The sequence below is a fragment of the Podarcis cretensis genome, assembly GCF_951804945.1.
Source record: "Podarcis cretensis genome assembly, chromosome: 6".
NCBI lineage: Eukaryota > Metazoa > Chordata > Lepidosauria > Squamata > Lacertidae > Podarcis > Podarcis cretensis.
In genome coordinates, this window is record NC_137175.1 from 16,671,225 (window position 1) to 16,743,313 (window position 72,089).

The following is a 72,089-nucleotide window of genomic DNA, read 5'->3' on the forward strand; positions in this document are numbered from 1 at the left end:
TCCTCTCCTCCCTGCGCTCCCGCTGAGTCCCTGACAAGAGCTATATAAAGGTTTTTTTTTCTTAGCATTTTTTTAGATCAGTATAGGTCCAGCTTCCTATATAGGTGCTCACCCAATCATCAAGCACAACACTAGTTGTTGTTGTTGTTGTTGTTGTTGTTGTTGTTGTTGTTGTTGATATACTGCCATTCACCAAAAGACCTCAGGGCAGTTCACAGGATAAAAATGCAAGCTAAAAACACAAATAAGTAATTGAAACAAAAACAACAAAACAATACCCCTTCCCAAAAATGCATTAAAAAGACCATAGAATATTAATCAGCCCAAAACCTGGTTGACGCAGGTGGTGCTGTGGTCTAAACCACAGAGCCTAGTGCTTGCTGATCAGAAGGTCGGCGGTTCAAATCCCCACGACGAGGTGAGCTCCCGTTGTTCAGTCCCAGCTCTTGCCAACTTAGCAGTTCGAAAGCATGTCAAGTGCAAGTAGATAAATAGGTACCACTCCAGCAGGAAGGTAAATGGTGTTTCCGGGTGCTGCTCTGGTTCGCCAGAAGCAGCTTAGTAATGCTGGCCACACGGACTTCCGGTCGGCGCCAGCGCTTAATGGCGGTCCGAGCCTCGAGCTCCGAGGCAGGACTGCTCCGTTAGTTCGGGTCTCACCCGCTACGGCAAGCGGGGGACCCCTAAAATCACAGGCGCGGAGCCTGTGAACAAAGGAGATTCGGTGGGCACCCTTTGCGCCCCCCGGTACTGTGAGGGAGCCTTTTTAAAGGCTTCTGAGCGGCATCGGGGTAAGCGCGGTGCTGAGAGTCGTCACCCAGCTAGCGGAGTGAAGCCGCGTCGCCATGAGCGGAGAGCGCCGATTCCTTCCTGCAATTGGAATTTGACCACAACACCCGTGAGTAAGATTGGAAAAGTAACGGGACTTTTAAAAAAAAAAAAATTGGCTGAAAACGGGAAAGGCAAAAATTAAGGAAGTCTGCCTCCCCGGAACTGCAGAAGGAATAAAGCAACGAAAATCAAGCTGCACTTAAAGGGAACCTTTCTAATTTTTTTTAAGCTGTCAAACTGACATCGGACTTAAAACCTCCCCCCAGATTGGCAGGAGAAGGGGGGAAGGGATTGGAACGTTGTTAATCTGCTGGAAAATTAATGGAAAATTAAGACCTTCCATTGCCAAATCCCCTGGGGTCGGGCTGCCCAAACAAGACACCGGGACGTGGACTGTCAAACTTTGAGAAGTGAGGACTTGTTTGCAAAAAAGTTATCGGACCTTAGATGTACTTTGCTGCATTTTGGCCACATAGAAAAATAGAGACTTTACAATTTGGACATTGGAAACTTTTGGCTACTGTTATACTCCCTTGCTTCTTTGTTTTCTTCTATCTCTGCCATTTGGATACAATTGAATGCTCCCTCTAGAGGGCTCTATCTGAAACTGTTGCACTTGAAAAAGTAACAGTGGGATTTTCCACTTGGGAATCAACTCTGTGAAAACGACCTTGAGGATATGAGTGCCCCTACAGAAGAGATAGTAACAAGGCAGAAAGCAAAACAATCTCACAAGAAAAGGGCCTCTATATCAGGAACTGCAGCTGTGCAGGAAAAAACACCAGCTTCTATGGATCCTATGACTCAGGCTCTACTTAAAATAAATCAATCCCTGGAAGCATTGACAAAACTTTCGACAGAGAATTCTAAAAAATTAACAGAGTTGACAACAAGGTTGGATGTGAATACGGCTAGTGTTGCATCGAACACAGATTCTATAAATAGATTAATTCAGGAAAGTTCAGAAACACGAAAGATTGCAGAAAGTGCAAAAATAACGGCTGAAGAGACAAGGGAAAAATTTGGGCCTATTATTAAAAAAGTGAATGAGCATGATGCAGCCCTCTCCTTACTGGAACTTCAACGTAAAGAGAAGAATTTAAAATTTAGATTGGTGCCTGAAGGGGAAGGGGACAACCTTGTGAAATTTCTCACAGAGAACATCATAACTTTTTGGCGGGAGGAATGGGAGGAAGATGAGGAACTTGAGATAATATCAGCCTTTCGACTGGGTAGAAGGCAGGACAAAAAACCAAGGGACTGCCTAATTACATTGAGATCAAAAGAAGAAAGAGATAGAATATTGAATTTGCATTACCAAAAGGCACTGGTGATCCAAAATTGTCAGATACAGATTTTTAAGGACATTCCTAAATACATTTTAGAGGTGAGAACATATTACAAGAGTTTAGTAGACCTGCTGAAGAAAAACACTATACCATTCAGATGGGAATTTCCACAAGGATTGTCCTTTAACTTCAATGGAAGGAAGATTAAAATAAAAACAATTCAGGACAAAGAACTATTTCTAGAGAAGTATCTGGAGGATCTGCAGAAAGGAACCGTGGAGGAGAGGGAACCACCCGATATAGCAAATTTGTCATTTGGACTTTCACTACCACCATCGGAGGAAGAGCAGAAGCTTGGAGCAGTTGGAGGAACAGCTACCTAAATACAAAATGTCTCTGCAACTCCTTAGTTGGAACTGTAATGGTTTGAACCTTCCTCGGAAAAGAAGACAGGTTTTTCACATTTTGAAGAAAGAACAATTAGACATAATATGTTTGCAAGAAACCCATATTGCCAGGATACACAGGAAATTATTAATAAATAAGAGACTCGGTCAAGAATTTATCTCATCAGACAAAGTAAAGAAAAGAGGTGTGGTGATCTATGCAAAGGAAAAGTTGGCTCCAAAATTGATATTTAAAGATGAACAAGGAAGATACCTGGCAATTGAAATACAAATTCAAGGAGAAAAGATATTAATTGTGGGAGTTTATGCCCCAAATGAAGGGAAGGCTGAATTTTTTAGGAAGTTGCATGAGACATTAGTTGACTTTTTAGATTATAAAATCCTAATGATGGGAGATATGAATGGAGTTGTCTCAACAAACATGGACAAAGCACAGAGACAAGTGATCTCGAAAGAAGGGAGACTACCAAGGATCTTTTTTGAAATGACTGAAACAATGGACTTGATTGACATTTGGAGAACAAAGAATCCTTTAGAGAGAGAGGGAACTTTCTTCTCAGAAGCAAAAATGACATGGACAAGAATAGACCAAATTTGGATTTCTAGTAGTCTGGCGTCAAGAACAAAAAAAGTAGAAATCTGCCCAAAAACGTGCTCCGACCATAATGCGGTCAAGATGGAGATGAAACTAACAACAACTGGTTCCTTTAGATGGAGAATGAATGACACCCTATTCAAGGACGAAGAGATCCATAAGAAGGCCCTTAAAACATTAAAAGATTACTTTGAGATCAACAGGAAAACAGATGTGGAAAAAAGAATAATTTGGGACGCAAGCAAAGCCGTGATGCGAGGTTTCCTAATTCAACAAAATTCTATTAAGAGGAAGCAACAAAATGAAAAGAAGGAAAAAATCTTAGAAAAAATAAAAGAAGGAGAGAAGAAGTTGAGGTCCAAACCAAAGTCTCATGAGATTTTGAGAGAAATAAAGTTTCATCAGATGCAATACATGGAACTCATGAACCAACAAATAGAATGGAAGATAAAGCAAATGAGACAAAAAACTTTTGAATCAGCGGATAAATGTGGGAAACTTCTGTCATGGCAATTGAAAAAAAGGCAGAAAATGAATACGGTAACAAGTTTAGAAATGGATGGAAAGATTATCCACAAACCCAACGAGATCAACAATTGTTTTCAAAGCTTTTTTAAGAAATTGTATGCACAAGGGCCAACCAACGAGCAAGAAATAGAAGAATTCATCAGAAAATACGGTTTACCAAAAATCTCAGAACAAAGTAAAAGGATCTTAAACGAGGAAATAACAGAACAAGAAATAGAGGGTGCCATTCAAAATATGAAATTGGGAAAATCACCAGGACCAGATGGCCTGACGGCCAAATACTACAAAATGCTGAAAGAATGGCTGATACAACCATTGAAGGAAGTTTGCAATGAAATTTTGAAGGGGAAAAAGGCACCTGAATCGTGGAAAGAGGCTTTCATCTCACTTATACCGAAAACAGAGACTGAGAAGAACCAAGTTAAAAACTACCGCCCTATATCTTTACTCAATGTGGATTACAAAATTTTTGCAGACATTTTGGCAAAAAGATTGAAAAGAGTGTTGGCAGAAGAGATTCATAAGGACCAAACAGGCTTTCTCCCAGGTAGACATATGTCAGACAATGTGAGGAACATTATAGACATTTTGGAGCTGCTGGACGTTGACATTAATAGGAAAGCAGTTTTGATTTTTGTGGATGCGGAGAAAGCCTTTGACAACATTTGTTGGACTTTTATGAAAAAGAATCTCCAAGGGATGGGGGTAGGCCAAGGTTTTGAAAACGGTATAGGTGCAATATATTCTCAACAAAAAGCCAAATTAATTGTAAATAATGTGGTAACAGAAGAAATACCTATAGAAAAAGGTACACGACAAGGTTGCCCAATATCCCCTTTACTTTTTATATCAGTCCTGGAGGTTTTGTTAAACATGATCAGAAAGGACCAGTTGGTTAAAGGAGTTCAGGTCGGAGTTAGACATTATAAATTAAGAGCATTTGCAGATGATCTAGTATTGACCTTGCAACAGCCAGACACTAGTACTAAAAGAGTATTAGAACTAATTGAAATATTTGGTCGAGTAGCAGGTTTTAAATTGAACAGACAAAAAACGAAAGTGTTGGAAAAAAATTTAACAATGGAAGAAAGAGAGAGTTTTCAGAATGAAACAGGCTTGGAAATAACAAAAAGGGTAAAATACCTGGGGGTAAACTTAACATCTAAGAATGTGAATTTATTTAAGGATAATTATGAAAAATGTTGGTCAGAAGTTAAAAAGGATCTGGAAATATGGTCAAGGCTGAAACTTTCCTTGTTAGGCCGAATCGCTACTATTAAGATGAATGTATTGCCTAGAATGCTGTTTTTATTCCAGACGCTGCAGATTGTGGACAAGATGGACTGTTTCAAGAAGTGGCAGAAAGACATATCAAAATTTGTCTGGCAGGGCAAAAAGCCCAGAATTAAATTTAAGATTTTAACTGATGCAAAGGATAGAGGGGGGTTTGCCCTGCCGGACTTAAGACTCTACTATGAATCAGCAGCTTTTTGCTGGTTGAAACACTGGCTACTTCTTGAGAATACTGACATTTTGGATCTGGAAGGGTATGACAATAGTTTTGGTTGGCATGCATATTTATGGTACGACAAGGTAAAGGTGTATAAAAGTTTTAAAAACCATATTGTAAGGAAAGCATTGTATAACGTTTGGACTAGATACAAAGATTTGTTGGAAAGTAAAACCCCTAGGTGGGTGTCACCAATGGAAGCTAGGGAAGTAAAAAAGCTTAATATGGATTCTAAATGGCCAAAATATCATGAGATTATAGAATACGATGGTGAAAGGGTGAAACTTCAGAGTTATGAGAAACTAAAACCTAAGGTTCGAGATTGGTTGCATTACCATCAGATAAATGAGACGTTTAAACAGGACAGGAAAATAGGATTTCAGAAAGAGAAGTCAAAATTAGAAACAGAATTGTTGGAACCCAATACTAAGAATTTATCAAGAATGTATAACTTGCTGTTAAAATGGAATACACAGGATGAAACGGTGAAATCAGCTATGATTAAATGGGCACAAGATATAGGTCATGATATTATGTTTGCTGACTGGGAACAGTTATGGACCACCGGTATTAAATTTACTGCATGTAATGCTTTAAAAGAAAATATTATGAAAATGATCTACCGGTGGTACATGACCCCAGTCAAGCTAGCAAAAATTTATCATTTGCCTAATAATAAGTGTTGGAAATGTAATGAGACTGAAGGCACTTTCTACCACCTTTGGTGGACCTGCCCAAAGGTTAAAGCTTTCTGGGAAATGATCTATAATGAAATTAAGAAGGTCCTTAAATGGACTTTTCCTAAGAAACCAGAGGCTTTCCTCTTGGGTATGGTGGGCCAAGTGGTGTTAAGGAAGGATAGGACATTCTTTATGTATGCCACTACAGCAGCAAGAATTCTACTGGCAAAGTATTGGAAGACGCAAGAACTACCTACTCTGGAAGAATGGCAAACAAAGGTGATTGACTTTATGGGACTGGCTGAGATGACGGGCAGAATCCGGGACCAGGGGAAAGAGACAGTGGAAGAGGACTGGAAGAATTTCAAAATATATCTTAAAAATAATTGTAAAATTGAGGAATGTTAAGATGTCAGGGGGTAAGAAGTAAAGAATTGCAGCAGTAAACAAAAAAACTTAAGAAATATTTACGAAAAGGAACTAAGACAATGGACTTAAGGGTTGCTAAAGAATTATTAAACAAGGATGCAGGGATGGGGAGGTATGGGGAAGTCAAAGAAAAAAGGCTATGAACCGATGAGTATGAAGTTATATTGTGTTACATTGTTCTTTATTTTATGTGTGGAAAATTAATAAAAATTATTATAAAAAAAAAAGTAATGCTGGCCACATGACCCAGAAGCTGTACGCCGGCTCCCTCGGCCAGTAAAGCAAGATGAGCGCCGTAACCCCAGAGTTGTCCGAGTTGTCCGCAACTGGACCTAATGGTCAGGGGTCCCTTTACCTTTACTTTAAGACCTGGTTGAAGAGGAACATTTTTGTTGAGTGACTAAAGATATATAATGAAGGTGCTAAAGAAACCCACCTGGGGAGAGCTTTTCACAAACAAGCCTCAAGTGACAGCAAAGGATTCAGGAGGAATCCTAAGCTGCGTGCCTGCTCCTTCAGAGGGAGTGTCATCCCATCAAAAGCAGGCAACTTCCCATCCATCCAGTCTAGGGAACCACCCACTAACAGTGCCCCAGACTTACTTTGGTTGAGCTTCAGTTTGTTGGCTCTCATCCAGTCCATTACTGAGGCAAGACAATGGTCCAGCACATCCACTGCTCGTGGGGCTTAAAGTACATCTACTGCCTCACCCGAGGATGTAAAGGGGAAGTAGAGTTGTGTGTCATCAGTATATTGTTGACAACGTACACCAAACCTCCGGATAACCCCACTCAGGAGTTTTGGGTAGATGCTAAACAGCATATGAGATGAAACTGAATCCTGAGGAACTCCACATTGAAGCCTCCATGGGATGAAGAATTGTTTCCCCAACATAATCCTTACTGCTGGCTTGAGGGAATTTGAGTTGGGAGCTACCTTTGAGATCTCTAGGCATTACCCCACTAAATATTGGGCTGTGGTGGTAGTGGTGGGTCAACAGATCCCACCCGCCCTGCATTTAGCATGCAGAAAACAATAGGCACAGATCAATAACCTTAATGGCCCAGTGCAAAGAAACAGGGTGGATTTTCCTTACAAGATGAGTGAGGGAAACATTCATCTTTATTCAGAAAGACTGCCTGCACTTGATGTTATCCTTGTCCATTGCTTACTAGAGGAAGGTGAATGAAAGCTTGCCTTTAAGTGGGAACTGAATTGAAATTCTGCCCCATCCCTTCTTGTTACAAAGCCTTTAATTCAATACAATGGTCTTTAATCCCATTGCATGTCTCATGTCTCCATTTTGTGATGAATGTGGGGGAAGAAGAGGCTAATCAGAGGCATATAGACCTAGTTTGGGTTGGGAAAAGAACAGAAAGTGTGCTGCAAAAGTTTCAGGAACATAGACGGAAAGCAATAATGAGTTTATATGGAGGGCTTTTTTCCAGCTGGAACTCTCTGGAACTCAGTTCCGGCATCTCTCATGTGGGCGTCATTGCCATTAAAAGAGAACAAGGGAGGTGTTCACGGTGAGTTCTGGTACCTCTTTTTCTAGAATATTAGCACTGGTTATATGACTACAATAATCTGTGCTTTCCATCTTCCTCCCTCCATAGTGGTACACAAATACTTACAGAGATGAACCCTTTACATGTCAGGAATGTTCCATTTCCCCTAAATAATTTGTTGCAAGGAGTCCCTTCTGCTACAGACCAAATTGATTCATTGTCCCATTGGTTTGTAACTTGGATCTTCATCCCATTTGAGGCAAACTGTGCAACACTGTTAGAGACCCACGGCCTACCCCACCATGTGCGTGCATGCATGCATAGAAATACATCCACCCATGGCAAAATTAATGTAAAGGTCATTGCCATCACTCTACCCATCCTCTTATTCTTTGTCTTCACTGGTTTTATAATGCTTAATCGTTCCCCTCATAGCATGGCTAAAGCATTGTGCTTGGTCACAAACAAATTGAATCACACAACAGCCCACATGATTTGTTTTCCAATTGTGAGTATTCCTGAGGACTTTATGGGCATCGGTTGCTCACCAAGTCCAGTTGACAAAAATAAGATCTGTCATTAAATCATGGCATTAAGGAATATATTAAGATTTCTGTGTGCATGAAAAGGAATTGGAAGAAAAAGCTGCCCTCTTGTCCATGGGTGTGAATAACTCTTACTGACATTAATGTGATGGGCTCCAAGTTATGCTGAGCACAACTGGAGGGTTAAGGTTCATCCACCCTGCGTAATAGCAGTGATGAGGAGAATATGAAGAATGACAGCCTGGGAGACTTTTCAGAGTTGAGCAAAGTTCTCCCTCAAACTTTTCGTATTGAGGTTTTTTCTTTTTCTTTTATGCTACCTTTTTACTTCCATTCAAGCAGCTACTTCTTATTTTCCCATCCTAGATAAAATCTCACAGATGATTCTCCACCTGTGAACTCTGGAGGACGTCCAATGATGTCTGCTCACTTGTGCAATGGAGATGTGCTTAGGCAACGAGACTTCCAGTTTCTCTTCCTCCTCCAGCTCCCTCTGCACCCTTAAAATCTGCTGCAATGGTCTCCCAACCCTTGGAGCAGATGTTGCATGTGGAGAACTGTAGGGAGGAGAAGAGGAAGAAGAAGACCCATTCTGTGCATGGACATCCATTTAAGAACTTAAGAGGAGACTGCTGGATCACGCTAAGGACCCATCCAATGTCCTTTTCTCTCAGTGCCCAACCAGATGCCAGTGGGATCTTGTGCTGCACACTGGATCTCACTCCTCATGTGACTCCCACTGCTGAGCCAAAACGTCTCAGCACCACACTTCAAATTCATTATCTTATGTGTGGAAACATTTCCATCATTTTAGGGCCATTTTTTCTGCACTGGCTGCAAACACATTTGCATCGCATAGATGGCTCCTTTTATCACCATTTTCTGTCTTCCTTTTCTGCCCTCACTGTCCTTAGACACTGTTGTCCAGACTTTCATTTTATTCTACTTGTTAAGTTGGCCCTTGGGCTTTTTTATTTGTTCAGAGGCTCACTAGATTTACTGGGGGGGGGGGTGTTTCTTTCACATCACAACTACCAACTGCTGGAGTCTGTGCTCCCTATGCTAAGCATAGTATAATGAAGAGAATCTGTTTCTTTCTGAAGCTGAAGGATAAGGCCCAAGGTATTGTTGATGTAAAGCTACATATCTGTGGATGAATCAACCTAATTTGTAATATTGGATCAGATATACGTGGAGTTGGGGAGGGAGTAGGGGACTGTAATGAAAATGCAAGAAGCGTACACAAACTTTGCTACCAGTGCAACAAACAGCAGAAATGTAAATATGTTTTGGGAAGAGCTTGATGTTTATCAATAAGGACTTTAAAGGCTGATTGGAAATGGGGAGCAGGCAATTCCAATTAATGGCAATCTTATCACCGTTGCGAATCCAAAAGAAGCTCTTGCCTACAATTGTGATAAGCAAATGCGAAATAGCTTATGAAAGGGGTTTGACTTTTTGAAAAGGAAGCCAGGTCTCAGAACTCTGTTCCTTCACTTAGCCGTGCCTGCTGAGGGCAATGAAAGCTGAATGGTAGAAAGACTATGGAACAATGTGGGAAACAGCTAAGCTTTTTTATTTTTAAGATTGGCTTCTGCTATTTGAAATCTAAATGTCAACAAGTTGAGTAATACCAGGACAACTTACAGCAGGGTTGGAGAACCTGTGGCTGCTACAACCTGCTGGACTACAAGTCCCATCATCCCTGACCATTGGTCATCCTGGGTGGGGCTTATGGGAGGTGGAGTCAATTAACATCGAGAGGGCAACACATAGTGCATAACTGACTTAGAGTATATTTCAGCCTTCTCCAGCCTGCTGTTCTTTGGGTTATTTGGACAGGTTTGAGCACTCTGACGGATTTTCTAATATAGAACTGATTATTGCAATACTGTACAGTGGTACCTCAGGTTACAAATGCTTCGGGTTACAAATGCTTCGGGTTACAAACACTTCGGGTTACAAACTCCTCTAACCCAGAAGTCATACCTTCGGTTGCGAACTTTGTCCCAGGATGAGAACGGAAATTGTGTGGCGGCGGCAGCAGGGCAGCAGCGGGAGGCCCTATTAGTGAAAGCGTGCCTCAGGTTAAGAACAGATTTTGGGTTAAGAAAGGACCTCCAGAACTTTTTCAGAGTTAGTTAAGAATAGCTTTTGTAGACTTACTGTACTTGCTTTCAAGAAACCATACATTTATCTGAGAAGGGCTACAGCTCAGTGATTGAACACTTGCTTTGCATGTAGATGGTCTCAGGTTTGATCAGCTCAGTGCCTTTCCAAAATCAATACAAATATCTTTCGACTATGCTGGCAAGGCTGAAATACTATTGGAACTTATATGCATATGTGAGGGTAATGGGAAGCTTTATATAGTTTTTGGATAAAGGTTTTTACCATTACAGTGGTGCCTTGGGTTCCAAACACTTTGGGTTACAAACTCTGCTAACCTGGAAGCAGTACCTCGGGTTCCAAAGTTTGCCCCAGGATGAGAATGGCACGGCGGCAGCATGAGGCCCCATTAGCGAAAGCGCACCTCAGGTTCAGGTTAAGAACGGACTTCCGGAATGAATTAAGTTCGTAACCTGAGGTACCACTGTATCTCTCAAACCATAGATCAATCACTAACACCATATCCTGCATTGGCCTTGCTTTCACCAGAAAGCAATACAAATTCCAGAGTATCTCAAAAGACACTGGTCTTTCTATTACTAGTAGTGGCAAGAATGCCAATAGCCTTGCTTACCTTCCACAGTGTTGATTTTCAGTTTGGTAGAGTCTGGAATAGAGCTCTTTCTGAGCATCTCTTATATCAAAGAACTAGGGGGGAATCAGTTCAATTCAATCTCCTTTATTGGCATAGAAAGAGTGTGTCGTATACATGAATCAGGCTGGGAATGAAATCTAAATCAGATCACTTTTATGCTGTTTGGTCCAAAAAAATTATGTATGTCAATATGAGACAGAACACAGACCTCCCCCAATGGTCCAATTATGTTTGTGGAAATGTTATATTTTAGAAGAAGAGGAAGAAGAATGGATAAAAGGAAGGAGAAGGAAATAGAAGATAACACCCTACATTTATTCATGGGATACATCTTATATAGTCACAATCCAAGGCATCAAAAAATCACTTTATCCAGGGAAAGGAGATTGTTAGCCACTTTGAGACTCCTTAAGGGAAGTGAAAGGCAGGAAATCAAGTCCAAAGTCCAAACTCCTTCTCCTCCTCCTCCTCCTCCTCCTCCTCCTCTTCTTTCCTTTCCTTTTGAATTGGCATGTTTGATGTTGTTTGTATTTTATCTTTATTTTTAAAATTAATAAAGTTTCTTCAAAATTAAATAAGAATAGAAATATGAATAAGATTAAGTGGCAATATTATCCACCGTCACCATCCCAGGTTGCCAAATTTTCCCATTAGCTTCCATCTGCTGGTTCCTATTCTAACTCCTTGATGTTCACGACTGTGTTGAAAACGTAGGTTGGAGTTTTATTTTCCCTTTCCCTTTTGTTTTTTGGTAGCAGCAAATCTCAGTGTGACTGCACCCCTCCCTTACCTTCGTAATTTCAAAAATAATTTCCTTATAAAGGGTTTTCACATTTTCCTCCAACACTAACAATAGATATTTCCTTCTAATTTTTTTAAATAATATTAAAAGGGCTGCTCCTTTCCAGAAAAACACACATTTCCCATTCATTTTCATTAGAGATCTACAAACAGCTATTTGTCATGAAAAGTGGAACCAGCAACAAAATGATGCTGTGATTCCCCCTCCAACATGTGGTCAGCATTTGGTGCCCAATGCTCAGTTTCTCCAATGAAACTCCAGGGATTTTGTTTGCCAGATTTTCTTTTTGGTTGAATTTCTGTAACCCTTGGGGTTTCCTCATGTCTTGTTGCTACCTTTAGTGCATTGGTAGTGCCTTTTGAGCTATGTGTTCAATGTGACTGCAGGGACAAAACCCAGTCCTTCTAATTAACAAGATTAGAGCCCCAGTCACCACAAATTTTGGTTGGCTGCCAAGGTGAGCGCAAAGTTGTGGACCCTGCTGCATTTCTTGATGTAACAAGGATGTGCCCTCTCAAACTTACGTGAATTTTCTCATTCCTGATTCCAGCTCCATGTTTGCCTCAAAGCAGCTCTTCCCAGCTGACTTGGAGAGCTGACCACATATAAGACCATCTTCACAGTATTAGCTTCTTAAAAGGATCACTTATCAGCGCAACAGGCTTCCAAGAAATCAATAGAGTTTGTTGATCTCCTGCACTAGCAATTAAATAGTGCTTCCTCCTAGTAGCTGGCGAAGACCAGAGTTTGACGCTTAGAAGTGAGACCATTAAACTTTTCTAATTTACTTCAGCAACAGCAGTGTTTTATTTTTTACTTTTCAAAAAAGAAAACAACTAATGACACTCCATCAGTGCTTCTCCATTTAATTCTAGTTGAAAAGTTTAAAAAGGTGGGGGAGGAAGTGGAAGAATGATTCTAAAATTAGTCCTAGGCTACTACCTTACTTGAAGGTTGGTAACTGTGGTTTCATCAGTAAATTTACTGTGCAATACGTATTTACTTTGTGTGTCGGCTGCAGTGTGTAGGTGTGTCGCACCAACGCTCTCCATGTTCCTCCCGGGGCTGGAAAGGGATCAGTTTAACATCCGGTTTGCTAGTAAAACTGAATTACTGTGTCACGTCTATGCATGTCTAAAAAGAGTGTCACCATCGTGGAAAGTTCTGACTTAAGAGTGTAGCAGGTTCAGAGCCAAGTTGCTGGAAGCCAAGGTCCTCTTCCCATTCGTCTTTACCAGCAGCGGTGCCAAGTACATGGAGTGGATATTTGGGGGATGGGGCTCAGCTCCCCCAATATTGAGGGGGCTGCCTTGGCAGCTCCCTCACACACTGGAGGCTCTGATGGGAGCCGGGGGGCGCCTAGACATCCCCTCCAGAAAATGCATATGGTGGATGGCAGGCTGAGTGGATCTGGCTGGGTTGGGGGGGTGTCATGTGTGTGACATCATGCACACATGATGTGCCCCCTCCAATGTTGGCACAACTCAGCGCGCCTGTTTACCAGCTCTAGAAGAATGTATTCAGGAGAATCACATAACATAGCCTGATTGGGACCGCAGCACCACTTGAGTTTTCTTATAGGGAGTAGGAAATCACAGCATGCAAGACATTCTCAACACCTGGAAAGCTAGCATGCCAATGGACAAAGCTCCACCTCCTTAATTCCTGCACATTAGATTGTTGTTGGAGGCATGGGGGAAGGACCAGTAAGATGAACTGGCAACCCTATTCTTTCTATGCAGAAACCTTCTTTTAACTCCAACATTTGGCAAGGGCATGAAAGAACTACATGAGAAGGAAACATTTCTAGGTTGCAAACTGTATCCGTTTCATGTGCACCTAGTGCTACCTTTGGAGGTAACTTGGAAACTACCACTGCTCCAGAATGCAGCAGCTAAACTGGTGACTGACAGTGGCTGAGAAGACCAGATAACACTGGCCCTAAAGGATCCACATTGGCTTCCAGTATGTTTCCAAGCACAATTCAAAGTGTTGGTGCTGACCTTTAAACCCCTAAATGGCCTTGGTCCTATATACATGAAGGAGCATTTCCACCCCCATTGTCCAGCCCAGACACTGAGATCCAGCTCCAAGGGCCTTTTGGTTAAGGTTGCCATATTCCCCAAAGTGAAAATCTGGACAAAGTTGATGAACTTTTAAAAATATGTCTGGGTTTTCATGGACATTTTGTCAACTTGCCTTCTTGTTGTGGTGCCCTCCCTGTGGAATGCCCTCCCATCAGATGTCAAGGAAATAAGCAACTATTCAACTTGAAGGCAGCCCTTTAACAGGAAGTTTTTAATGTTTGATGTTTTTAATGTTTGATGTTTTAGTGTGTTTTTAATATTGTGTTGGAAACCACCCAGAGCAGCTGGAATTATTACAGGAATTATAACTAAATTTACTAAATCTGTGCATAGAAGTTGGCACATTTAAATTTTATGCAATTCTGCACCCTCTTTTTTCATCATGCTCTTCCACTTGGAGGGTGATGCATAAATGGCTACCCTAGGAGCAAGTTATGTGTGGTCCAGCTCCTGATATTGGAATCTCCAGGTTTCGCTTACATATCTCCCACAATCCAAATCACATTTTTATAACAAGAGTCATTTTGTGTTAAGAACAAGTGAATCGGCCAAAAACATTGTTGTTCATGCTGAATAATTACATGTGAATTGAGGACACACACAAAAACACACAGGGGAGGAGGGGGGAGAGTTCTCCCTAAGATGTCTCTACAAAAGAAGCCTTTGACAGAGAGCCTTCTCGGTAGTGCGCCCGCCCTGTGGAACGCCCTCCTTTCAGATGTGAAGGAAATAAGCAGCTATCTTATCTTTAAGAGACATCTGAAGGCAGCCCTGTTTAGGGAAGTTTTTAATATTTAATGCTGTATTGTTTTTAACACTTGATTGGAAGCCACCCAGAGTGGCTGGGGAAACTCAGCCAGATGGGTGGGGTATAAATAAATAATAAATTATTATTATTATTATTATTATTATTATTATTATTATTATTTATTTATTTATTTGGCTCAAGCACAACAGATTTCCCATATCTTTAAGTATTTCATGGAAAACAAAATATCCCCAATGTGGTGTCACCTGTTATCTTAGTTCTTTTTTAAAAAACCTGTTTTTATTAAAGATTTTATTAAAGTATGTGCAATCTCTCTTTTTTCAAGTTACATTTTCTACAGATCAGTTTCGTTTGTTGAGACATTAGTGTTACATTAGGAAGAAAAGGGGGAAAGAGGTGGAGGGGGGCATGGTGAGTGGGTGTGGAGTTGGGTGGCAATGTTTCTATTTTACTTAATGTATGTGTGGGGTTTTGTGTCAGCGGTTCTCTTTACTATTTGCTTGTGTTCCTTTGGTGGTGAGAGAGGTTGGGGTTGGCCTAGGGGGTGGTTGTTTGTTTGTGATTGGCTGGGGTGAACTTTGTTTTCACGTGTGAGTGGGGTGGGTGGGTGTTTTTGTGATCAAACCTGGAATTTACTTCCTGCTTCTCTCCCCCCCCCCCCCCATTTTTTCCTCCCATGGTACCCACACCATGTTTAAAAACAAAGATTTGGAACAAAATAGGGAAAGATTATTCCAATTGCCTAAATGTGATAACACATTATGGAAATTTCATTTTGCAGCCAGTTCTGGAAAGTAATGTGACTAGAGCCACATTCTACATTGCCTAAATGAGTAGGATTTATATTTAAAAGAAAAAGAATTCGGTAGATAAGAATTTCTTCAATAGTATTCACTAACTGTTAATTAAATGAACATCTGGAAAGTGCCGATGGAATACACTATTGAGGACATAATTCAGTCTTCAGAGGCATCCTAGAGGCACAGGCGGGTATAGCTTATACAATAGAACAGTCCTGTACCAGTCCATAGGGTGTAGATTAGATGAATTAAATGGACTGATTTTCATACAGTTCAGCCATGCAATTATGTTCATTAAATGTGTGTGTAATTGCATTCCTAATCTGAATGAACAATTCCCACGGCTGTGCATCCCAATCAGGCAATTGCAAACATAAATAACAATTTGCATATTTCAGTTACCAATTTACATGCACAATTACTATAACTGCACATGCAAATAAGATGCAGAGCTTCACACTTGGAAATGCATTTGAACATCACCCCTAAGCCTATTTCCATCTGTAATATGGGTGAGGCGCTCTATCCATAATGCATGCGGCATGTATAACACCTGATGAAGTTCTCCATCCTTAAACCCATCAATCAGCTCTTGCCATGTATCCAAATGCAGGATTTGTATAATTTGCGCAAAAGGGATACGAAATCACTTGCCTAATGCTAGCAAGCCTGTGCTTATTGCCATCCTCCATTAATGCCTACATATAACATTTCTAGAGGGTGTGTGTGAAAAACTAGTTTCACTTTAGGATAATTCTCTAATGTAAATATCTGAACATCAGCCTCTCAACACTAAACCTTCCATATTTTTTCCCCTCTTTTTTCCCCTTTTTCCTTTTGCCTTCTCAGCTGTTTGATTAGGTTAGGAATTCATATGCTGACACCTGAAACCCCCAAAACCTGCCAGGACAACTATGCAAGGGGATGCTTTAATTTAGTTCCTTATATTCTTCAAACCGTAACCCTCGGCTATCTGGAAAGATCATTTTGTGTATGATTTTTGTCACCTGTTTTGTCACTTTCTGCTGCTGGTTCCTTTGCACTGGGCACAAATAACTTTGCAATAACATTCCAGATGTCTTTGAATGTGCAACTCTGTTCACCTTCTTATTCTCAACCGCTTCACCCCTGGAGGCAGCAGAAGTATCACCAGAAAGCAGAGAAAAAAGAGAAGGCAACAAAAAGGGAAAGACTCCTCACCCACCATCTAATGCATAATAGTCCTAGGAATGGCAGCAGTAAGGAAAAGGATCCCTTGATTAGGGCAATTGTGAGCAGCAGCCACAGGTCCTATCATTTCCCTCTTTTGGTTCCAATTTGCATGATTGAAAATTCCAAGCTGAAAATGGCAAGCTGGGCACCTGCAGCCAAGGATTCCGCCTTGTGTATGCATGTATGGCCTATCCACTGTGGCTGAGTGAATGTGTGTGTGTGCATGGCCACCAAGCATGGTGGAAACAAAGTAGGGTTAGCTGGTGCAGCTCTGAACCCCTCCAACATGCTGAGTGAAGACATGGGAGGTGCCATGTGTAGCTCCCTAAGATTTTGCCTTGATTGCACAGACCTCTCATCTGTGGGCAGAACAATTCCTATGGAAGGATGAATTGTCTTCTTGGTTTCTGTACTAAGCATGTGAATTCTTTATTATAGGTTAGAAATACCTCATAGAAGCTTAAGACTGCATCTTTCAGGATCTTTGCATCTGGAAAGAAATCCATACTGTATACTGTCCCAGAATGCCTTTGGCTGGGTCATCTATTTTTCATGGGTCGTCTAATGGAGCAAAGACTGAAGACCCCAAGGACAGTGTTAGATCTGTATTTCTGGAACATCTTATCATGCGAAGGGCAAAAATTGAGACAATGGGCCAGACTGAACTAAGGAGGACTTCCACTAGCTCAATGGGGCTTCCCACCTCTCCTTACTCTGCACTCCCATATCCTCCCCAAATTGGCCAAGTGGGCCAAGAACAGCATGTGAGGCAGAGAGATGGTTCCATTGGGTAAGCTCCATTTGCACTGATGGAACAATCGCCATAGTGGTACTTTTCCCATAGTGCTTACTTCAAAAGGATTCTCTTGAATCCTCTCCCTTTCCTTCCTCCCTGCCCATAAGAATCTTTAACTAAAATGGGAAGTGGAAGGAAAATTTCAAAACAAATGCTTAACCTTAGGCTCACTTTTAGTCTGGGAGTTCATTCTGGATTAATTAGGTGAGTGCACAAGGGACTCACTCAGCGACTTCAAAGAGTGGATGTTATTTGCACGAAGTTGTAAATAACTGTAGCTGGGACGTAAGTACCTAGTTATCCTGCCCTCTTGACCATAACTGGGGAATATATGGCTTCTGTTCAAAATAAATAGTTCAATTCAAAAGTCTAAAGTACTATGGATGCTTATTTATTTTTATAGCCCTGCGAGCAGCTTTCGGTGGTATATTGATAAGTCACCAAGGAAAAATAGCACCTGAGGTGTTATACTGACACAGAGAGGACAGTTTTCAGTGGCAGGGCAGGAACAGTAAATGGAAATAGTGAATGCCCAGTCCAAACACTCTGGTTCTCACATAACTGCCTTCAGAAGTGTGCACACCCAGGCAGCACTAGGTCTGCAACTCAAAAGGATTGTTTGCCAGATTGGCAAAAGTTGAGACAATGGGCCAGATTGAACTAATGAGGACTTCCACTATATCAATGGGGTTCCCACCTCTCCTTATTCTGAACTCCCATATCCCCCCCAGATTGGCCAAGTGGGCCAAGAACAGCATGTGAGGCAGAGAGATGGTTCCATTGGGTAAGCTCTACTTGCACTGATGGAACAATCGCCATAGTGGTGGACTTCAGAATGCCAACAGCAACAATAATGGCTGTCATCGTAAGTCCTCTGAATACTTGGGCTTGAATTTCCCAGCCACTGCCCTCCTCCTCATTAGCTGTTAGACCCACTGATAAGAGATCTTTTCCTGAGAAAATGTCAGAAAATTTCTCTCATCCACTGCAGACTTCCAGAGGCCACATTAACACCATGTGTTAAAACACTATGATACCACTTTCACAGTCATAGCTTCCTACTAAGAATCCTGGGTACTTCAGTTTGTTGAAGATGCTGTGAGTTGTTAGGAGACGGGTGCAGTTCCCAGAGTAGTTTAATAGCCAGTCCCTCTTCCTAGGGAACATTCCTGGGATTTCAAATGTGAAATTGACGTCCAAGGGGGATTTCTGAAAGGCAACATTGTGTCCTGGATTTTAGGCAAGTCTTCTAAAAAAACCCAGGACAACACCTTCAGGGTGTCGTGGGTTTTTATTTTTTGAAATATGGTAACCCTATATGAGGGGAATTGGGGTCTGCAAACAACTCTCAGTACTTTAAACACATTGTTAAAGTGGTGTTACATTGCTTTAAATGTGTAGTACAGATGTAGCCTTGTTGAAATGGTCTCCTCCATTTTCTCTGTCCACAAATATGGTGGAGCATTTCCAGAGGCCATTTGCACACAGCTTTCATTCTGAGATCCCAGCAGCTCCCTTTAACTCACTGAAGCCAGTCCAATTTATACCACTTATCTGGATTTTTCAGTATGCTAATTAAGGTGAAGCATGTTTCCAAACTCCTTTATTGGTTTTTAAGGATCACTATTAATATTTAAGGCTAGACAGAAAGAGTGCTTTATTTTTTAAAGAGACTTTTGCTGAAGAGATCCATCAATTGATATCAAAAATAACATCAACATTTCCTTCCGTTCATTTCATTTCCTGGCATTAATATTTAAAGGGGGGATTGTATGCTGAAGATGGCAGAAAAAGAGTTTTTAAGGTCTCCAAAGTGGCTGTCAGTGTGCATATCCCAGTCTCCGTCTTGGTAATATTTCCAGCTTTCTAAGTCCCATTTCACTGAAAATAGTCTATTAAAAACTCAGGATCCCAAGAATGGAAGGGGGCAGGTCATTTGGCAAGGCAATTATGGATAATAATAGCTCGACTCCATAAATCTGAAGCGGAGAGGGGGGAAGAGTAAAATATGCTACATTCTTTAGGTCCTGAAGTGCAGCAGAACAATTGAGATAGGTTCTGAATTGTGACGTAGGTATTTGGAGGCTCTCAGTTCCTCCTTTGGTAGAGCAGAGCAGTAGCCTTAGTGCCTGTCTTTAACGTGCAATGTGAGCAGCACTAGGGTGAACTCGAGAGGGTGGCAAGATTGGGCATGTTCTTGGGCCCACAACCAATGCCCTAAAAGTGCTACCACTGTATTCTTCCAGTCCTAGTTGAGATGTAACCTAAGAGGATTCTGAGTTTGCATGTCATGCCTCCGCTAAGTTTGAGGTGGGCAACTACAATGTTTAAGTGTCCACAACTCTTTTTTCTTTTTCTTTTTTTTGCAGTCTCCAGCATACAAAGGAGGAGGAGAGAACTGGAATAGGTAGATCCCATACAACTTTTCTCCCAAGAGAGAAGCAACTGTGACAGCAATGACCCCTTCTGAATCAAAGTAAGTTTAATTAGGTACTAAGGTGCAACTTAGGTACAACAAAAACTTTGCAAGGGAGGAGGATAGGAGAGAAAACCAGAACCTGGCCATGCCTTTGTGACCTTATTGGCACATTTCCATGAAAACAGCCCTGCCAAGTTCAATGACCACCAGCTGCCCCTGCCAACATTTCTGGTTTGACCTGACCAATGGGACCATCCACTCTCTTAGAGTTGGAACTTCTCTCCCTGGAGATGATTCTGACCCTAAGGAGATTATTCTCAGGCACCCAGCTAAGGCTGAGCAGGTGTCTCCTGCTTCAGCCACACTTCCAAAATATTGCTTTTCTTTTCCCTCAAGTTCCATTTGTCTCTAATGCATGTGCAAATTGATTTGGTGTTCATAGGATTCATTCATCCTCCATATTTTCTGCCCACTCCATCTTGCAAGATCCGCTTTCTAGTTGCTTTAAAATGTTATAAATAATTATGCGTCAGCAACAGTTGTTTGAAAGAGAACCTTCTGATGTAAATGGCAAGCTTCCCAACTCTCCAAATATTATCTTGTGTTTCACGATTTAAAAGCGTTGTTTTTAAGAGTTTTGGTTGTTGCAGCATTCCGTTGTTGGCCAGACCAAGTGACTTTCTAATGTTTCTGTAGCACAGCCTTAATTGGGGTGTGAAACCTCAGGTTCAAGGAACAAATGCCTGGCCTCCCCTGGCTTCACTCACTTTCCTCATGCCATGGCCCTCACTGGACCTGTCCCATGGTCTCCTATTGGAGCAAAAAGTCTCAGGAGGGTCACATGTTCCTTATCGCTGTGTGGATATCGCTGTTATGGAACTAAAGAGACCTTGCAGGGCACCTACTTCATCCTGCTGTGTGATGCAAGAAATCCAGAGCTAGCTTAAAGCACACCCAGCAAATAGTTGTCCAACCTTTGCTTGAAAACTTCCAGGGAGGAAGAGTCCTTCCTCCACCAGTAATTGTTTTCATTGTCAAACTTCCCTTACAATTTTTGCATACTGTGACCATCAGGCCCTATGCACACACCATCCTGGCTTGCTATGACCTTAATCCATGCCCTGAATATTATTGCCTTAACTTTTTTGAACATATTTGACATCAATTCCCAAAACATACTTCCTGTTCCACTCTAGGTGTGGCATGCATGTGACTCCATAAAGTTGTAAACCTCACCTGGGATGGTCACGAGAGCCAGTGTGGTGTAGTGGTTAAGAGTGGTAGACTCATAATCTGGGGAACCGGGTTCGCGTCTCCGCTCCTCCACATGCAGCTGCTGGGTGACCTTGGGCCAGTCACACTTCTCTGAAGTCTCTCAGCCCCACTCACCTCACAGAGTGTTTGTTGTGGGGGAGGAAGGGAAAGGAGAATGTTAGCCGCTTTGAGACTCCTTCGGGTAGTGATAAAGTGGGATATCAAATCCAAACTCTTCTTCTTCTTCTTCACTCTGTTCCCATTTCTCATGATGTCAATAATATTCTTGGTCCTTCATTTCTTTCCACAGATTTCAGAGTTTCTCCTTGCAATGTGCCTGATGGGGCAAGGCAGTTGTGTGACCTCTGCTAATATGGTTGGGCGTCTCTGCATATTTATGCAACATAGAAGTGACAGACTTCATGAGGAAATGGAAATTGTTAAGATACGTGAAAATGGGCAACCCACCTGCCCCACCCTACTAACTGTCTTTTTAGTTTCTAGTAGGCCTTCATACTCCTTCCCCTCGCCACATATCATAGGTCCATCTAGTTGTCTTCTGTCCACTGTGATCGACAGCAGCTCCACAGCGGAGATCTCTATCCATTGAGGTCTCTCTCAGTTTCCTTCCATAAAGCGTAGTGGTGGTCATCAAGCTGGATGACTTTAAAAAGAGAAAAAATCATGGGGCAATAAGGCTATCAATGGCTACTAGCCATGATAGCTATGCACTGCCTCCATGGTCATAAGCAGTAATTGATATGATTACCAGCTGCTGGACATTGCAGGAGGGGAGGGTCCTTTTGTGCTCAGGTCCTGCTTGTGGGTTTCCCACAAGCATCTAGTTGGCCACTGTGAGTAGAGGATACTGGACTAGGTGAACCATTGGTTCAATTCAGCAGGCTCTTTTTATGTTCTTTTGTGGGTCTTTTTAAGGACACATTTTGGGGATATTGGGCAGTGGGTGTGGGTGTGCATACCTTTTGCTACCATTGCCATGACCCAGCTCATATAATCAGTACCTCCTACAAATTCATATGAGTTGCAGGCCCAGTGGTCAGAATGTGCACACTTCTGCAGGGAACTCACTATGAGGGCTATGCTCTACCTCTGGATATCAGTTGAATCACAAGTGGGGACTGGTCCCACAGGCAACTGGTTCACCATGTGAGAACAAAATGGTTGGCTTGATGAGCCTTTGATCTGATCCAGTAGGGCTCTCCTTACGTTATAATGTAATCAGTGTAGGCATCTACAATTAAAGATGACATTCAGGAACTTATTCACAGAAGGCATCTCCATCTCAATTTGATTACGAGCCCTGATGGAACAGAGGCCTCAATTAAAACTTTTCTTTGGCTGTGGTTCTCTGCTCAGTCATGCCTCATGAATTGTTGCCACCGATTTCAACAGACGTTAGAGCAGGAATAACCAAATGCTGGGTAGGCAGGCTCCGTAGAGTGCCAGACTATGTCTGGCACCTTATTAATTTTTTAAAAAGCAATATAATCATAACAATGTGTGATTTGTGTGTGTGTGTGTGGGGGGAGCAATTAATTGTAATGAAAGGTCTGATTTATGAGAGTGCAAAAAACAATACTCTTTCTTACACTGAAATTGTAAGTTGCTCCAGTGCAGTGCTATAGTAAAGTGTAGGGTTTGGTGTGGAGTATCTTATGATGTCTCACCCAGTGGGAGAAGGAGTTTGGTGACTGGTGTTTGTTTGCTAGTATTGCCAACACACTATACTACTTGAGGGATTTCCTTCCATTACCTTGTGCTCTGAAGTGTATGAAGCTAACTGGATTGTTGCTACGAAAACTGATAATCAGGGTTGGGGTATCAACAGACTTCTCCTCAGAGGAGACCCATGGAAATTAATGCATTAGCCATGTTCATTTCTTTCAGTGCATCTACTCTGAGTAAAAGTTAGTTGACTACCACCCCACAAGGTGTTACTTGAATTTGTTGGTCCAGTTTGGATTGTGGCCAAGCACTCCATGTGGGATTGCCATTGAAGACAACTTGGAAACTGGTCCAAAATGCAGCTGCCAGGTTACTTGGCTGGGGATCCATTCAGAGTTCATGTAAAGCCTATTTTAAAATAGCTGTACTGGCTGCCAACTTGTTTCCAGGCCCAATTCAAGATAGTCACCTTGGTGTTTAAACGCCTATATGACTTAGGCCCCAAATATCTGAAAACCACCTCCATTCCAACAAGCACAATTCACAGGGGAGCCCTCTTGGTCATTCCACCACTTTCAGATGTTGGGGGAAGGGTGTCCTAAGAGAAGGCATTCTCTGTGACAGTCTGTACATTGTAGAATTCCTTCCCCACTGAGGTGTATCTAGCATCGTCACTGGATGGCTCCATCATGTAGTAAGGACCTAGTCTCTCTCTCTCTCTCTCTCTCTCTCTCTCTCTCTCTCTCTCTCTCATACCAAGTACCAACATCTCATTTTGCAGAAGGTAAAAAGTGAGAGGTACCTATTGGCTCTCTTCATGCGCTTGCCCAAGTCCAATGTGTTCTTTTGTTACAACAGCATTGACAGTGCCTTTTCCATGGTGTCATGCAATGGTATTGGTGTAACTTTTAATGGCCCAGCACTTACATAGAATCATAGAATCATAGAGTTGGAAGAGACCACAAGGGCCATCGAGTCCAACCCCCTGCCAAGCAGGAAACACCATCAGAGCACTCCTGACAAATGGTTGTTAAGCCTCTGCTTAAAGACCTCCAAAGAAGGAGACTCCACCACACTCCTTGGCAGCAAATTCCACTGTCGAACAGCTCTTACTGTCAGGAAGTTCTTCCTAATGTTTAGGTGGAATCTTCTTTCTTGTAGTTTGGAACCATTGCTCCGTGTCCGCTTCTCTGGAGCAGCAAAAAACAACCTTTCTCCCTCCTCTATGTAACATCCTTTTATATATTTGAACATGGCTATCTTATCACCCCTTAACCTCCTCTTCTCCAGGCTAAACATGCCCAGCTCCCTTAGCCGTTCCTCATAAGGCATCGTTTCCAGGCCTTTGACCATTTTGGTTGCCCTCCTCTGGACACGTTCCAGTTTGTCAGTGTCCTTCTTGAACTGTGGTGCCCAGAACTGGACACAGTACTCCAGGTGAGGTCTGACCAGAGCAGAATACAGTGGCACTATTACTTCCCTTGATCTAGATGCTATACTATTGATGCAGCCCAGAATTGCATTGGCTTTTTTAGCTGCCGCGTCACACTGTTGGCTCATGTCAAGTTTGTGGTCAACCAAGACTCCTAGATCCTTTTCACATGTACTGCTCTCAAGCCAGGTGTCACCCATCTTGTATTTGTGCCACTCATTTTTTTTGCCCAAGCGCAATACTTTACATTTCTCCCTGTTAAAATTCATCTTGTTTGTTTTGGCCCAGTTCTCTAATCTGTCAAGGTCGTTTTGAAGTGTGATCCTGTCCTCTGGGGTGTTAGCCACCCCTTCCAGTTTGGTGTCATCTGCAAATTTGATCAGGATGCACTTGAGTCCATCATCCAAGTCGTTGATAAAGATGTTGAATAAGACCGGGCCCAAGACAGAACCCTGTGGCACCCCACTAGTCACTCTTCTCCAGGATGAAGAGGAACCATTGATGAGCACCCTTTGGGTTTGGTCAGTCAGCCAGTTACAAATCCACTGAGTGGTAGCATAGTCAAGTCCGCATTTTACCAGCTTCTTTACAAGAATATCATGGGGCACCTTGTCAAATGTCTTGCTGAAATCAAGGTAGGCTACATCCACTGCGTTCCCTTCATCTACCAGGCTTGTAATTCTGTCAAAAAATGAGATCAAGTTAGTCTGACACGACTTATTTTTCAGAAATCCATGCTGACTATTGGTGATCACAGTATTCCTTTCTAGGTGCTCACAGACTGTTTGCTTAATGATCTGCTCCAGAATCTTCCCTGGTATTGATGTCAGACTGACTGGGCGGTAATTATTTGGGTCCTCTCTTTTCCCCTTTTTGAAAATAGGGACAACATTTGCCCTCCTCCAGTCTGCCGGGACTTTGCCTGTTCTCTAGGAATTCTCAAAGATGACTGCCAGTGGTTCTTCTTTTAATACTCTTGGATGCAGTTCATCTGGCCCTGGAGATTTGAATACATCTAAACTAGCCAAGTATTCTTGTACTATCTCCTTAGTTATTCTGGGCTGTGTTTCCTCTGCTGAATCATTTGCTCCAAATTCTTCAGGTCGGGCATTGTTTTCTTTATCGGAGAAGACTGAGGCAAAGAAGGCATTGAGGAGTTCAGCCCTTTCTGTGTCCCCTGTTTGCATTTCACCATCTTCTCCTCTGAGTGACCCCACTGTTTCTTTGTTCTTCCTTTTGCTACAAACATACCCATAAAAGCCTTTTTTGTTGCTTTTAACCTCTCTAGCAAGCCTGAGTTCATTCTGTGCTTTAGCTTTTCTGACTTTGTGTCTACATGTGCTGGCTATTTGTTTGAATTCCTCTTTGGTGGTTTCCCCCCTTTTCCATTTTTTGTACACATCCTTTTTTAATCTTAACTCAGTTAAAAGTTCTTTAGATAGCCACCCTGGCTTCTTTAGGCACCTTCCATGTTTCCGTCTCATTGGTATTGCCTGAAGTTGTGCTTTTACTATCTCCCTCTTAACAAACTCCCAGCCATCATGAACTCCCTTTCCTTTTAGTATTACTGTCCATGGGATCTCACCCAGCATTTCCCATAAGTTTTATGAAGTCGGCTTTCTTAAAGTCAAGAAATTGAATCCTAGTATGCTTGGCTGCTCCTTTCCGCTGTATAGTAAACTTCAAAAGAGCATGATCACTCGCGCCTAATGATCCTTCCACTTCTACCCCACTAACCAGGTCATCAACATTGGTTAGGACCAGATCTAAAATGGCTGTTCCTCTTGTTGCTTCTCCCACTTTCTGGACAACGAAGTCGTCTGCAAGGCCAGTGAGGAATCTGTTTGACCTTATGCTCTTGGCTGAGTTTGACATCCAGCAAATATCCGGGTAATTGAAGTCCCCCATTACTACTATCTCCCTTCCTTTTGCATGCTTGACCATCTGTTCCAGGAAGGCATCATCTATGTCCTCCGTTTGGCTTGGGGATCTATAGTAAACTCCCACAATGAGGTCCCTGTTATTCTTCTCTCCCTTAATTTTGACCCAAATGCTCTCACTTTGGCTTTGAGGTTCTAAATCTTGGTAATGGCCAATCATATGAATCCTGCTCCAATTATGCCCCCCCCCACACACACATCATGCCTGGGTATGATTAAATGGGAAGGGCCCTCAGAAAGAAGGGTTCCCTTCACATAGTTTTGAACCTTTACATATGCTCCCTTTAAACATGCCCTGTAAACATGGCGTCAGTGTTTTTGGAGGAGGCTGAGGAACCACAGCTTCTGTACTTTTACTGTAACAAACAGGTATCCAAGGCTGAGCATCATTCAAAAAATGTAGTACATACCAGTCTGTAAGTGGTGAGAAATTCCATGGGATCCAGCACTCTGCTTCCTTGGAATGAAGTTCAGCGGATGCTAGAGTGTCTTTATGATACAGTGGTACCTCAGGTTAAGAACTTAATTTGTTCTGGAGGTCCGTTCTTAACCTGCAACTGTTCTTACCCTGAGCTACTACTTTAGCTAATGGGGCCTCTCACTGCTGCCATGCTGCCGGAGCACGATTTCTGTTCTCATCCAGAAGCAAAGTTCTTAACCCGGGGTAAAATTTCTGGTTTAGCGGAGTTTGTAACCTAAAGCGTCTGTAACCTGAAGTGTCTGTAACCTGAGGTACCACTGTATATGGCTTTATTTACACATGCGTGCAACCTGAACATGGGATAGAGGGGCTCACAGCGGTGACACCTGCAATAGACCTTCCTTCTTTAGTCACAGCATTGGATCCAGCACAGAGCAAGCATGTCTCCAGCTTCCGGTCTGTTTTCCAGCTCAGCTAACACACACCACTCTGGCTATTGTTCTTTTACCTAGCAGCTATGTGAAATTGGGAAAGGAACACCCAATAGCCTGGAGGGCACCATCACTTAGTTGTAGCTCTTGCAACCTAGCTCATTCATTTGAGATGCTGATGAGGACACAAGTGGCCAACTAAGGTTGTTATCTTACAAAGAAACTTGTCTGAACAGTTCAGCAACCTCCTCCATTAGAAACATCGGCTCTGGATCTATTCCAGTCCGGCTTCCGCGCTGGTCATGGGACCGAGACGGCTCTGGTCGCCCTAACAGATGATCTCCGCAGGCAGCTGGATCGAGGCGGGTCGGGGCTGCTGATTCTTCTAGACTTGTCAGCAGCCTTCGACATGGTCGATCATGAACTCCTGGACCACCGCCTTGCTGACGTGGGGATCCAGGGCACAGTCCTTCAATGGCTGCGCTCGTTTCTCTCTGGGCGGGGACAGAGGGTGGCGCTTGGGGGGGAATTGTCATCCCGCCACTCCTTGGTGTGTGGAGTGCCCCAGGGTGCGATACTCTCCCCGATGCTTTTTAACATCTTTATGCACCCCCTCGCCCAGCTTGTCCGGAGTTTTGGGCTGGGCTGCCATCAATATGCTGATGACACCCAACTCTATCTGTTGATGGATGGCCATCCTGACTCGGCCCCAGACACACTGATCAGATGCTTGGAAGCTGTGGCTGGATGGTTACGTGGGAGCCGGTTGAAGTTAAATCCTTCGAAGACAAAGGTCCTCTGGCTGGGACGGGACGATATGGGATTGAGGGGGCAACTCCCATCTCTTGCGGTGGTGCAATTAGTGCCAGCACTGTCCGTTAAGAGTTTGGGTGTAATCTTTGATACCTCCCTCTCCATGGAGGCACAGATTGCAGCTATAACAAAGGCGGCATTTTTTCATCTCTGCCAAGCTAAGCAGTTGGCTCCTTACCTCTCTTGCCCTGACCTAGCCACTGTGATCCACGCGACGGTCACCTCCAGACTGGATTATTGTAACTCGCTCTACGTGGGGCTGCCCTTGAGACTGACCCAGAAACTCCAGCGGGTGCAGAATGCTGCAGCGAGACTCCTTACGGGGTCTTCACTGCGAGATCACATTCATCCAGTGCTATACCAGCTGCACTGGCTCCCGGTGGAGTACAGGATCAGGTTTAAGGTGCTGGTTTTAACCTTCAAAGCCCTATACGGCCTAGGACCCTCGTATCTACGGGACCACCTCTCCTGGTATGCCCCACAGAGGAACTTACGGTCTTCAAATAAAAACATCTTGAAGGTCCAAGGCCACAGAGAGGTTAGGCTGGCCTCAACTAGAGCCAGGGCTTTTTCGGCTGCGGCTCCAACCTGGTGGAACGCTCTGTCACAAGAGACAAGGGCCCTGCAGGACTTGACATCTTTCCGCAGGGCCTGCAAGACAGAGCTGTTCCACCAGGCCTTTGGTCAGGGCGCAGCCTGACTTCCTCCTTTGGCAATCTTTACAAAACTTTAGTTTATGGTTGCCATCAATTCTGATTTTAATTAATTTTTATAATGTTTTTATAATGTTGCACTGTTTTAGTGTTGTTAGTCGCCCTGAGCCCGGCTTCGGCTGGGGAGGGCGGGATATAAATAAAATTTATTATTATTATTATTATTATTCCAACCCTCACTCGGTACAGGACCCCAAGAACTGGAAGGGACTCAGGACATCATCCAGACTTACCATTCCCCAAACCTACAACAGTATAATAATATATACTTAGTTGGGCTGGTCTTTGAGGCACAGGGTTAAGTCAGGAAGGGGTCAATTTTAATGAATTGGATAAAGTCCCCTCCTGGTTCTGCCCATGGCTTTTTTTGTTATCCACCCACTGCTAACTTTTCTTCACTAAAGTTTTTTTTGCTAACCATCACCGCCATCTCAATCAACTATACCAATCTCACAGGATTGGTGTAAAGGTTAAAATAAAATTATAAAGCATGCTGAAACGCAGAGCAAAAATGATAATTTCAGCTTTAATCTTCTCATTTCTTTCAGCATCAACAAAGACAAGCCATAGGTGAGGCTCCTGCTTTGATTTGGTGGTTTTTGCTATTAGTATTCTTAAGAGCACGTTATCTCTGACTTTTATGTATATTCTACAAAAGTCACACCGGTAGCAGTGAATGAAAGTAGTTTGTTTTATGAGCATTTTTAATGCCAAACGTGGGCCAGTTTTAAGGGTGTGGTAGGATCAAAGGATGGTGGCTAGGGAGCATGTAAAATCAGCTAAAACAGAAAAGGAATTTGATGTTTTGTGCAACCAGCCTAATTCTTTATTCTGAATCTGAGATGTTTCCAGAAGATTAATATTTTACAAACCACAATCAGTATCTTATTGCACTTTCATCATTTATTTAATACACTAAATCAATTGCTTTACTGTATTGCTTTATGAGAATTATGCAAAACACAGAGCCTCTGTGTGTGTCAGTAGAAATATGTTACCCATCTCATTTATTTCCTATTAAAACAGATCCTTATTTTCTAGTGTAATTAGGAGAAAATTGAGCTGCTCCATATATTTATTTGAGAAACTGGGAGCCAATTTCTTTCCATAGTTTCTCTTTTTTGTTTATTTATTGCTTCTTTTATAGTTAACTCTGCTGTTTCTATGTTCAGAAGAGCAAGTGGTAGTCAATAAATAATTTTTAAAAGTCTCTTTCATTTGTTGTCATTAACAGGCTCGAGTTACTACAATCCCAAAGGAAAACTGCTAAGAATGTCAAAGGAAGAGATGATGAATCCTATAAATTCCTGGAGATCACAGAAATGACCATCATGCTTCATAACCATCAAGTAATAAATTTTTGTTGGGCCCTGAATTAACCTTTGGGCCCATCTTTTTTGCTTACTAAGAAGAACTTAAGAAGGACATCAGGGCACCTAGCTCACCATCTTCTCTGTGTCCAAGCAGATGTGTATACCCACAAATAGAGCAGTTTTATTCTTGTAAAAGTTGTTTAAAGCTGTTGCACCCACAATAGCAGCCTCCCTTTAGAGTTCAGTATACTTGTGCACAAGTATACTGAACTCTAAAGGGAGGCTGCTATTGTGGGTGCAACAGCTTTAAACAACTTTTACAAGAATAAAACAGTTTCATGTCCAGATCCAGTAAGCCTTTGGATGGGGTAAACATAGTGGTCTCAGGCCTTAAAGAATTCTCCTCCCACATCACATATGCATTTGTGTGTTTGGTGAGAATGGTTCCATGTTGGGCCTGACAAGCATGGTAGAGGCAAAAAGGAATATTGACCAGGGCTAAGCTCAAATTTTGGAGCTTAATTTGTGGAATGCAGAGATGGAACCTCTTCGGTTGATTCTTTGAAGAGATCAATGCTATTTTTCTAGAAAAACAGGTGCCAGAACTCTCCATTAATGCCTTCCTTGTTCTCTTATAATGGCAATGGTGCCTACCAGAGAGGTGCCAGAACTGAGATCCATTGAGTTCTGGCTGGGGGCAGGGGAGCGAGCCCTGAATGTGATGAAGCTGCAATCCTTGCTCCACTTACCTGGGAGTAAACCACATTGAATTCACCAGGACTTAACTTCTGAGCAGCCATGGTTAGGATTGCACTGTTGTCTCCAGGAGTCAATCCAATACCAACCAGTGACCTATGTGATTCAGCAAGGATAGGAAACTGCCTGTCTCGTACCCAGGGCCAGCATGCTATCTCCTGCATCACAAAACTTGAGAACATAATGAGTTCGTCAAGAGGTTTTCCAGCTACAGAACCCAGGCATTGTAACAGACAATGTAAAAAACATCAATGAAAGGATACATATTTCTACCTGCTGTACGCCTTGCTGTGTGCACATTGCCATGTTTGCAGTGGCCTCTCTTTTTACCTATTGGACGGTGCATTGTTAAGAGCGCCAAAGACTAAAAATAGTTATTCAAAAATATATTGAGCCTGGGAAGCTGGGCTGGAATTCAATGCAGCAGGGAAAACCTACTATCAATAAAATATTATTTCTGCAGCTCAGAAGAGAAAACCGATGTGAAAGCAACTTTGATTTTTATTTTTTTTTAAAGGAGTCTACTCCAGTCCTGCTTAGGCTTACTCAGAAGAAAGCCCCACAGAATTAAATACAACTGATTTCAATGGAACTTTCTCCCTTCCCAGTTGTGCATTAGATGTGGGGTGAGATTAAGGGGGCAACATTTTGTCAAGATCTGCTGGTATGGGCAGCTTAGGATGCATCAGATCTCCGGCTCATCTGGGTGATTCCTGGCTCGGTCGGTGTGAAGTCGCCAACCCCAATTCAGCCAAAAATATGCTATCATAAATTGCTCATCCAGCTCACATGGGGCTCAGTTAAGGTAAGTCCCCCAAAGGAGGTGTTCTGGGACGTGGTAAGTGTAGGATGAGAGTGGGGGGGGTTTAGGTTGGATCCTAAGCCTGTTCAGCTTGCTCACATGACCTGGCAACTCAGGCCCAATATCAGCAGCTGCCCCACTGCTGAATGGAGTTTGGGTTTGGAGTTTGGGTTTGGAGCACTTGTTTATCTTCCTGCTCTCCTGAACAAGGGCCCCCCTGATTTATAGCAGTAGCAGGAGACAAGTTTCTCAAAGTTGTAAAAGGGAATTACAAGCTGGGAGCAAATGTTACACTGACCCTACATATTACAGAATACAATCAAGCTGCAAAAACACTAATTAAGAGTTGGTAAATAGTAAGATTTATTGTTTAACAGAAAATAATACCATGTGCCTCCCATCAGAACTCTAGCCATATTTTCCTAAGGTTTAAGGTATACTGAGAGAGTTAAAGGGCAATAAATTTTGGGAAGAGCTAATGGGAAAAGCAGCTGGCTGGGAAAAGGGGGGTGTAAACGGAAGAGGCTTCTTTTGAAGCTGTTTTTTACTGAGTTCCTTTTGCCTTTGCAAAGGCCTTTTCTTCTAAAAAGCTATCTATGTTATGTATGAGATTTGTTGGCTTAATGTAATTAGGCAAAGGATTTAGAAAGTAAGAAATGTTAGATTCTTATGTTAGATTCTTATTTCATTGATGGTGTGTGAGAATGTGAACCCAAAATCTCTGTTTAGATAGAATTTAATACCACGAGCCATCTGTTTTAGCCATTTGTTTTGGAATGCAGGGGCAACAGGGGCAAAAGGTGATCTGGTAATTAAGGTGCCTTGTCGAGGCAAATGTAAGATATATGGCTACTTGTCTGCCATTTGTGGATAGAAGGAAATATAGCTCTTTGTCTCCCATAAAAGGTAATAGGAAATGGGTGTATCTTTTATAATTGGTTCTAGCAAACAGCCAATAGGAATTTCAACCAGGCTGATTGGACAGAGGCAGCCAAAGGAGGAGCAAGGGGGCTGGGCTGAGGAAATATAAGTGCTGGCCATCAGGGCTAGAAGGGGGCAGAGCTTTGGTAACCATATACCACTGTGCCTATCATTTATTTGTCTGACAAATAAATGATTATTTTAATTTCTCTATTGCTGCGTTGAATATTTCATTCCAGCTAAGCGTTGACCACAAGCAGGGTGCTACAATTCTTTGGCTCCCTCCTCAGCATTTCTAGAAGTTATATTTCTGTGTCAGAAGCTGGAGGCATATTCTTTTAAGTGCACATTTTAAGGTTTGCTTAAAATGACAGTGTGGCTGAACACCTGTGTAACAGGAATGGCAACCAAAAACTAAATAAATAGGGACTGTCCCCAGTAAATTTGTGGAATTCGGAACATGTGTAGGACTCTTCAACATTGTTGCACATTTTCCCGATATTTCCTTGCACTAGGACAGCTGTACTAGCATTTCTGCTTCTACTTGTGTGCTGTCATAAGTCTTTTGATTTTAAGCATCTGCGTGAGACATGGAACCTCTCCATGGAAGCCACGGTTGAAAAAGGCGACGCTCCTTGCATTTACTGATGCTGAAAAGCCTATTGTGATAACAGGTTTTGGCAAAGGCTTTGCAAATACTGGTGTGAATGAAGCTTAATAATTTGATTTGCTGGTGTTCCTGTTGCCTTGTTTACCCACAGTTCAGCGAGCATGCTGTCATTCAGCAAGCACCTTGGAAAAATGAAAAAGCAAACAGATTACTAACATGAATGCAAATGGATCGGATTACTTGTGCTGATGTTCTCTCCCCCATCTCTGTCCAACAGCTATGGATATGGGTTAAGAATTCACAAAAAGAAGTACGTGATAGCTGCTTCTTATATTTTTCCAAGCAAGAAACCACTTTCCCCAGGTTTATTTTGCCAGGTTTTATTATTTAGCCCAGTGGATCCCAGTATATTCAAAAAAATACACATGTAAAAATAATCAATGGCACCAATATTCTCATCCACCCCTACCTCCCGCAGCCCACTATCAAGATTTGAGAAATCTTCATTTGGCTTATTAGCCAAGTCACAAATTGATTGGCTCTGTGGATCAGTTCCTTTCTCCAAGCCCTGTGCATAGGCTAAAGAACCCACAGGAGGAATGGGTGTGTCTCAAAATTTTGTGGCCTTCAAAATTCAGGAGCTCTGCCCAAAATGGATGTGATCTTACCCAAAATTGGCACCGATGATGCCACTGCTTGTCCACCACTGGCAGAGGAGATAGGGCAGGTGGGGTACCCCGGGGGCTTCTGCTACCTGAGGCACTAGTCTCACCCGCCTAATAGCTGGGCCGGCTCTATCTTCTTCCCTCCCAACCCTATGACAGTTTTGGCTAGGGTTAGAGACTACAATTCCCATCACCATTGACCATTGGCCCTGCTGTCTGGATCTGGGAGATGGAGTCCAGAAACATCTGGAGAACCACAAGATCTCTATCCTCAGTTTAGGCTGATCAGTGGTTACGCTGGGGTTTCAACCTGGGTAATTCTGGTCCTAGGCCATCACTCTAACACAAGGATGGGGAACGTGTGTGTCTGCCTGATGTTGTTGGACTCAGCATCAGCTCCAACCAGCCTGGCCAATGGTCAAGGATAATGGGAGTTGCAATTCAACAACAGCTGGAGGGATTTCAGGTTGTCCATCCTTGATCCAAACACTGAAACAAGCCATGAAGTAGCACACACTGCAGGTATGAGGCTGATATACTGCGTACTGTGGCTGCCAGTGTCACTCTGAGATCTCAAACTATGGCCTTTCTCAGCTATGCTACCCCAAATCCCTTCAAATAGAAATGGTAGAGAATAGATGTGAAAGCATGTGCTTGCAGAGCACAAAGCTATGGCCCAAACATACACTTCCAGCAGCTCTGTCTTCCTGTTTTCCTGATACATCTTGTCCATCCAGCTGGAGTTGGTAGACAGTCACTGTTTAAATGCAGCCACACACAGAGCACACGTAGTGCAGCATAGCCTAGTTGCAGGAGCATGAAGGAACATGATTTAGAAGCTCCATCGCACAACAATAAATTAAAAACGTAATTGATGAGCATTCTTGCTTAACAATCCACTTGCAAGACTTAATTACTTATATATTGCAAATAAGGATGAACAAAAAGAATTATACGGGGGGGGGATAGGAGAGTTAGCACACTGTGGGAGGGGGGAATCAACATGAAAATAGTGCAATCATTTTTGTATTTTTACATTTTTTCTTGTGATCATGTCCTATTGTACTTAATTTCTCTCATCTGGATTTCTTGTTCATTATCTTTCACAGAACAAAGGAAAAGTGTATGATATCAAGATAAATCAATAAAGAGTGTCTTTTTTAAAACTGAAAATGCATTTTTTTGTGACTGGTAATAATGAGAACATGTCTAGCAAAAGATCACCCCCCCCCCATTTTTTTTTACTCATGTGAGTATTGTTGAAAAGCTAGCATTCGGCATTCAAGCTGTTGTGTTTCAGTGACAGTTCTTCACAAGGAATTAAGAACCAAAGCAGACTTAAATAAGGAAGAACTCAGGCTCCTGCTGCAAGGATCCTACAGCCTGAAAGCCAACAAAATGAGCCACCTTTCTCACAAATTAAAATTTATTTCCAAATATAAATTCCAGGCAAAGGCTGAGTCATTCAGACTGGGACTTTTGTGTTGAGGGCAGGGTGTTTTTTTAAAAACCTTTTGCACTCACTGAAAATAGTCCTGATTCACATTAGGCCCTAGCAACTGATTTTTGCATGGAGTTTCTTTGGGGGGGGGATTTCCCATTAACTCCAATGGGAGCTGTCAGGTGACTGCCATTGGAACAGGGGAGGGAGGCAGGGGGGCCGTTGGGATACAGGGAGCCTCCGAAACTCCTGAAGAGCAGTTCCTCTTCCAGCGGTGGGAAAAGCCACACCTCCAGTAGAGAAGAGAGGGAAGGGGCCAGCCAAGCGAGGGAAGGGCTTGAGGATGCTGCTGAGAGCCCCAGCGCCTCACCTTGCCAGGCTGGCCAGGAGGGATGCATGCCACGTCTGTCGCCCACCTTGCGCAGAGGGTTCAAATGCAAGGAGGGGAGGTGGAGCCTTGGGGTGCCAAAGTTCTTATGTTGGGGGAGAAGCCAGAAGGGGCCACTCCCGGATTCTGCAAGTGACTACATGAACTTTGTGCATCTGCACTGTAAATAGTTTGCACAAGAAAACCTGTAAAAGACAGGTCGGAGTCTTGCCTGGTTACTCATGAGCAACACAACACAGCATCTGACAGGAGCTTTCCCCCAATACAAATAGCAAAGATGGAGAGAAACATCTGAATTGCTACCACAATGGAGAGCCAAAGGTTAAAGAAGCCTAGCTCTCCTCATCAAGGTCCTGAGCTGTTGAGGATAAGCAGTAGAAGGATATACAAATGCAGTTACCTGTACTTAGACCAGATATGGATAACCTGTGGCCTTCCAGATGTTATTGTACTACAGTTTCCATAATTGCTGACCATTGGCTGTGGTGGTTGGGACTGGCTGGAGCTGGAGCCTAACAACATCTGGAGGTTGACAGATTCCCCACTCCTCATTTAGTTTGAGAGGCATTATCTCCCAGGTTCCTAAAATGGTACAAACCTAGCAATATGTAGGACTGTTCAATTTGTAAGAACTGAGCATGCTGTTCTCCTAAATCAGAAAGCAGTTTAGCCAGCAATGCTTACTTCAAAAAATGGTTTCCCCAAGTTAGTTTGCAGTTTTTCACACCAGCCTTAAGATAAAACATTGCTGACTCTGCTTGAATTTTTCACAGTGTGATATGTACATTTAAGTTCTTCATGGAAGCATGACGTTTGAAAATACGGCATGTCATAGGATTGGGGGGGAAACATATGTTTCACTAATCCTGTAGAAGATCATTTGAGGCTGCATTCACTGTAAGAAAAGTCAAATATAGTTCAATACATACCTAGGGAACATTTTAGAGTGGGGATGAGTTGAAATGCTTGATTCCACTCAGAAAATTTGGGAAATGCTGGAATTGATGTATTCCATTCTCCTTCGCCGCCCAGAGTGGCTGGGGAAATAATAAATTATTATTATTAAATTATTATCACTATAACTCCACAGTGAACAGTGGAATGCAGCTCTCCATTCTAGGCATGGACATGGTGAAGCAGCGGCATAGCGTGGGTTGTCAGCACCCGGGGCAAGGCAAGTAATTTGCGCCCCCTAACCCGGGGCAAGGCAAGTACAGTAATTTACTCTCCCAAGCAGCAGCAGCAGCGAGGCTTCTCTTTCCCCCGCGCTCTCCCGGAGCTGCCTCTTTTCTTTCCTTTTTTCCCTTTCTCCAAGGCTTTTCGCTTTCTCTCCTTAATTGATTCCCCCTCCACACCGCGGCGTTTCCTGGCTGCTTCCCCCCCCTTCCCCTCTCTCTCCTCCTCGCTCTGCTTGCCTTGCCCTGCCCTGCCTGAGGGCGCCCTGAGGAGACCCCGCTCTCCTTTATGACCTGGCGAGGTGGAAAAAAGGGGGGAAAGTCTCTTCCTGCCCCCTCGCCAGACTCCCTGCTCGGCTCGGCTCACTACCCAGAAGGCCAGTGGAGAGAGAGCCGCAATTACCATAAAGCTCCTCTCCCTCCACTTTGCCAAGCTGTCAAAGCCCGGCAGCAGTGGCAACGGCAGCAGCAGGCGCAGCCAGACCCCGCCAGCCAGCCAGCGCGCCCGCCCGGCTTCCTCTCCTTTTTCAGCCCGCGGCAGAAAGCTTCGCTCTCCCCCTTCCGCGACCTCCTCGCCAAGCCGAGCGAGCGCGGGCTCCCTAACCCGTGGATTTTAGTAGGGGTAGAGAGCTGCTAGTGCGAGTGCGCCCCCTGCCCAAGTTGTGCCCGGTGCGGCCGGCCCCCCCTGCACCCCCGACGCTACGCCACTGTAGTGAAGCTATGACTTTTGGAATATACCTTGAATCCAGTGCTTTTTTTCTGAGGGTACTCAAATACCAACACCATTTTTCTAGAAGAAAAGCACTGTTTGAATTCTTCAGTGAAGTTGAGAGAGTTGTGTCTTAGCTGCTTTCTCACTACCTCAGTATTCAAAGCATGCTGACACTGTCTGGTTTTTCTTAAATGGGAGTGGTAGTTCACAAGGTCTTCTGCTGGTTTCTTCTCTGTGAGACGCAAAGCTACAGAGAACAAGGTGGAAGGCCTTCTCAGTAGTGGCACCCTCCCTGTGGAACGCCCTCCCTTCAGATGTCAAGGAGAAAAAGAACTACATAACTTTTGGAAAACATATGAAGGCAGCCCTGTATTGGGAAGTTTTTAATGTTTGATATTTTACTATGTTTTATATATGCTGAAGGGACGCAGGTGGCGCTGTGGGTTAAACCACAGAGCCTAGGACTTGCTGACCCAAAGGTCGGCGGTTCGAATCCCCCCGATGGGGTGAGCTCCCATTGCTTGGTCCCTGCTCCTGCCAACCTAGCAGTTTGAAAGCACGTCAAAGTGCAAGTAGATAAATAGGTACCGCTCCGGTGGGAAGGTAAACGGCATTTCTGTGCGCTGCTCTGGTTCGCCAGAAGCGGCTTAGTCATGCTGGCCACATGACCCGGAAGCTGTATGCCGGCTCCCTCGGTCAGTAAAGCGATATGAGCACCGCAACCCCAGAGTCGGCCACGACTGGACCTAATGGTCAGGGGTCCCTTTAACTTTATATATGCTGAAAGCCATCCAGAGTGGCTAGGGAAACCCAGCCAGATGGGTGGGATATTATTATTATTATTATTATTATTATTATTATTATTATTATACCTGGCTTATGTTTATTACCTTCATTCAAGTCATGCTCATGTAAGAAAAGACAGAGCAAAATGAGTGGGTGCTTTTCCTAAGCTTTTCACATGTACCCCACTAAAAGTTCTCAATGATACCCACTTAGACATCCTTATAGGGGTGGTGATGGTCATGAACAGCCGTGATTTATTTATTTTTAACCAGCAGAGGCCGCTGCTTGCCACCCATTCAGAGAAAGGGCAATGTTTCTGACCTTCTCTCTGAACTGACTTTGTGGTGTGGTCTTATAGTCAAACTCTGTTTGGTTAAATGATAACACTGTTGCCTAATCAGGCGGGCCACATAATCCTATATCCAATATTGGTTGGAAATTCAGAAAGCAAAGAAGCTGAAACCCATTTAAAGAACAGCAACAAAGTGGCACAGAAGGAGCTACCGGTACTGACTGAGCAGGGAGGAACCCACAATGGTGCGTGGAAAAGAGCATGCCCCACCCACCTCCATTGCTATATTCACACAACAATGTTTGAGTGGGAACATCTGGTACTGCTCTTGTTCTCTTGAATGCTGTTTGAAACATTTAATGTGGTCACAAAGGGATGCAAAGAATTGTGTGGTTCACAGGCAAGCCAACTTTCTTTAGAAAACGGAATCTTCACCAGAGACCAGCAGTAACTCAGCCTCCCATAATTTGTTTAACCTTGAAATGCTTCTCAGAGATAATGGTATCCAACATTTGACACTGCAGTTCTAGTATTCGGAGGCTGACCTGTACATTTATTTAGCGCTATGTTTGATTCTCAACTCAAAGGCTTGGATGTCTAACACACGCTATACCTGAGAGGTTTAGCAGAGCAAATCTTTCCTCGATTTACAGGAGATGGCACTTGACTTCTGACAGTGTCTCCTGTCAGCAGCTAATTCGTTCGTCTATGATCCAGTGCTGGGTGAATTTGCTACCAGGTTCCTCCAAATCCTCATGCCTAGCAACAGTTTCTTTTCCAGCATTTTAACTCTTTCATTTTTAAATTCTACTCAAGTTTATTTTTACTCCTTCTTGGAGAAGGCCCTTCAAAGACCATGCTCAATATAATTTCTAGTTTCAAGATCTTCCTCATCTCCATAATATCTTTTTTCTTTTTGCTAGTGTATGACTAAACCAGCATTGTCACTGACTTCCTTCTCACAACCTTTCTGACAGTAAGAGCTGTTCAACAGTGGAACAGACTGTCTCTTGAGGTTGTAGTCTCCCCTTCACTGGAGGCTTTTAAGCAGAGGGTGAACGGCCATCTGTCTTGGATCCTTTAGTTGAGATTCGGACTAGATGGCCCTCAGGGCCCTTCCAACTCTACACTTCAATGATTAACCAATAATCCATAAATTGGAAAATATTAAGAGGTGGTTGTTAATGGTTTTCCCATCCCATGAATCTGAAACATGACTCATGCCAACGAGAAGTCATCAGTTGAGTGTAGTGAGTCCAACACTATGGAAATCCCTGTCATCAGAAATCAGGCAGGTTGGTCTTTGCTGGTAAAGAACCCACCAGCATGTCTTCCACCTGCCCGCATATTTGGCAAGTGAAAGTGGGAGATCAGTGCTGATGGAAGGCCAGCTCAACTAGGACTGCTGGGTGGAGGATTTCTCCACGAGATCCAACCTCTTCCACCCCAGTCTGGCATAAATGGGATTGGATAGTTCTGCATACAACCTCCTGGCTTTATCTCCATTGCAATGTATCCATGAATGCACTGCTTAACTTTGCATGTGTCAGATTGCATTTTTTGGTACTGAAAGTATGGGTTTAAATTAATTAATGAGGATTCTGGAAGCTTCTCTGTGTGCTACAAGCTGGTGCAAGCTGGAAGTTTCTAGCTAACAAGCAAGCTTCTATTCTGCCTAGAGACAAGCAGAAGATTCCTGATGTTTGGGTTATTCCTTCAGAGAAGCTGAACAGGTGGTTTAAACTGGTTCTGTTATCTATTTCACTGAAGGTCATGCTGACTATAAGAACAGGCCAGAAGGAGCCTGAGTTTCACTTTCTGTCTCTCTTTCCTTCTGGTGTGGTGTTCTGCACATAGTATGTTTAAGTGTTAAGGTTTTATTGTAAGGTTAAGTTAAGTTTACTGGATTTCTTATGGATTATGCCTATCCTGACGATGTATGGATTTGTGACAGTTAAGATCATTTGTCTTCAGTAGTAAAAATAAAGGTCTGCTGGATGATGCTAATTGCCTCTGGTCTGTTTTTTGGGAATCCTGCAACTTTTTTATGTTTTTACTCTGCTACTCTGTTTTTACTCTACATGTTGGGGTCTGCTCTGGAATAATATGAGCAGAATTCATGACAGTATGTTATTTTATCCTTTTCTCTGGAGAGCTAGTATGGTGTAGTAGTTAAGAGTGGTAGTCTCGTAATCTGGGGAACCAGGTTTGTGTCTCCGCTCCTCCACATGCAGCTGCTGGGTGACCTTGGGCTAGTCACACTTCTCTGAAGTCTCTCAGCCCCACTCACCTCACAGAGTGTTTGTTGTGGGGGAGGAAGGGAAACGAGAATGTTAGCTGCTTTGAGAATCCTTTGGGTAGGGATAAAGCGGGATATCAAATCCAAAGTACTCCTCCTCCTCCTCCTCCTCCTCCTCCTCCTATTCTTCCTCTTTGCCCTCATAGACCTACATTAATGACACTTTGAATAACGTAGCCCAACATTGCATTAGGGCTTCCCAAAGGATCCCCATTTCTCCTTGTCCAACTCTAGTAGCTCATGAAGAAATCATGTACATTACATGGAAATGTTTCTGATATAAGAAGCTCTTTCCCCTTTGGCTAAGACCAAGAGTTAGCATAAAGTACCCAACTTGTCAACATTAATTGTTCTAATTTTGTCGTCCAAAGCAAACTTTCTGAGAGGTACTAAGAAAGATTGCTGGTGGCTAGTTCAAATCTGTGTTTAAAATACTAATCACTTGCCATATTTCACAATTGCCCTTTGGTTTGGTTTGGTTTTAAACATGCACACTTTTCCAAGGACAGTAATTTTAATCCCCATAGGCACAGTTAGCAGAAGACTGGAAGCCTGGTTTTGTAGAGCTGGCTGCAAAATAGGAAAAAGCACACAACTTCAGAAGAGCAAGAAACCCACGCACAGACACCCTCTGCAAAAAAAGAAGAAGAACAGAGTTTCACCTGGAAACAGGATTTGGGGAGAGGGGGTGAGGACAGGGCACCTTGAGTCCCCTCTTAACCAGAAAGAGTCAGGAATTGCAAACTGATGATCATCTTAAGGCTGCATCTGATCTTCTTGGCTACTCTGTGCAAAATGGAAATGAAAACACACATAGGGCAGTAACCCTCTACTAGTCTTAGGGTCCTGTCAAATGCCCAACTTTAACTATCCTTTGGAGGTAGTGCTGAAGGTACACCCCCAGAGAACTGGGAAAACAATGCTGAGAGGTCACTAGCTCTGTGCACATGAAGAGACTGCAGCACAATTCAATATACTAATATCACACTCATCCCTGGCGCATCAGTCTTTATGTAGCCAAAACTGCACCATTCACGCACATGACTGTAGCGCCACTGGTTTTGATTCCGCATCCTGACTTCAATTAAAGGATCTGCAGACCTTCCATTGCAAAGCAGATTTCATTTAAAAAACCCTCCTGCGACAGCACACAAATCGAGCAATTTCACATGTGAACGCACCTGCAAAGCCATATGATATGTACCTATTGTGAATGCATAATGCTCCAGAGGTCGCTCAGATGAATCGCTTAATGATGCACTCCATTTATCCAAATGACCTGAGCAAAACTGGCAGGAGAGATAGGAAGAGGGATACAAAAACGTTCAGTGAAACAGAGGTTTATCAGTGAAACAGAGGGCTACCCTATGCCCAAATGTGTCTGTGAAGCCTCCTCATTGCCCCCAACCCAATTAGAAGCTGTATCCTACAGCAGGGGCACTGGATTGGATCCACTAGGGCATTTGCATCAACCCACCATCTCACCCCTCCCAGTGAACAACAATGATCCCCCTGCTGGGAAGCTCGAGTAGTGGCTTCACCCCTTCCAGTGAGCCACTTCCGGTTATATGTGCATGGATGCAGGAGTCCATAAATGTACTCCTTGCTGGATGAGAAACTGCACAAAGGAATATAGGAAGCTGCCTTATACCCAAGTGCCATTTAGATCAGGATAGTCTATACTGACTGGCAGCAGTTATCCAGGGTTTCAGGTAGCCTCACCTAGAGAGGCAATGGCCCTTCAGGTGGGTGCTGGATGCAGTGGCAGAGGAAGCTTCTCGGGCACCTGGGGCAGTGCGTCCAGGGGTGGGGCAAACCACCCATAGGGGTAGGGAGCGCCGCATCACACAGGACCCATAGGGGCTAGGGACAGGGTGCATCATGCTGCGCGGCACCCATTGGCAGAGATGGAGCTAGCAGCGGCAGCCTGCACCCCGGGGGGGGGGGGTGAGCTGATGGTGGGGAGCATCCTAGGAGGTGTTGCCCATGGCGATGTCACCCCCCTCAAGGATGACACCTGGGGTGTACCGCCCCCACCTTGCTCTGCCTCTGGCTGGATGTATGGTTTCTATCCTTGATTCAGCCACTAGGACCACAAACATTGAACCCACTTAAAAAATCAGTGGCTGTCTCTTAGGTTATATAAAGTATACAAACTTTATATATTTATAACTTTATTTAAATTATACTTTTTATAACTTAACACTTTTTTAAATCTTAGTGGTGCTACTCTTTCTATCCATCTTGGAGATGCTACTCTAGATATGAAATGCCTCTCCTCGTAGTCACTGCATTTAAAAATCAAGCTTAATAAATCAAAATCAAATCCCAGGCCCTTGGCTAATTAAACAATTAATTAAGTGGCCTTTTAAACTGTGTGAGTGGTTGGGTGCTTATGCTGTTGTTTTGTTATTATGGTATGTATTTTTGTGTTTTTATACTGTAAACTGCCCTGCAATCCTCAGATGGAGGGCAGTATATAACTTTAAGAAATCAAAATCAAATTAAATCAATTTAGCTGTTTGGAAGGGAAATTGTTTGAGTTTGGTGTTCTGCAGCAGCACATCAGAAAGCTGCTTTTTAACAGATGTCTTGATATTTTCAGAATGCCAACAATAGTGCCAATTTCAAAACATGATGGTATACCAACAGATCCCTCCCCACCCCACCCCCAAAAAAGAAATACCCTTGCATATCAGGTGTCAAATATCAAATAGTATTTTGGAACATCAAATGTTCCTCAGCAATTCATAGACTATCTGGTTGTTGTTTTTACAGAAGGTTCACGGAAGAGTATTTCATTCTGAGGGGAATTTTGGAAGCAAATCCATTGCGCCTTTAGATTGGTTGCAGTGATGGACTTAAAATTACAGGTTGTTTGAAAATAATGGTCCATCAATGCATATTGAATAGGCTTATTGGGAAGGCAGGTTATATTAGCAGGATGTATACACATCTTTAGTGCTTTCCTGCTGTGCTGAGTAAAGTGTGGATACTTATTGTAATCACTTGGCACACATCTGCTTATACTTGGTGTCTGTGAGGTACTTAGTCTGTATGTGAAGTTAATAATGAGTTACCATTAGCGTTGTGAATTGGGGTTTTATTCTTTCACTGGAAAATTAAGCAGAACTTTCGATCAAACACTTGCATTGCAGCTTGGGAACTTTAGTTAACCATGGCTGAGATGCTATCATCATTACCTGGTCAACTGTGGGGCTTCAGAGAAGCTTCTTTGCATGCAGGAGGTCCCAGGTTCAATCCCTGACATCTCCAAAAAGGACTGAGAATGTCCCTTCACTGAAACCCTGGAAAGCCACTGCCCATAGATGCTGACGATGAACTACATGGGCCCATTTGGAGGGGACACCCAGAGGACAGCTTCAGGTGATGAATGTAATGTAGTCTGTCCTTTAAGTAGCGAGTGCTGGGTATACAACATACTTTTAAACAACCACACCCACAAATCTGGGAAATGTACTTTCTTAAGGGTGCTGAGAATTGTAGATCTATGAACAATACCCAGGATACTTTGAAGGGTACCGTATTTTTCGCCCTATAGGACACACTTTCTCTCCTCCAAAAACGAAGGGGAAATGTGTGTGCATCCTATGGGGTGAATGCAGGCTTTCGCTGAAGCCTGGAGAGCCCCAGCCCCAGCCCCACAAGGTCGGGGACAGCGGGGAGGCGCAGCGTGTCTTCCCGCTGTCCCTGGACCTGGTCTGAAGGCGGGCGGCGGGGAGAAGACAAAGGTCCGTATAGTTAAAGCCATGGTTTTCCCAGTAGTGATGTATGGAAGTGAGAGCTGGACCATCAACAAGGCTGATCACCAAAGAATTGATGCTTTTGAATTACCGGTATGGTGCTGGAGGAGACTCTTGAGAGTCCCATGGACTGCAAGAAGATCAAACCTATCCATTTTTAAGGAAATCAGCCCTGAGTGCTCACTGGAAGGACAGATCATGAAGCTGAGGCTCCAATACTTTGGCCACCTCATGAGAAGAGAAGACTCCCTGGAAAAGACCCTGATGTTGGGAAAGATGGAGGGCACAAGGAGAAGGGGATGAGAGAGGATGAGATGGTTGGACAGTGTTCTTGAAGCCACAAACATGAGTCTGACCAAACTGTGGGAGGCAGTGGAAGACAGGAGTGCCTGGTGTGCTCTGGTCCATGGGGTCACGAAGAGTCGGACACGACTAAACAACTAAACAACAACAACAACAACATATACAGGACAAGGGAATCATGGCGTCCTTCTCCTCCTTCTCCAAGAGACAAAGAGAGAAAGTACAACAGTACAATCACAAACAGAAGAGAGATAAGACAGGCTTCCATTCTCACACTTTCCAAGCCTAGAAAGTAAACACAGACATGTGATGTAACAATCACATATCCAGCAACGGAGCAGTGAAATGCTAACAGAAATGTCTTAAAAAGCATATTAGACCTTATAAAAACTTTGAATTGTGCTTGGGAATGGATCTGTGACTGGTGTAACTGTTTAGGAACTGGTGGTGACAGGTGTTTTGTAAAACTTACTAACCTTGCTTCTGGCCAAAATTTCTGAGAAGTCATCAAATGCAGCCCATCTACAAATTAATACAACAGTCCAGAGAGTTACCACCAATGTATAGCTAACTAGTGGTTGGCTTTTTCTGTCCAGCAGTAGTGGTAGCTGTTGCACCAGACAAATGGTCCCATCTTAAACAAGTAAGATCAAATTGCAGGAGGTTGGACTAGATGGCCCTCAGGGTCCCTTCCAACTCTACAGTTCTTGGAAATGAGTTGAATGGTGTTTATTTCCAGCTAAATGGCTATATCATTTCAGTCTAAGCTGATGAATGACTCATCTTTTGAATTTCTCCAGTTCAAGCTGTGCCTGCATCACAAGTTCAAAGTCACCAATTCGTTCAAAGAACAGGATGCAGTTCCACAGCATATCTCCCCCACTCCTGATTTCAACAGTCTCCCTAGTGCTTCCGCTTGATTTCATTGTCGTTGTGGCTACCAAACCAATGTTACTGTCAATTAATGTAAATGGAGGATCTGAGCTTTTTAGATCAAACCACTTCAAAACACAGCTAAGTTGCCATGAAAGTTTTACAGCTTCTTCTACAAGTTAATTGTGACACACGTACTTAAACTGAACTGCTTACAGAGATCAGATCTGAAGCCATGGAAGATTTCCGACTGAGTTATTTAGCTGCTCAGGTTTAGCAGAGTTTTAAAAACTTTACATTAGAACCCTAATTAGTCTCTTGGTGGCCAACTAAATTGAGATACTGACATTTGAATTTTCAAACAGTGGAACAAGGTTTCAAACTGCTGCTGAGGCTTCAAGCTTGGCTGGCATCTTCAAAATTCTTGCTTGGAATTTGGGAGAAGCAATCCAAACTAATTCAGATACAGAATTAAAATCCTATTGGCTGAAACACCACTAAACACCGCAATCTACATGCTTAAAATATAGTAAGCTGCAATAAAATAAAATAAAAAACAGTATCTGATTGCCCCACACCCAGAATGAAGACTCAGCAAGACAGGAATTCATAAAACGTTGCATGCTTCAAAATAGTAACAAAGAATAAACTTGTGGCCAATCTCCCATAACAAGCGCTGGAAGGTTAAACTTGCACAGGCAAGTATAGAATTTCCAAACCACCCTAGATCAACTCTGTCACTCAAGTTGGCATGATCAAATGTGCCAGCAGGTGGCACATGCCAGGTCCTGAAAGTGTCAAACCCAGCAGCTCACCAAGTCAGTCAGTAATAGGAGTCAATATCTCTCATGAGTCCTTTCTTAAAGGCGGAGATAGATAGATAGATAGATAGATAGATAGATAGATAGATACAGTTACAGTTACAGTTACAGTTACAGATACAGATACAGTTACAGATAGATAGATAGATAGATAGATAGATAGATAGATAGATAGAGGAGTCTAAATCTCCCTATTTTGGATTCCCAAAGGTTGGAAGATAGGTGTGTGTATATAATCCTACCTGAAGCTTTGCGGCTGCTTATGTCAGAAGGGACGCAGGTGGCGCTGAAGGGACGCAGGTGGCGCTGTGGGTTAAAGCCTCAGCGCCTAGGGCTTGCCGATCGAAAGGTCGGCGGTTCGAATCCCTGCGGCGGGGTGCGCTCCCGCTGCTCGGTCCCAGCGCCTGCCAACCTAGCAGTTCGAAAGCACCTCCGGGTGCAAGTAGATAAATAGGGACCGCTTACCAGCGGGAAGGTAAACGGCATTTCCGTGTGCGGCTCTGGCTCGCCAGAGCAGCGATGTCACGCTGGCCACGTGACCCGGAAGTGTCTCCGGACAGCGCTGGCCCCTGGCCTCTTAAGTGAGATGGGCGCACAACCCCAGAGTCTGTCAAGACTGGCCCGTACGGGCAGGGGTACCTTTACCTTTACCTTTATGTCAGCACCAGCAATGCCAATAACTCTACAAACCTCAAGTGGCCCTCCCACTTACTTCCAATATACATTTGCCCTTTTGTCTACATTCATGATGAAAGAAAAGTCAAGTCATCATTCTGGAGGGAGGTATGCAAATCCTCTTTCTCTTTTGTTTGCAAAGAAACTATTTAATTGTCTATTTTTCATCTGCAGATTTCCCCCAGCAGTTTCATTAGCTGACATCACAAATGCTGAGTCATCTCCTCTTTAAATATAAGGCCAATTTGAGATAACGTATCTTTACTCTGGGAGCACATTCATCTGTGGTTGTCTTCAGAGGAACATCCAGAGCAGGGAGCCTACCTCCTTTTGCCAGAGTGTATATTAATTTGTAGCTTGCCAAGAAACATGCACTACAAATATCCATAGGCCTTCTGCAGAGGACATTAAAGCTTCCTTTCCTAGGAAATATTCCCAAATAGATGAATGCTCAAAGTATTCCTTTCCAATGTGCATGGATGGTCAATATGCATGGGTGGTTAGGCTAGCTTATACAGCCCCACACTTCTCCTCATGCTTCCTTTCATGCAAACTGGACCCCCTTGTGAGTGGATGATGGGGTGCATCAAAATGATTTTTGCAGGCTGTTATATAGATATGCAAGAGTGAATGTGTGTATTGGTACAGAACTAGATGAAAATAATTTATGCAATCATAGGTATGACTGGCTCTTTGCTGTGTTTTTTTCAATGCATATGCACATATGAATAAAATAGGGAGGGGAGGAGATGTAAAGGAATGGAAAAACTGTGGCCAACTGGATATGCTCTGTTTCTGGAATTAATCTTAGAAAATCTTCTTATTAAAATGAGTTTCAGGAGTAATGGTATATACCTGATAGAAGGAATGCATGGAACAATAATGGGATTTGTTGTTGTTTAGTCATTTAGTTGTGTCCGACTCTTCATGACCCCATGGACCAGAGCACACCAGGCACTCCTGTCTTCCACTGCCTCCCGCAGTTTGGCCAAACTCATGTCGGTAGCTTTGAGAACACTGTCCAACCATCTCATCCTCTATCGTCCCCTTCTCCTTGTGCCCTCCATCTTTCCCAACATCAGGGTCCTTTCCAGGGAGTCTTCTCATGAGGTGGCCAAAGTATTGGAGCCTCAGCTTCAGAAGAAGAAGAAGAAGAAGAAGAAGAGTTTGGATTTGATATCCCGCCTTTCACTCCCCTTCAGGAGTCTCAAAGCGGCTAACATTCTCCTTTCCCTTCCTCCCCCACAACAAACACTCTGTGAGGTGAGTGGGGCTGAGAGACTTCAAAGAAGTGTGAATGGCCCAAGGTCACCCAGCAGCTGCATGTGGAGGAGCGGAGACGCGAACCCGGTTCCCCAGATTACGAGACTACTGCTCTTAACACTATACCACACTGGCTCTCAGGATCTGTCCTTCCAGTGAGCTGTCCTTCCAGTGAGCACTCAGGGCTGATTTCCTTCAGAATGGATAGGTTTGATCTTGCAGTCCATGGGACTCTCAAGAGTCTCCTCCAGCACCATAATTCAGAAGCATCAATTCTTCGGCGATCTACCTTCTTTATGGCCCAGCTCTCACTTCCATACATCACTACATCACTAATGGGATTACATGCTGGTAATCCTCTTAAGCCTGTACACAATGTGTCCTAAGGAATTAGAGAGTAGGGAAGACCTGGGAGTTCAGTAGGAAATCCGAGATGGGAAGATTTTATAGTGAAAGAGGACATATTTCACACACAAAGGGTCCAGCCCCCTGCAGTTCATGAATTTCAGCTAATCCATGACAGATGGCCATCCAACCTCTGCTTAAAAACCTCCAAGGAAGGAGAGTCTACCACCTGCTGAGGGAAACTGTCCCACTGTTGAACAGCTCTTACTGTCATAAAGTTCTTCCTGACGTTTAGTCAGAATCTCATTTCCTGTAACTTGAAGCCTTTGGTTTGAGTCCTACCCTCCAGAGCAGGAGATGAAGAGGTGCTGCAAATCTGTGTAGATCATGAGTGAGCAATCTTGACCTAACTTTTATGTGAGTGGTAAGAAGCAATGATAATGATAAAATGATAAAAAAAATGATAGAAGAAGCAATGATAATGATAAAAAACCCAAAGAAGCAAAAGTAAAAAGGTGTGGTAGAAAGAGTGAGAAAAATGGGTGGCAGAGGGAGAAAGTGAGTGGCAGAAGGAGAGAGGGAAAATGGCTCCAGCCCTGCTCACTGCTAGTTTGCAGCCCTGACAGATTATGCCTGAGGAAATGTAATCCTCAGCAGTCCTCTATCTCAGGTGTGCAGAATCCTGAACTAGATGGACCAGCAGTCCGACATAAGGCAGTGCCCTCTGTTCTTAACATTTATACTTCACTCTCTTATGGCACACAGTCTAGTGGCTAATGTGAAGTACTTGGTCAAGGGCTCAATGCTGTAAAAAAATAAATCAAGACACCATGACTTGCTCTTGCAGAACAGGTTAAGAACCCATTGAATTGTAAATGTAGCTTATGTGCCGAAAATTACATTGACTTTATCGGGAAGTCAAGCACATTTTCACAAAATTAGTCTCAGTGCATTGAAGGGCCAAATGCAATGTTCTTTGCTAAATAGGTATCATACCAACCTGGTATTTTGAATACACACACACACAATTGTGTGCTCAGTTCTACAGTCATACCTCGGGTTGTGAACGTGATCCGTACGGGAGGCACGTTCGCAACCCGCACTGTTCGCAGCTTGAAGCACTGTGTCTGCGCACGTGTGTGACGCGATTCGGCACTTCTGTGCATGCACATGATGTTACTTTGTTTTTCTGTGTATGCGTGAGTGCCAAAACCTGGAAGTAACCCATTCTGGTACTTCCAGGTTTGGCATGGTCTGCAACCCGAAAACGCGCAACCTGCAGCGCTCATAACCCGAGGTATGACTGTATATGTATGATCTAGTCGAGAGTCTTGCATTGCAGGGGGTTGGACTAGATGTCCCTTGGGGTGCCTTTCAACTCTACAATTCTATGATTCCAAGCAGCCCTGCTATGCTGCTGCTGCATCAACTTGTATTCAGCGACATACTGCTTCTGAATGTCAAAACTGTGTAGAGCCATCAGTGTTAGCAGCTTTTTAAAAATACTCTGTTAATGTGGAGCAGGCATAGGCAAACTTGGCCCTCCAGATGTTTTGGGACTACAGCTCCCATCATCCCTAGCTAACTGGACCAGTGGTCAGGGATGATGGGAGTTGTAGTCCCAAAACATCTGGAGGGCTGAGTTTGCCTATGTGGCGTAATCAGGGCATACTCAACTCTGTAGCTGCCCCAGCTCTAGTTGCAGGCAGCTAGTCTCAAAGGAGCTGGAAATAGGGATGCACACCCCAGTTTTCATGGAAATTGATCCAGGCCATTTAGCCCAGCTAATGTACCTACCCTTGTGTATTCACAGGCTCAGTATCTGAGCACTTCTTCAGAGAGCGCATAGTTAAACGGCTCCCAAAATGTTTAGTGATAGGCACCAACTTGGATGGATAAAAAAAAAGGCATTAGACAAATTCACGTACGGCAAGTCTACCCATGGCTCCTACTTCTACTGCTGGAGACAGTGTGCCTCTGAATCCCAGTTGCTGGGAACCACAAGTGGGGAGAGTGGTGCTTCACTAACATTCTTCTTGTGGGCTTCTCATCTGATGGGCTACTACTGACTCGATTCAGCAGAGCAAATCCTCCTGGCTAAATAACGGCAACTATGTGGTTAATACTGCTTTTGAAAAATTCAAATGTAAAGCCAAACTGGCTTTGTTGGATCTTAGCCATAAACACATCTTCCTTGGGAGGCAGTTAATAGGGCAATCCAGGTGAAATAAGTGGTGTTCTCTGTTGGGAGCATAGGCTGCATCTAAATCTGTGTAACTCACAGCAGGTGAGCTGGTCTGTCTGAGGAGCATCCTTTTGTTCAATGCTACTTTTGCATTTGTAGGATGTGCGGCAATTCACAGTTCACCAGCAGTAATACAACCTCTTTGTCCAACTAATTGATTTTTACTTATGGTGTCTCTGGAATATTGTGCCACCTACCAATGCAGCTGTTACTATAAAAGATGGTACTATGTTCTGTTATGGAATTGAGTGTGACATTCACTTCTGACAATACTAAATCCTGTTTCGTGTATGCAGTTGTTTTGAAGACATTTCTAAGCAAAGCCCAAAGAGTTCTTATCTCTCTCCCCCCCCTCCCAAGAATGATAGGGGGAGGGGAAAAGAGATGTTAGATTTATTGCTGAAAATTTCCACTTTATTAAGCTGTCAAGTTTTGCTTGGTGGCATACTAGAAAGTGAAATACTAAATTTGATTTAAAGGTCAGAGGAGATGTGTGGCACAAACAATCTGGCTTTGAATGATTTTTGTAACACTAAACAGACTTTACAAGGAGAGAAAATTGGAACTGGTCAGCATAAGTCATTTCAATTGTGGTGTCTTTCACTACACAGTTTTCCTTTTGAGCTTGACTTAGAAATAAAAGAAATTGATGTATTAGCAGGGTCCATCAGGGCTTATGCAGTCTGGAGCTGATTTTTATATTTCTAATTACACTGGGAGTGGGGGACGGTTGGGACCAAGAGTGTAGAAAAAAATATACTGTTTAATGCATTAATTATGATTACAGAAAGTATTAATTCTAAAAGATTGTTTGAATTGGCTGTAGCAAACTTGCAACAATAAGCACTGGCCAAAGTCCCCAAAGGTCTTATTACTTATCTGCACATATCTACATCTTTTAATTCACCACCTAAATAAGACCCCAGAAGAAATAGCTTTCGTTTAAAATAATTTCACTTCTCTGCAGCAAAATATATTATCATTTTAATTAAATATTGTAGCCCATGACATGGTCTGAGTTATAAATTTCCATAAGTCTGAAGTCTAATTTAATTTCTCACATAGAACTCTTGACATATGAAAAACTCTTAATACTCTCATTTGACTCTTAGTGTGGCTCCTTATCATGCACATTTCATTAGCCATGCTGATAAAAGAAAACAATTAGAAACCCATTGGCTAAGTCTTTGGTACTAACAAAATTCAGCAGTATTAGAAGCCAGAAAGTGTAATCTGGAGGTAAAAAGAATTAGACACTTTCATGCCATCTCATTCAAAAATAAAATAAAAAATAAAAATGGAAGTACATTCATTAACTTTTTCCTATTCTCTAGTAGCTCAGGATTTGCTTTTCATTTCTCAACTATAGTTCAGACCAGAGTCTTGCCTCAATTAGAAAGTTGGGGAAGAAGCATGAATTTCCAAAGAAACTATGGATTTGGGGTCATGTGAGTTAAATGAACAGCTTGGATGGCTCCAGATGGGAAAGAATCTGGAACAGCCCATCCTTTTGTATAATAAGCAAAGATCCTTGAAAAAAATGCTCTTGAAGTAGCAAATCAATAGTATATGAAATCCCTCCAAATAAAATAAGATCAGCCTTGTGACATTGCCACTGTCTCGACAGATTCAAAAATGGCTTTACAGTGGTACCTTGGGTTACAGATGCAGACTCCGCTAACCCAGAAATAGTATCTCAGGTTAAGAGCTTTGCTTCAGGATGAGAACAGAAATCGTGTGGCGGCAGCATGGCGGCAGTGGGAGGCCCCATTAGCTAAAGTGATACCTCAGGTTAAGAACAGTTTCAGGGTAAGAATGGACCTCCAGAACAAATTAACTTCTTAATCCGAGGTATCACTGTACTTTCCTACTTTTTGTTAGGAGCTCCAGATTCTTCTGTGGCAGAAGAAAATAGTCTCCAGTTCAATTATTAAACATAACTATTAAGTTGAAGTTCCATTTGGGAAAACAGACCAGCAGTGATAACTTTGCAGGCATTCTTAGAGCCCATCATAAGCTGAAAAGCGGTAGGTACGCAAGGTTTTTAAAATTAAGTTTGTTATTTATTTCACATGCCGTTTCTTGTGGCAGGTATTCACTTCAATGTAGTTAGCAAAAGCTGCCTATTTATTGGGTCAGGCCACCCACTGAGCAAAAATCCCAACCACTAGATAAGTCAGTTTAAAGGTAAAGGTAAAGGTAAAGGTACCCCTGCCCGTACGGGCCAGTCTTGACAGACTCTGGGGTTGTGCGCCCATCTCACTTAAGAGGCCAGGGGCCAGCGCTGTCCGGAGACACTTCCGGGTCACGTGGCCAGCGTGACATCACTGCTCTGGCCAGAGCCAGAGCCAGAGCCGCACACGGAAACGCCGTTTACCTTCCCGCTGGTAAGCGGTCCCTATTTATCTACTTGCACCCGGAGGTGCTTTCGAACTGCTAGGTTGGCAGGCGCTGGGACCGAGCAGCGGGAGCGCACCCCGCCGCAGGGATTCGAACCGCCGACCTTTCGATCGGCAAGCCCTAGGCGCTGAGGCTTTAACCCACAGCGCCACCTGCGTCCCTAGATAAGTCAGTTTAGGCACTGGTAATTGTTATGTTTTTGCCTCAAAAAAATCCTAGTAAATCTGGGGACTGGACTAGGGATTTTTGGAGAAATGTGTATAGTACAGTGGAACCTCATGTTACGGACAGGATCCATTCTGGAGTCCCGTCCATAACACAGAACTGACGCAAGCTGAAGTGCCATGTCTGCGCACTTGTATGGTACAATTTAGCGCTTCTGCGCATGTGTGAGCTGCGAAACCTGGAAGTAACCTGTTCCGGTACTTCCGGGTTGCCACGGGACACAACACGAAAACACATAACCTGAAGCGGACGCAACATGAGGTATGACTGTACTGTATTTATTTCTTTGTTGAATTTATCATAGAATTCTAGAGTTGGAAGAGAACCCAAGAGTTGTCTCATTCAACCCCCTGCAAGGCACGAATCACAGCTAACCATCCTTCTTCCACAAGGAGAGTAGAGTGGAAAACAGACATGCTATTAAAAAATAAAGCAAAAACATTCTAAAACAGTTTTAATTACAATGAAAAATGTACTTTTCTCCAATGATCTCAAGGTTGCCAGGAACAGTATTCTTACAGATTGATGTTCCATCCATAAGAAACAATTAAAGCATGTGCCTTCCCCCAAATAATCATGGGAACTGTAGTTTATTAACGTTTCTGGGAATTATTGCTCTGAGAGGGGAGAACTACAGTTTCCAGGATTCTATGGTGGAAGGTGTGCACTTTAAATGTATGGTGTGGATGTGACAGAACAGCATTAAAGTAAATAGGATGTGCTGAAAAACCAGCGAAGCTAGGATATGAGGCACCTTCCAAAGATAATAGGCATGATCCAGCCAAGATTAAGACCTTTAGCTGAAGAATTCAGAGCGCTGCTGATTTCGAATATGAGAGTTCAGACAGTGCAGTATTGTGGCTTGACTGCCAAGAGTCTGTCCATCCCTATGATTTTATTAAGTGAGAAATAATCTATAGCACCACATTTTTTTTAAAAGGCTGCAATCCAAAAGGTTTCTGCATAGGCACTGAGTTACATCGATTTTTAGTCAATTTAAATTGACTGCATGTATTTTAGGACTGCTGGCTCTCTCAGAAAGTTCATTTTAGTTCACAAGACAAATTAATGGAGGACATGGAGGTCCATCAATGGCTATTAGGTAAGATTGCTTGAGGATACAATCACATATGGACTGTTCCTGCAGGTTCTTCCTGCCAATGGAGAGTTATATTTTCCTGTCTCAAATACCACTGAAGACAAATATTTATCTGGCCAAAACTTTCATGACTGCCTCTACATTAGAAAGATAAATCTCACAAACAACACTTGAAGCATGCAGTACAATCCATAGGTAAAGGTAAAGGTACCCCTGCCCGTACGGGCCAGTCTTGACAGACTCTGGGGTTGTGCGCCCATCTCACTTAAGAGGCCAGGGGCCAGCGCTGTCCGGAGACACTTCCAGGTCACGTGGCCAGTGTGACATCGCTGCTCTGGCGAGCCAGAGCCGCACACGGAAATGCCGTTTACCTTCCCGCTGGTAAGCGGTCCCTATTTATCTACTTGCACCCGGAGGTGCTTTCGAACTGCTAGGTTGGCAGGCGCTGGGACCGAGCAGCGGGAGCGCACCCTGCCGCAGGGATTCGAACCGCCGACCTTTCGATCGGCAAGCCCTAGGCGCTGAGGCTTTAACCCACAGCGCCACCTGCGTCCCTAGTACAATCCATAAGAAGCTGTAAATGTACGTACTGGGTACTGTTGTCATTTGGGCCTGCACTTCCGGATCTGAAAAAACCTCGTGGAAAAAGTTACCTTATGACGTCTTCCTTATAGCTTTAGCTAAGGCACAAGAAGCTATGGAGGTTGAATACTAAGCACCCAAGATCATAGAACTTACTGGTTCTGTTTTTGAAATCAGTTGAGTTTAGTTTTACCTTTTCAAATAATCTTGCTCCACTATTTTCTTTGGGTTGCAGCAAATGCTAGTCTTCCTCACAAGTAGACCCATTTAAATGAATAAACATAAGGTAGTCATAGTAATCAACTTCAATAGGTCTACTCTGAGTAGCTCAGTGGTAGAGCATCTGCTTTGCATGAAGAAGGTCCCCAGCCTCTCTAGGTATGGCTAGGAGACAAATCCCAGAGAGCCATTGCCAATCAGGGTAGACAATACTCAGTTAGAAGGACCAATGGTCTGACTCAGTATAAGGCAGCTTCCTATGTCCCTATGGATGTTGTTGTTGTTGTTTAGTCATTTAGTCGTGTCCGACTCTTCGTGACCCCATGGACCAGAGCACGCCAGGCACTCCTGTCTTCCACTGCCTCCCGCAGTTTGGTCAAACTCATGCTGGTAGCTTCAAGAACACTATCCAACCATCTCGTCCTCTGTCGTCCCCTTCTCCTTGTGCCCTCCATCTTTCCCAGCATCAGGGTCTTTTCCAGGGAGTCTTCTCTTCTCATGAGGTGGCCAAAGTATTGAAGCCTCAGCTTCACAATCTGTCCTTCCAGTGAGCACTCAGGGCTGATTTCCTTAAGAATGGATAGGTTTGATCTTCTTGCAGTCCATGGGACTCTCAAGAGTCTCCTCCAGCACCATACCGGTAATTCAAAAGCATCAATTCTTTGGTGATCAGCCTTCTTTATGGTCCAGCTTTCACTTCCATACATCACTACTGGGAAAACCATAGCTTTTACTATACAGACCTTTGTTGGCAAGGTGATGTCTCTACTTTTTAAGATGCTGTCTAGGTTTGTCATTGCTTTTCTCCCAAGAAACAGGCGTCTTTTAATTTCGTGGCTGCTGTCACCATCTGCAGTGATCATGGAGCCCAAGAAAGTAAAATCTTTCCCTGCCTCCATTTCTTCTCCTTCTATTTGCCAGGAGGTGATGGCAAATCACCTCTTTGTTTTTTTGATGTTGAGCTTCAGACCATATTTTGCACTCTCCTCTTTCACCCTCATTAAAATACAATCCTTTAAAAGCAAAAGCATTTCACTTTAAAAAATGGCAATGGGTTATCAGACACATGGTATGCAGCTTCTCCACCTTTTGATGCTTAGAGTCTGGTTCATACCTTATTTGCTCCTCCCAGAGTGTTTTTTTAGCTCAGCACAGGGTGGTAGCTAAATCAAAGTTAAGCTTAGCATGTCACCTAATCTGAGGATCATAGTTTAGATCTCTCCTCCTTGACCAAAAACCTGTAACCATAGGACAAACCTTGGCTATGAATTGTGGGTAACCAAAATCCTGGGTTTGGCCCACATGGTAAGCCAAACTTTGGCTTAGCTGCCATGACATACTGAGCTAAAAAGCCGAGGGGAAGCAAAGGTTGCCACCAACATTGGGCCTTCTTGATAGTGGCGCCTGCCCTGTGGAATGCCTTCCCATCAGTTGTTAAGAAAATAAACAACTATCTGACTTTTAGAAGACATCTGAAGGCAACCCTGTTTAGAGACGTTTTTAATGATTGATGTTTTATTGTGTTTTTAATATTCTGTTGGGAGCCGCCCAGAGTGACTGGGGAAATCCAGCCAGATGGGTTTGTCTCAGCATGAGGTGCAAACACAGCATAGCAACAATGACAATGACAATGACAAAACAAAATTAAAAAAAATCCTTCCAGTAGCATCTTAGAGACCAACTAAATTTGTTATTGGTATGAGCTTCAGTGTGCATGCACAGTTCTTCTTCTTCAGAAACTCATACCAATAACAAACTTAGTTGGTCTCTTAGGTGCTACTGGAAGGAATTTTTTTATTTTGTTTCGACTACGGCAGACCAACACAGATACCTACCTGTAACAATAACAATAACAATGACAATGATTTATTTATAGCTTGCCCATCTGACTGGGTTTCCCCAGCCACTCTTGAGGACATCATGGAGCTTTCAGAAAACTTGAACCTCTGGAAAGGCAGACCACTGGATATATACATTGTGAAATGAAAGAAAGGGCATTCACAAACACCCCTTGAAAGAAGTTAAGTGCACCAACAGCAAAACAAACAAACAAACATTCACCCCTACACATCAGAATTTCTCCAAACTGTTCTCTCCCTGTGATTATTTTTTTTAAAATGCGGTTTCTCTTCTCCTTAACTGCTGGCCAGCAAAAGGGGGTGGGGGGTGGGGCGAAAAACAGACTGCAGCATAAAATTTTGGCATGGCTCTGTTTGGTATGTTGATCATTTTTAAATATCTTTTGTAAATTGCTACAACCAGTTTTTATGGTTGTAGAGAGTGAGTCCAAATTAGGGCCTATTCAGATTCCCAAATACTCGATTGGGTTATCCTTCCGCTGCTTGATGTCAGTTGTTTTCTGATTACTGGTGGGATGTTGATTGTAAGACATTTAGGCTTGTTTATTTTGTAGCCAGAAACAGTGGTACCTCGGTTTACGAACTTAATCCATTCTGGAAGTCCGTTCTTAAACCAAAACCGTTCTTAAACCGAGGCACGCTTTTCCTAATGAGGCCTCCCGCCACCGGTGCCCTTCCACCATTCGGATTCCGCTCTTAGACCGAGGTAAAGTTCTCAAACCGGGACACTACTTCCGGTTTTGCGGAGCTCGTAAACCGAATAGTTCATAAACAGGGCTGTTCTTAAACTGAGGTACCACTGTACATTGCTAAATTTAGATAAAGTACTTATTAGTTCCGAGGAAGACTCTAATGGCTTTGTTAATTTTCAGCCAATATAATCTGTGTACATGGATATCTTTAATTCACTCTATTCAAGGTGTACTCCAGAGGTATTTAATTATTTCTAAATGGCTATAAAAAGGAGAACAAATAGCAGGGGTAAAAGTGAACATCCTTGGTGTGTGTCTCTTTGTAGACTGAACTGGGAACAATATACAGTAGTAACTCGGGTTAAGTACTTAATTCGTTCCAGAGGTCCATACTTAACCTGAAACTGTTCTTAACCTGAAGCACCACTTTAGTTAATGGAGCCTCCTGCTGCTGCCGCACCGCCGGAGCACGATTTCTGTTCTCATCCTGAAACAAAGTTCTTAACCTGAAGCACTATTTCTGGGTTAGTGGAGTCTGTAACCTGAAGTGTATGTAACCTGAAGCATATGTAACCCAAGGTACCACTGTGTGTGTGTGTGTGTGTGTGTGTGTGTGTATGTGTGTGTATATATTGTTCAAGGGGTTTCATACATTTTTCACAATCTGCATCAATGCCCACCAATAAGGAGGGATGGTGGATCAAACAAGAGGAGGTCAGAAGTTCCTGGTTCCGAAAGCAAGACAAGGGTCAGCACCTTGGAGGGAGATCAATCTGTGGGTTCAGGACCATGGGTATATACCAAACATCTGATTTGCCTCAGCGAGGTACTGGAGCATCTGAGTGAGTTTTATAGCAGGGCTAGTTAATCACGGATGTGAGGCCCAACCCCTGGAGTGTTGCATCCTGGTCAGTTTTAAAGATCTGGTGACTTCTTCGGGGTTATGGGCTTTCAGGCTATGGGGATGTTTCCTCAGGGCTCTCCTGATTCTCTGAGAGTTTTGTGGACCAGCCGCCAGTTTGGAGGCAGAAGTATCTCTTCAGGGATCAGGGAGAGGAGACAAATTCTGGTGGCAACATACTCACGCAACATGGACCAGAGATAGGATCTATCTCCTCTTCAGAGTGACAGTTGCCAGAGAAGTCATCCTTCAAGGAATCCTGGTCCAGGGTAATGACAATATTAAGGATTGGATATCATATGATATTGCTGGCTCTATTAATTACAGAGCTCAATAGGAGTCAACAGATACCAAGAACTCTCTCAAAATGCTCTGCTGCATGGCCTTGGAGATATCCCACTCAAGGAAGCTGTGGGTTTACAGGAACCAGTGCAACCTGAGTCTTCTCCCCCACAAACACGTGCTCCAAGATCACCCTCAGAACCAGAAGCACAGAACGAGGTCAACTGTCCCTTGCTCATGAGTAGGAAGACAGATGTTTCACATATTGCAGAGCAGGACCCTGATGACAGGCCAGAAAGGGGTATGGCAGCAGTGTTCGCTATAAAGCTGCATAGTTAGGACATAGCCAACACCAAGGGCAAGAATCAAGTAGACTGTTGTGCAAGTAGGAGCCAGCACAAGGTTTCTCGCTAGTGCAATGGGATTTTGTACTCCTCCCTTTGTGCATGCCCTATGCTCTCCCCAGCTCTGTTCCAGAGGGTCAGAAGAATCCCCCAGAGCAGCATGTGGGAGGGCAGGGAGAGGGAAGATGATTCTGTTGGGCAAATGGAAATGCTTGCTCTGACGGAAGAATCTCCTTTGTGCTACATTGCATACAACCCATAATCTTGCTGCATTTGTGTTGGAGTACTTCCCTGATATTCTGAACATCCCTATATTTCATTCATGGGCAGCTGTTAGTAACAGGATTTTGAACCATATTGCAGGAGTGTTGGGGATGGGATGGGTAAAATAATGGGATTTTTCTATGGGGGTCATGTCCATCTTTCTCAAGTTCAGTTGTCTTTTGATCTCCAGCAGTAGAGTCCAGCTCCTCTGACTCCAAGGTCTGGTGGTTACTGGACTCTGGAGCAATGATACAACAAAGTGAAAATGGTGTCATCATTCATGTTTATTGTACAGGGTTTCTTGGGAGGAGTATTAAATTCCTAGCATTAAAACATTTAATTTATTCATATTAGGAGATCAGCAGATTAGGAAAGAGATAAACACTGTTGATCATAGACAGATGAAAGTGTGCCAACTGTTAGAAACATGTGTTCCTTCTTTGGAATAATCTAATCAGCATTATTAAGAGTGTCATATCATTAACATATTTCCCTAAAACTAAGTTATCAAAACTGGTTATTGCTTCCCGTTCGTAGACTATACTCCACAGAATACTAACTGTGCAGTGACTTCATTTGAATCCCAAATCCTGAGCTGAAGCAGGCTGTCTCAGAGTACATTGGCTTCCCAGAGGTGAATCAGGATGCCCCAAGTCAAAGTGGGGATCCCTCAAAGCACCTTGTGGCAGCTCAGTGATGCAGAAGGCAACAGTCTTTTACAGACAAGTGTCACAAAATGATGTATCTATGTTTACCATATAAGGAAAACTTCAGGGTGTGGGGGCAGCGGGGGAGAAGGAGCACCTTTGCAAAACCAAAACTTGTGTTTCTAGCTTAAGGACAATGCAAAGACTTTGGGTGGGGTCCTCTGTTGCAGCTGACAGATCTAGCTTGTAACCAGAGGGAATGATTTTACCAGTGCTCTCCAATCTCAGTATTTTGGAGGTGGGAGCAGTTTTTCAAGAATGAAATTTGTGTCTCTAAGTTTAAGGAAGATACTGAAATGGGGAGGGGGAGCTCCTTTGTAAATGGCAAGTCCAACTGGTAGCATAGGGGTAATTTTACCAGGCTTCCAACCCCAGAGATTTAGGAGAGAAGTGTTATGTACTGAAGTTCTCACCCTGGGCCAGCAGGAGGATACTGTAGATAGTTTTCACTCAGGTCCACATATGCAAATAAGGAATTGAAAGTGACGTTCAGTGATTGGATAGTTACACAAAGTTGTTACTGTTGCCTTGTAGTGGAGCTCTATATAAGCAGGTTGACTGAACCCTTCAGTTCAGTTCTGTTCTGGGTCTGTGAATAAACAAGAGCTGTTTGAAGAATCACTGTGTCATCTGATATGTTCACCCACAACTTAACAAGAAGTGTTGATGGAATGCTAAAGTAATATATGTTTTCTTTCAGTTGCTTCTCGCTCTTTTGCAAGTCTTGTACAGAGTAGCTAATGTTAGAAAGAGTTCTGGTGGAGTCCCATTCCTTATCCACCCATTTCCAGGCGTCTTCCAACTTACTTCTTTGGTCCTTTCAGTTTGATTATCAACACTTTCCAAATAATTTTCAACTAGCAGCCTCATACCTGACATTGCTTGGGGGTTCTTAAAAACCAGAAGATCAATGTGGTTGTGAAATCAGGAGTTAAAATCAGTGCAATTTTGAAAGGCCCAGCCCATTGTATTGTTATAAAAGTCAGGTGCTCCTCCTCTCTCTGCCAAGCGGTGATAAGAGCCCATGGGGTTACAGGAACTCACCCAGGGTCTGTGGTCCTTTGATGCCCCCCCATCTATAACAATACACAGCCTGAAGGTGCTCCTGGAAATGTTCCTTTCTGACACACTGCACTGTGAAGGCACTGTGTCTGATAATATAACACAGGCTCCCCTGGAAAAGGGTTCAAGAGAGACAATGGCAGCACTGCAAAGTCTCCTCATGTTCTCCATCTCACGGAGGAGACGTCAAAAGCAGAACCCATGTTGGCTATACACCAAAACTGATAGGCATCATAAGAAAATCAGCACTCTAGCTAAAAGATGCCTTTCAATTACAAATACACTTGGAGTGCATTATCTTGTCACTTCCAATGAAGAAGGTACCTGTCATTTTATACAAGGAAGCTGGCTTACCAGGAGAGAGCAATTTGCTCAAACGCTGTTCCTTTTTTTCAATAGGAGTTTTCCTTGACATATTTGTGTCCATTTATTAATGGTAAAATCTACAATCTTTGGGGGAAAGCATTAAATCTGCACTTATGTGTGCTCTGAAGTAATACCTCAAATCAAATTCATCGGAGGAACAAAATGCAGAGATTTATGGAGGACATTGGTGAGACATCTGCTGTGAAAACACTTGAGGGGTGAAAATGGATAAATAATGCAAAAGAGAGAATTGAAAGAAATCAGATGGAGAAAGCACCTGATATTTACTCTGTGTCATCCTCCAGGAAATATGAGCTCATACGTGGAAATATACCGATATCTTTCAGTGTAGTGTCAGCGCATTAATTAAAGGCTTTGCATTTGAAGAAAAGAGATCAGAGCCTATAATAACCTAAAGGAGAATTAATCACAGCTCTGTTTGCCTTCATGAAATTTCCTAGTCCATTCTACTTTTTTCCTCATTGGAAAACACATTCCCTGGGCATTGACATGCTGAAGATCATCTAATCTAACCCTCTTTCTTAAAAAAATAAAAATACATTGATTAAGGTGATACATATTGATTTATTTTTTAATTTAAATTTCATTTTGGAATCACTTCATATAAGAGAAGAAGAAGAGTTTGGATTTGATATCCCGCTTTATCACTACCCAAAGGAGTCTCAAAGCGGCTAACATTCTCCTATCCCTTCCTCCCCCACAACAAACACTCTGTGAGGTGAGACTTCAGAGAAGTGTGACTAACACCAAGGTCAGCCAGCAGCTGCATGTGAAGGAGCGGGGACGAGAACCCGGTTCACCAGATTATGAGTCTACCGCTCCTAACCACTACACCACACTGGCTCTCAAATGCCATATAAGGCATTTCAAGTTGATTTTGCAACACAACAAAAACAAATGTAAAACTGTGTATATCAAAACCATTAAAACTTATTACATATATGAATACACTTAAAACAATTGCATGCAAAATAACAACCATTTCATTCCTTTCGGTTATGAATCACTTCCTATTAAGCTTTTTGAAGCATTTCCACAATAAAAAACCCACCTAAAACAATGGGGTATATTTTTTAAAATGTTATACGTATAAAAATGATTGGGATTGGGGGCGGGGGGAGAGAGAGAACTCCACTAGAAGACTTTTTGAAATAGGAAAGCCTTCAACAGATGCCCAAAAGACAACAGAGATGGTGCCTGTCTGATCATTGTTGTAGTAGCAGTAATTTGAGAATCGAAAGTACACTTTTCAATATTTCACTTTCACACAAAAACAGCTTTTCACCTCCCTGCTTCTGGTGTCCAAGTCTCAAAAAAATTTCTAGAGAAGGACCCCATGGAATAGAAGAGAGGTGGGTGGTGAACGAAGCAAGCAGAGGCATCAGCCCCTTGCGCACACATATTTGTACATCCATTTTTCTTAATGGAATTCATTTTTGTATGTTATTTCTACTTATATATGCCTCTTTATGCACACATTCCACTGCCATATGCATTTTCATGCACTGTATTTTGTATTACTTGGCTGGAGAACTACACTGCAAAATCTGAAGTGTGAATTTCAATGGATAGCTGTGTTTCGGCTTGGGCATTATTTCACAATATGCAGATAAGTTAGGTTTGCCTTTAAATCTGAACCTTTCTTTCAAATCAGAACAAGTGAAGGCGGGGAAGGTCCTGTGTGAGTGTCTGGAGGCAGTTGGAGGATGGATGGCAGCTAACAGATTGAGGTTGAATCCTGACAAGACAGAAGTACTGTTTTTTGGGGATAGGGGGCGGGAGGCGGGCAGGTGTGGAGGACTCCCTGGTCCTGAATGGGGTAACTGTGCCCCTGAAGGGCCAGGTGTGCAGCCTGGGAGTCATTTTGGACTCACAGCTGTCCATAGAAGCACAGGTCAATTCTGTGTCCAGGGCAGCTGTTTACCAGCTCCATTTGGTACGCAGGCTGAGACCCTATCTGCCTGCAGACTGTCTCACCACAGTGGTGCATGCTCTAGTTATCTCCCACTTGGACTACTGCAATGCACTCTATGTGGGGCTACCTTTGTGTGTTTTTTTTTATTAATATTTATTCAGATTTTTAAAGATTACAGAGAAAACATGGGGGGAAAAACAAAAAAATACACAATACAACACAAAAGGCAAGAAAAAGAAAAGAAAGAAAAAAGAAAAAATAAAAAATAAAAAAATACATAGAAAAAATGCAATCATTAAAAAAGAACCAAAAAAACCAAACAATTTAAGTCCTTTACATGACAACTTCCCTTTACTTATTTTCTTGACCTCCCCACACCTCCCATTTCTGTATTCAAATTCAAATTTTTATTTCAGCAAGTCCTTTCATAATTTATTTTAATATGTTATTCTTTTACTTTCTCTCTTTCGTCCATTTCCTCAGTTCATTTTTGCTTAATCTTCTGTATCTAATCATTTTTCTTATATATCCTTCCAACCTTATTTTCATTTAATTTAGTTCATTTTAAAAACCACTTTTACTTTATCCAATCTTAACTCTCATCCAATCTTGTACATCTATACTTATTCTTAATACATTTCTCTAAGGTCGACCAAAATTCCCTTCCACGGATTTCCCAGTTTTCATACAGATAACAAAACAAAAAGGAAAACAAATTATATTTATGTACCCTTTGAGTTCCCAATTTCTATTCCACCCATAACCCCTTCCCGGTATCCGTCCCCAACATATGTCCATCAGTCTCAATATACAATCAGCCTGGAGATCTTACATCCGAGGCTCTTAATTCCCTCTCACTTCCTCTCTGCCGGTCTTTTTGATAGTCCTTAATATTGAAAACCAAATCTCGGGGAAGCTCCGGCCCAACAGGATCTACATTTCTTCCAGCCAGGCCTTCATACTTAAAGGTAAAGCCTATGGGGTATTCCAAATCTTGTTTCATACTCCTTTCAAATCCAAATGTCCCCAAAGCTCCAACTTCCACCTTGATCAAATTTGTAATCCTTAGGTCTTAAGATCTCCACATAAGGAGATCTCTCCATTTTTCACTCTCCAATTCAGGCCGGACTTTCCACATCAAGTTTTTATTTTCCTTTATTGCCATCATGTCAGACCTCAAATTACAGCTCTCCTTTAACATCTGCAAGGTTACGGCTCCCCCTTCCTTTTCTTCAGGGACAACATATATCTCCTTCTCCAAGTTCTCAGAGCTCTCAAATTTCTCTGTTTGTCCAGTTAAGTAGGCTTCCTGTGTCAAATCCTTATCAAATTCAATGAAGGAATTCACTGTTAAATCCAAAGTTGTAGCACTTGTAGCCAAAACATCAATTTGACCTTGCAACTTTCCCAAGAGAACAAATGCTCTGTTCAGTTCAGCCTGTATTTTTCCTCCTCCAGCCATTCTTTGTAATGTCCCAAAACCCCCTCTAGGGGAATTTTAGTTCCTTGATGTTCCTTTCAACACAAATCCAAAAGTCCAGTTAGTTTGTATCAGCCCTTCCTCTTTTTTTTTCAGGAGCAAATTGTAACAAATGTAACCAGCAGGAGTGACAGAAACAAAGTCCTCTTTTTGTGTCTTGACAGCTAGCTTGACAGCTGTCAAGATCTTCTATACCTCATCACCAGGCTCTCGCGGAACACTCCCGGGTCCGGGGGGGGGTGGCGCTTCAGCTCCCAGATTTAGTTCTTTTTCTGCAGGCTCCCCTGCTTCCAATAGGATTCTTATAGTGCCCAACCGTGAAATTAAAGTCTTTTACAAGAAAAAAGAAGAGAAATTCTCCTCGACCTTAGTTAACAGGTCCTTTGCTTTGATTTGTTTACAGAGAGGGAAGGCGGACTTCCTGTTTAGACCTTCCCCGATCGTGCCGAATTTGAGAAATGTTCTTTAAAATTCCAATTTCCGTACTACTCACGGGTTGTTGCTTTAAAGTCCATTTGTTCACAAGAAGAAGTCAGCGCTCTCCGACAAACGGCTGTGCGGCTTCACTTCGCGGAAGAAGCAATCGACTCTCAGCACCGCACCGCTCACCCCGTCCCGTTCCGGAGCCTTTAAAAAGGCTCCTTCGTGGTTTGGGGGGCGCAAATGGTGCCCGCCGAGTCCCCACATTCACAGGCTTCACCCGCCTGTGATTTTTGAGGATCCCCGCTTTGCCGCAGCGGTAAGACCCGATCCCGCAGAGCCGATCCCTCCGGAGCTCAGAGGGAATCCGCCATTAGTCGTTGGCGCTAACCCGGAAGTCCCTTATGTGGGGCTACCTTTGAAAGTGACCCGGAAACTACAACTAATCCAGAATGTGGCAGCTAGACTGGTGACTGGGAGCGGCTGCCGAGACCACATAACACTGCTCTTCAAAGACCTACTTTGGCTCCCAGTACGTTTCCAGGCACAATTCAAAGTGTTGGTGCTGACCTTTAAAGCCCTAAAGGGCCTCGGTCCAGTATACCTGAAGGAGCATCTCCACCCCAATTGTTCTGCCTGGACACTGAGGTCCAGCGATGAGGGCCTTCTGGCGGTTCCCTTGCTGCGAGAAGCCAAGTTACAAGGAAGAAGGCAGAGGGTTTTCTCGGTAGTGGCACCCGCCCTGTGGCACGCCCTCCAACCAGATGTCAAAGAGAAAAACAACTACCAGACTTTTAGAAAACATCTGAAGGCAGCCCTGTTTAGGGAAACTTTTAATGTTTGACAGACTATTGTATTTTAATATTTTGTTGGAAGCTGCCCAGAGTGGCTGGGGAAACCCGGCCAGATGGGCGGGGTATAAATAACAAATTATTATTATTATTATTATTATTATTATTATTATTATTAACTGAATTCAGTTTCTTTTATATATATATATATATTTAACATCCTTGATATGTTGGTTTTGCATTATGTTTCAGCAAAATCAGACAGGACCACAAATCTATCAACCAAATTCACAATTATCAGGTCCCTTTCTCCCAAAGGTGGCAAACCGTTAACTTCATTGCAATATCTGTGGGGGTTCATGAATGATCCGAAATTTTAAGGGCCTGGCATGGGGTTGCAACAAGACTATGTTTGGACACTTGAAGTTGGGGGGGGGGGGAATCACTTTATGTTGTGGATGTTGAGCTGGCTAAGAAATAGCTGCAATTTAATTAAAACCTGGGTCCTATATATCTTTCAGTGCTTAGTTGTTTTTAATGAAATTTTGAGATAAAAGAAGTCTTTTTAATTATACTCCTGCCTCCTGGTGATGGTTTCTTATTCATTTGCGCTATCATGTTCCCCCGATGCACCAGGCTGGAATGGGTCACAGAAGACTTCCCTGTCTTATTAAAGGTTATGGCAGCAAAAGACAACACCATGCACTAACCAAAGCACAGACACGATTAATGTAATCCTTTGATTTGATTTATGTGGCATTTGCCAAATATCAAACTTCAACTGGGAATGTGCAAAGGATTTGGATGAACTGCAAATCAGGAACAGAACTAGGGGTACAGATTTGGTGCTTGTCTGAGCCAAAGCAGGATCTTTTAGATGTTACCCAAACCAAAGCAGACTTTCAATGTGCTTTGGGGTGATTCTTCCCAAGTTTGCCATATAAGGAAAATGCCAGCATATGAAGAGAGGAACTCTTCTGTGATTGACAAGTGTAGCTTCTAAGCAGAGGGAATGAGATTACCAGGGCTCTCCAGTCACAGTACTTTGAGGAAGGAATGTTGACGCATCATCATGCTTTTGTCTGTTCTGTGTTTGGCCTGGCTTTCTTTGAAATTTCACATTTCAGTAACTTGCCACTCATTTGAGGGCACTTTAACCTTTAGACAAAATAATTGCTGAGCATAAACATTATTTACATCAATCTCGTCCTAAATTGTAAGCATATCTAAATCTATAGCATTATGAATGGAGAGTTAATTAAGAAGCGACAGAAGTGATTTGAGATAATGAAGGGATGAGCACTGCTTATTTGGAGACATGCCAGCTACTGGCAATTAATTGTTTTAGCAATTCAGTTACGTACCTGCTGATTTCTAAATCAAGTGGACACTTTGCTGAGAGGTTTTATCACCCGCTATTCTGAAAATATTCACACCTAAATTCCTAGGAAGTTGTCTGTTTCACTGATACAGAAAAGTTCTTCCTTACCCACCTTTGGGATGGCAGTCCAAGTTCACCTCTGTAAAGATAGTCAGAATTTGTCAATAGTAAGTATTGTGACATTCAAAAGGTAAGTCACAAGGTTCTTTTTAGAGTGTTGTATACCTTTTGTTACTTGGGACGTGGGTGGCGCTGTGGGTTAAACCACAGAGCCTAGGACTTGCCGATCAGAAGATCGGCGGTTCCAATCCCTGCGACGGGGTGAGCTCCCATTGCTCAGTCCCTGCTCCTGCCAACCTAGCAGTTCAAAAGCACGTCAAAGTGCAAGTAGATAAATAGGTACTGCTTCGGCGGGAAGGTAAACGGCGTTTCCGTGCGCTGCTCTGGCTCGCCAGAAGCGGCTTAGTCATGCTGGCCACATGACCTGGAAGCTGTACACTGGCTCCCTCGGCCAATAAAGTGAGATGAGCCCCGCAACCCCAGAGTTGGTTACGACTGGACCTAATGGTCAGGGGTCCCTTTACCTTATACCTTTTGTTGTTGCTGGAATCTGTCCAGAGGACAGCATGTAGCTTGTTAATAAAAGACAGACAGACAAACAGACAGACAGATAGATAGATAGTCTCAAGATCTGGGTTTTCCTGAGCTACGCCCTGTGCTTTGCTAATTTAGGCTGCAATCCAAACCCTGATCTGCTGGGCTGGAGATGGTTTTAGTAAGGCAGTGGTATTCCTCTACCCAGCTCCACTGACCTTTGCTGCTGTGGAGTGCCCATCCATATAGAGAATGTGTGGAAGCTGTGGTATTACAAATGGCAAGGACCTGTGCCAACTCTTGAAAAAGCACATTTGGGTGGGGAGTGAGCAGGAGGATCCTAATCCAGCCCCGTTGCCATTATGTGATAGCAACAGGCCTGATCTGGACCTCCTTGTTGCACCAGCAAGGGCAAAAGCATAATGAAAGGGCATTTTCCCTGCCCCACCTCCTGCCACTCTGGCTCACACAAAGGGCAGTGCTCTGTATGTGCCCTACTGCTGCTGGCCAGAAAGTTGGATTATTCTTTTGCAGTATCCTGATGCCTTAGAAGAAAGAAAGCAGACAACTGAGGGTTTTGAGCAATGCATGGAGTCCAGGACGTGGATGGGAAAATAGAGAAACAGTTTTATGTTTTGCATAATACACATACCTGTTCAGTAAAGCAGGCACATTTTGAAGGGATGGGCTTTTTAAAAAATAAAATAAAAAATTCACCAAAAAAAAACCCCTATGAATATTTGGCTCATTCCTACACCAAACTAATTATGAAGTTAAGAATTTCAGTAAACGAGGTGTTTTCTCCTGAATAGTTTTGTTATTCTGAAGTACCATATTGTATCTTAAAATACAGATCAAATTAAATTTTTTGCTGTGCCTCCAGTTAAATGTGCTGCAAATAATGTGCTCAAAATTACCAATTTCCACTAAAATAAGGAATAGATTTAACTAACACACTGATATTCCATTGGCCAGCATATTTCAATGGCCATCATTTTGCCCTTATGGGCCATTACTTCCCAGTCACACCATAAGAGTAGCCAAAAACTTAGCAGGCATTGTTACACCTACACTACAAGAATAATTTAAAACCCATTTGCAAATGCAAATCTAGCCTTGCACTTTTCTTTGCAGCACACAGAAGCCACAAGCTGTGTGTTGAAACAAAGCGTTTAAATCCAGGAATGGGGGGAAAAGGGAGGGGGTTATTCAGATGCAACATTGGTGCTTGCTGTATGATTAACAGCGATGAAGAGGAAGTGCTAAAGTAATTGAATAAAGGAAAAGCAAATGAATCATTTAATTACTGGGTTGATTAAGCCCAGAGACTTGTTACACAGCACGTTTTTCATTACCAAACATTTATACTCTGAAGAGTCCCCCACCACTACCATCTCTTCTCCTTCAGGTACAATAAGGTGCAATTTCATGGAGGACTTATTTGATGCCAAATGAAACTGCTGAGGCACCCCCTGTTAATTCTACACTGGATTCAAGTCTTCCTGGCAAAGTTTCATTGTATAAATCATCATCTGGCACTGGAGTCAAGAGCAGCAGAACTTCAAGATGAAAACCGCCTGGGAAGAGGAGAGGTGGTTGGCTCATGAAACTGCCTAGGCTCACAACAGAATTGTAAGAGAAGCCTGTTTTCATCAAGGTGGTTTAGTAAGGTTCAGGTAAGCAGGGCTAGTTTAAGACATTTTGCTGAGGAGAAAGGCAAGATACAGCCCCCCTCCAGAGCCGCGGGCTAAGTTGGTGTGTGTGTGTGTGTGTGTGTGTGTGTGTGTGTGTGTGTGCAAGTAATACACACAACTCTGTCCTCCAACACCTTACTACTGCTCCTCACCTTCCAGCATCTGCTGGTTGAGGAGGGTGTCTCACTTTGCCAAAAGGTAGGACTAGCCTTGTAGGTAACTGCCAGGACATTTGCAAAGCTAAGCAGGGTCTGGTATGGTTTCAAGTACAAAGGGTATCTGCCCCATGGCTTAGTTTGACCTTGCTTGAAGTTGCCTCAGCACAGTCCTCAGAGTAATAAAGCCCTTCTTGATGTGGGATATTTAAAACATAGTCCAAACCAACAATTCATGTCTTGCTAGATAGGCACACGATAGGAGCTGAAGCTCATAGAGTTTTCCCCTCAAGTTTTCTAGAGAGAACTCTGTGAGAGGTACACCCACTAGACTACAATATGTCTTTGTAGCTGAATTGCCATTTTAAGCCTGCTTGAACAAAGCTACTGTATCTGCTACTCTTCAGCAAGTATTCTGAGAGAGTAAATGTTATTTTTACCTTCTACAATACAGTTTTATTGTTTTAAGGGGGAGAAAAGAGGGAAATACCAGGAGAATCCAGCCTGCCTTAAAGCATCCTGGATTACTTAAACTAAAAGGCTAAAACTGGCCTATCTAAGCCTCCTTTTAAGCTGCAAAGGGATGCAGACTGCTTAACTCACAAACGTGAGGGAGGATAATATCTAAGAAATATGTCCTCTACAGGCAGGTGTTACTGATGTCAGCAGTGTACCAGACTGCACTTTGATGGGGAGTGGTGGAGAATCAAACCAGGGCCCTGCCCTGTACAACATCATTTATTCAATTATTTGTAAATGTAAAGCCCACTCAAACCAGCTCAAAAATTAATAGTGAATACTGTAAAAGCCAACTTTGAAATATAGCACAATGAAATTAAACAACAGGAGAAGCAAAGGCTAGCACATTATTTCCAGCTTCAGAATCTCAAAGGTGTTATCTGATCCCAAAGGTCTTTGAAAGTCGTCTGAATGTTAGAAGAGAATCAGCCAGGCCAGTTCCCACTCCCTGAATTCCAGGGATTGGAAGCCACCCTTGATCTTGCCACCAGGTAATGCATACTTCTGACTGTGACTGGACACATGGCAGGGCCACATTGCACATTTCATGACATGAAAGGGAACATGGATCCATTGAGGATACTTGGAGCAATCAATGAGACTTGGTATGTTTGATCAGGATGCATGATTCCACACACATTTCCACCACATTTTTAACATTCAGATGTTGTTAAACTTGGCATAGATGGTTGAATTAGCAAGCTGATGACATTAATGGTTAATGGGGATGTGTTCAAGTAGTGGAAGGAGTTGAAGTTGCACTGCAACTGGTGTTAATCGGAAATGAAGACTCTTAGTTTTGTGCTTTATAAGCCAAAGCTGCTGGACCACAGGTGAAATAAAAAGAACATGGAAATAAAAGTTCCAGAAAGGTAACCCTGTTAGTTTCTTGCAACAAAATTAAGTGTCCTATGGCACTTTAAAAGACTAACACATTTATTATGGCATATGTTTTTGTGATCACTATGCTTGTTTTTTTTATCCAGGGAAACCTCAGCTCCTAAAAC